The sequence below is a fragment of the Mauremys reevesii genome, linkage group 1 (assembly GCF_016161935.1).
Source record: "Mauremys reevesii isolate NIE-2019 linkage group 1, ASM1616193v1, whole genome shotgun sequence".
Taxonomy (NCBI): domain Eukaryota; kingdom Metazoa; phylum Chordata; order Testudines; family Geoemydidae; genus Mauremys; species Mauremys reevesii.
This window is the reverse complement of record NC_052623.1, coordinates 296,465,269-296,536,976: the sequence shown is the minus strand read 5'-3', so window position 1 is coordinate 296,536,976 and position 71,708 is coordinate 296,465,269. Positions and strand designations below refer to the sequence as shown.

General features: G+C 43.5%; 1 protein-coding gene across 4 annotated transcripts; it reads right to left on the bottom strand.

The window, feature by feature from the left end:
• Positions 1 to 17,132: 17,132 nt before the first annotated feature.
• On the bottom strand, positions 17,133 to 51,029 carry MDM1 (Mdm1 nuclear protein). 4 transcript variants are annotated; one of them, XM_039519571.1, is made up of 15 exons: positions 50,625 to 51,026; positions 48,528 to 48,642; positions 45,587 to 45,960; positions 45,008 to 45,142; positions 43,401 to 43,580; positions 40,290 to 40,429; positions 38,335 to 38,434; positions 28,919 to 28,957; positions 28,356 to 28,531; positions 26,415 to 26,699; positions 24,853 to 25,001; positions 24,634 to 24,758; positions 21,871 to 22,120; positions 19,667 to 19,735; positions 17,133 to 17,853 (listed from the first exon to the last, which is right to left on the bottom strand). In XM_039519571.1, exons 1-15 carry the CDS (start codon positions 50,907 to 50,909, stop codon positions 17,744 to 17,746), a joined length of 2,532 nt encoding a protein of 843 aa, XP_039375505.1. In that variant the 5' UTR covers positions 50,910 to 51,026; the 3' UTR covers positions 17,133 to 17,743. The 4 variants fall into 4 exon arrangements, with proteins under 4 accessions (XP_039375505.1, XP_039375506.1, XP_039375507.1 ...); XM_039519572.1 differs by lacking the exon at positions 28,919 to 28,957 and having other exon boundaries at positions 50,625 to 51,025; XM_039519574.1 differs by lacking the exons at positions 17,133 to 17,853; positions 19,667 to 19,735; positions 21,871 to 22,120 and adding an exon at positions 23,753 to 23,962 and having other exon boundaries at positions 50,625 to 51,029.
• Positions 51,030 to 71,708: the final 20,679 nt, after the last annotated feature.

Here is a 71,708-nt window from a genome sequence, read left to right as displayed (position 1 = left end):
TTATTGTAAAGTTGACAGGTTTTGTGACTTTTGTCTTGATCATTACACACCAGCTCCCTCATCAATTTGATTTTAGATTTTGCAAACACATTCTACATTTATACGTATTTATTATTTGTATTATTGTAGCGCCAAGAGGCATTAGTGGAGACTGGGGCCCTATTGTGCTAGGTGCTGTACAAATACATAGTCAGACGCTGTCCCTGCCCCCAACAGCTGGGGTCCGTGCACCTACCCAGAACCCTACTGACATTGATGGAGTTCTGCCTATGTCCACACAGCTCTCTTTGGAAGATCAGGGTCTAAATATAATCAATAGACTAAGACCTCATTTATTGGACCCCACTTTGCTCCCAAATCCTCATTTTCCAAAACTGAAACATGTCCCACAGTGAGCATCATTTGCATTGAACTGCCTCACATTTGTACAACTCTTCATCTAAATGAATTCCGTGTTCTTCATTCTATTCAGATAAACCAGAGTCCTCAGAGCACAAATACTACACTTTGTGCTTAAAAGAATGGGGTGTGCAGGGGAGGGGAATTTAACTTTTTGTAAATATTACCCAAAATCAAATGGTAAGAAAGATGTATTAATTATTATTATTTATTAGGCACCGACAATGTGCACAAGAAACAAATATTGAAATAGTGATGTCCTGATGCGCTTGCAAATTAAGGCCCCAATCCTGCAGCTAACTGCAGCTAACTGGGGGCCATTCCTGTACTTGGATCCAGGGCAGGTGCAGGGCTGTTCCCATGTACAGTCACTGGGGAACTGAGGCGTAAAAGACAGACACAGGTAAGACAAGATGAGCTGGGAGAGCGAAAGGAGAGTTAACTAAGATCATGTTTTATTTTTAATATAATGTTGAGATGGGAAGGGCACTTAATATGGGTTAATTATAGTCCTAGGCTGGGAAAAGGAAGGAGGGGATTAGGAGATGGGAGGGCTTGAGGATTTGGCTACCCAGATTGCCTACCCTGGCCAGTGATCCTGGAATGAAACTGGGAACATCCTTGGACCCTCCTGGGAGAGAAACTGTTCCCTCCAGCCCAGACCCCCTTCAGACGCAAGAAAAGACACCCCTCGCCTCTGAGGATGCCTAGGACATATTTCCCCATCACTCAATCTGATCTTTTTGAAGTCTCAAGAAGGTCCCAGGGCTCAGAAAAACAGCAAAAGAAGTCTTGGATGGAGAACAAGCCTGTGCCTGTGCTGCAGGCAACTCCATGGAGCCTAGAGAAGAACCTTCCCAAAGGGTAGACCCTGGGGAGGGAACACCCCAACTGTTTGTAGGTTATCTCCCATCCACGGACATCGCAGAGCCCCTTCACAACCTAGACTACAGCATCCTGAGTGACATCCTTGATGTTGTGGCAACTCAACACAACAACCAGACACTCTGGGAATGTTTCAACCAACTACCCACAGTCAACAAGGTGGTTACCGCTCAACATGAATCTCATCAGTTTCCCTGCTTTGAATTATGGGATGAGATTTTTTTGTACGAAGTAGAGAATCTAAGGAACACAGATATCAACTCCTAGTCCCCAAACCCATCTGTCAGGAGCAACTATGGCTACCCCATACCCTTCCCATTGGACACCTGGGTAAGGTGAAAACTCAAGAAAGATTGTTGGCCTGATTCTCTTGGCCAGGGATATATAAAGAGGTAGCTGATTTCTGTTTATCATACCTCATTTACCAAAAAGTATCCCCAAAGGATCAAGACTGGGCCCCCAATATCCCCTTTCCCTCATTGCAACCCCGTTTGAGGGGGTGGGGATTAATATAATAGACCTTCAGGAGAAGATCACCTAAGGTCACAAGTTTATTTTGGTACTTGTGGTCTATATTACCTGATATCTAGAGGCAATTCCTTTATGAAACACCTTTTCCTCCACCCTAGTGTGAGAGCTACTCCAATGTTTTCCTGGGTTGGCCTTCCATCAGAAGTCATCACTGATCAAGGGATAAATTTCATATCCCAAGTGTTCCAACAAGTTTGGCACTGTTGAAAGTATGACCGCTCTGGACCTCAATCTACTTTCCCTAGACAGATGCTCTGGAAAATATGTTAAATAAGTTTCTGGGACCAGAGGCCAAAGACAGCTGCTCCCCTATCATTTCTTTGGAGTGCAAGAGGTACCACAGTCCTCCACTGGCTTCACCTGTTTTGAGCTTTTTAATGGGAGACTGCCTTGAGGAAGATTAGACCTGGTTAGGAAGTTTTGGGAAGCTCACCTCCACCCACTCTACCACTGTCTTCCAATATGTCATTCAAATGAGGGAAAGGTTAGAAAGCTTGAGCCACTTGGCCCAAACTAACTTCTCTCTCTCAGGCCCAATAGACCCAAATGCGACAATATAATTTCTGGGAGACTGAGTGTTCCTACTCCCTCCCACTCATACAGCAAGCTCCGGCCAAATGGCAGGGCCTGTATGATGTGTTCCATGGGGTGGGACCAATAGATTATAAAATTTATTGCCCAGACCAGCAAAAACAAAAGCAGATTTATCATGTAAATGCATTAAAAGCCTGGCAGGGGAGAGGTAAAGGAACGCCTTCATCCAGGTGGAGGAGAAGAGGATCTGGGGCCTCAGCTCCCTAAGGGGGCCAAAACTGGGATAGAGGAGGTGTCACTTGGGAAGGAGCGGTCTAATGGGCAGAGAAGACAAATAAACAAGCTCCTGGGAGCTTACAAGGAGGTGTTCTTCCCACTACAGGGACAAACCTTGCTGGTGACTTGCCACATCCACAGAGGGCTGGGGCCAAGCCCATTTGGAAGTCCTATCAAATACCAGAAGGGGTAACACCTCTATTAGTTCAGGAAGTTCAAGAAATGTAAAGATTGGGAGTAACTGAGGAGTTTCATAGTCCCTGGTGTAGTCTGATGGTTCTGGTACCAAAGTCAGATATAACTCTCCAATTTTGTGTTTCCATCAGATAAACGCCATTTCTGACGTTGATGCATATCCAATGCCCCAAGTCAATAATCTGCTGGATCGCCTCAGTCAAGCCCACTTTATCACATTAGATCTAACTAAGGACTATTGGTAAATTGCCCTTTCTCTCAACTGCTGAAAAAAAACATATTTTCTACCCCAGTTGGCCTATTCCAATTTGTTACCATTCCCTTTGGGTTGCCTGGGGTTCTGGCCACCTTTCAAAGGCTGATGTACCAAATGTTATGGCCCCACCATCACTATGCTGTGGCCTACTTAGATAATGTGGTTGTCTGACTGGCCCACACACCTCCAGAACCTAGCAGGCATACTTCAAGCCCTACAGGGGGCCCAGCTAATAGCAAACCCAAAGAAGTGCAAGGTGGGAAAATGGAAAAAGAAATATTTGGGGTATCTAGTTAGGAACAGTAATGTCCAAGCCCTAGTGGACAAAGTTGAAGCCCTAGCAAACACCCCATACAAAAAACTAAAAAGCACATCTAGGCCTTCCTACGCCTAGCAGGGTACCATAGCAAATTTGTGCCCAGCTTTGTCTTATTAGCCATATATCTTACCAACCTTGTTAAAAAATCAGCCCCTCGACTAGTTACATGGTCCCCATCTGTGATCAAGCATTTCAAAAAATCAAACTGATTCTCTGCAGCAAGCCAGCATTGCCCATCCCTGATTTCTCTCAAGAATTCAGTTTACAAAGAGACACCTGAGGTGTGGTGCTATCCAAAACTTTCCCTGGGCAAGAGCACCCTCGCCTTTACAAAAGTAGAAAACCCTTAGACTGGGAAACCCAGTACTCTGTCCTCAAGAAGGAATGCCTGGCTGTAAAGGCACTGAGATACTTGCTGGTTGGAACATCCTTTGTCTTAGTCACTGACCATGTGGCACTAAGGACTCGAACGGCCTCGAAGGACTCAAATGCCTGTATGAGACAAGTTGGAACTTATTTAGCTTTACAGCCTTTTTTATTTCAAAGAGAACACTGGCCCGGGAAGGCAGATTTCCTTCAAAGAACCAAAGAAGACGGAGGGCTCTGTGGTGAGTGCTCCTCCAGGGCGACTCAAATGTAGGTAGCAGGGAGGTATGTCAAGGTATATGGGATACTGTTCCTTTGGGGTCAAGGGCCTGCAGCTGGCTAGCTTACTGATTAGCCCTTCCTGCTGCACCTGAGAAAAGAGCTGGAAATTAATTACCTGATTGTTATAAACGAGGGCAGCAGAAAATGGAGAGGGGGAGACTGCAACTCTGTCCAGAAAGCTGAGGGCCAGGGTGCCACGCTCTCAATAGACTGCTACCGGAGCTACTGCTGAGATGAATTGCTCCAGAAGCCTAATGGACAGAAGGGAGACACTGTGATGTCCTTTGTTGCTGAGGCTCTGAGGTAAGAGCCAGGAAATTTTGGGTTGCTGAGGTTACTGGTGTGAGGGACAGACTTGGGGAAGGGACTACTTGGCCTGCACAGGCTTTTGAGGGAAGAGTCTATGAGGTTTTGATTTGTTTTGTTATGAAGGCTTAAAATAAAACAACTAACCCCACTGGAAACTGCTTCCCTGGATTCCTTGGGTGAGCTCAGGCAGATCTGCCCCAGGGAGTAAGCTGGCTCAGCAAGAGCAAAACCTGACCCAATGGAAGGAGGGCACTATAAGACAGGCAGCATGTGAAGAGGTGGGAAGGAGAGTGAGAGCAAAGCTACAAAGAGAGAGGTTGGGTATGAGGCTCGAGTTTCTTTCAAGTTTCCTTCTTGAACCACTCCCCAGTTACTAATTGCTGTCCTGTAGCCAACTCCCCTTTGCCTTAGTAAGGGTCTGGTGGTCTTCTCTCACCTTTCCATCCACCTCTGCAAGAGAACTGCCAGGGATCGACCATTGTCAATGAGGATTCAGACATCCTCCTTCATAGTAATTAACTATTGACCCCTGGACTTGGCATCTGTCTCCTCTGATCCGACCTGACCCCACCCTTGGTGTCTGTTAGTTCTGTCAGTCACCCGCTCCATGAGCATGCCAAATAAGACCCAGTTTTGCCTGCATTCTTCTCTCTGGGTTTGAGTCCTCTAGGCCAGATTCATCAGCTGTGTAAGTGACTCCATTGACTTTAGTGGAACTGTATCCACCTACACCAGAGGTGAATTTGGTCCAACCCCAGCCAGTCCTTTCCATTTCTGCTGAAGGCTTTGAAGGCCCAGTTCCTTACTGCTTTTGGCCTTGTTTCATCATTTATACCTATGAAACATGGGTGTAAAATGCTACTATTCAGCTGTGGTCGCATTTTGCATGTGCCCTCCCCTGACATGGCACAGGTGTAAATGATGACATGAGATGCAAGGCAGTGAAGAACTGGGTCCTGAATCTTTCCTTCATCCCTTTTTTTATGTAGTGATTGAAGACGTAACCTTCGTCCTTTTCTCCATCTGTCTTCTCCTGTATTGCTAATTGCAAATTTGGACGAATGTTTTTTTCCAGACAACACAAGTAATGCTTCGTGAGCCTCTCTCTTCCATCTGTATAGTAAATGACTGTCTCAGTCATATCATATCCCCTGCCTACTTTATAATGTCTTATTGCTAAGTCCTCCAAAGAGTGAACCTCCTCCTGGCAAAAGCTTTTTTACACCACATGTCTGACTCCATAGTCACCCTCCTTTGCTCTTACGATCAAAAATCTTGAGAGTCATAGTTGGCTGTGAATTTTCTCTTTCTTTCCATGTTGCCCTTCACTGCGCCTCCTAGTTCCACAGCCAAAGTTCAGCTTTAATTTGGCTATACTGACAGTCTCACCCATCTATTAATTACTTCCTATTGTACAGCATCCACTTTTATGAATTTTCTAAATCTCTTTAACTTTGGGGAGTCCAGGATTCTGGAATATATCAACCCATCCTTCTAGCCCTTCCAGTTGCAGAGGAAAGCTTGAAAGTGCAAACTCTAAAAGTCTCAGAAAACAGAAGGCAAATGAAAAGATCACAATTTATTTTTTTTAAAGTCTTATGACTTTTTTGCAGGGTCTGACTCATAATTTTAAATGTGTGGAGTTGGCCACCCTGTTTAGCAAAGGTGTCTGCCAGAGGATAGCTGGCCTAAGTTCTGAAACGGTCAGGGGTGCAGCATACCTCTGATAGGCTCCACAAGGGAAATGAGGCAACTCAGATTCGTATGGGACTAATTAACTTACTGAGTAACTTGAAGGCAGTTAATTAAGCAGGGAAGTCCCTGGGCTTGATGTAAGGAAAGGAACAGCCCCCTGTATGAGAGTGTTCCCAAGGGGAGGACTTCTTAGGAGGAACCATGTGAGGGGGGCTCACCAGGAGAGGAAACTAAGGAAAAATACTCTGAGATGGGAAAGGTTTTGAATGGGATGAGCTACGAAGGCCTAGTGTGACCTGAATGTGCCCCCCATAGAAGGACTTCACTAGGTAGCACCAGAGTCCCCAGATCAGAGGGAGCATATGCTGTTCTGAGGAAGGGTTGTCGCAGTTTCCCCTCTGTGGGCACCTAGATCCAAGAGGCGATACACTTCCCCAGCTGATAACAAGAGGCCCTGGCTCCAGAAAAGGGTTCCAGGTCAAGAAGGCTTCACTGTTAAAGGGACTTGGACATAAGTGGGGTTGCTGGACTAAGGGTAACTCAGTCCCCTCCTCCTCCTGCTTGAGATGCTGGGGTGAGGCCTATTTGTATAAAGCTTCATTTTTGAGTTAAAGAAAGTAGACCCATGAACGGGCAGTGCACATAGACATAAGCCTTTGTGTGCTTATTGAAAGCCCACTAGGGGAAACTGAGGCAGAGATGTAATGGTGATGCTGCACTGGGCTGCCGGGGGGTGCTCCCATAACAGTGTCTAAATCAAGTAAGTGGATCCATGGTAACTCCGTTTAAACTGCAAAAAAAACCCTTTGATCCTCAGAAAAAAGTTCTTCGTAACGTTTTTTGAAAAATCAGCCCAACTAATTATATTGAAACTGCACACGATGAGCTTCCATATCCTTAACCTCATTTTTTCCAGTGACGTCTCAGAAATTATCAGTGTCCCCCATGACTGACCCCCAATGATAACCCTTTAGGTGTAATTACGTATGTGGTTTCCCTAATTCACCGGGAAACGATCGTGGTTTTTCATTCTCGACAGTGACTGACTAACCCATATATTGTTTTTGGGGAGGACTGGAAGTTTACATCACTTCTGCCCCTAAAGCCACAAATCTTCCTCCTTGCTTTTCAATCAACCCACAGGTAAACAACCAACACTGTTGATGTACATCCATTATGCACATCATCAGGACGGTCATGCAGGAATTGTCTTGTAGTTGACTAGGTATAGGTTAGGGCGATTCGGTCCTCCCCAATTCATGGGCTGGTCCTTGGCACAAAGCCTATGTACTCTGGCATTGCATGAGGGACGTGAGTTTCGCCCATTTCCCATGGTTATAACACTTCTAGTTTCTCTTGTACTACTGGGGTTCTTCTACAAGTTGAGTTGTCTCTGACTTTAAATTGGTGCAGTTATGGTACATTAAATAAGAGATGCTACTTAAATATTATAATCTAAAGGTTTTGTTCTTGAAAAGGTCATACTGTGATGCTTTTTTAATAATAAAGAAACTGAATAGAGAAGGAACTATTAGCTAATTGTGGCCTAAACTTTAAATAACTTTGCGCGGCTGGTTTTTTAAATATTCTTATTCTTCTACCAAAAGCAATGAGATGAATGTGGTCTCAATCAAACCCCCTACTGAGCCAGCTTTACGTATCAATATATGGGTGCTACATGTATTATTCTGCTAGATGTGATTATAACTTCCGTTGTAGTGACATGAAGATTCAACACAATTAGCAAACAACATTGGACTCAGTTTGTTTATTTCAACAGCACTACAATAGGCAGGAGGCTAGCCCAGTGTCTGGTGATAGTAATCATCCATAGATGTATTGTTGTACAACAGTAATGCATAAATAAGAGTTATTAATCAGATCTGCTGTGGTAGGCGCCATCCCTCTGAAGAAGTAGAAGTTTACAAACAGAAAGCAGAATCTCATTTTACCTGATCACAATTTTATGGTAAATAAATTCTAAACCATTATCGGCTATTCCACCATATGTATGATTCCTTTGATTTTTAGAAATTAAAACCAAGCTATATCATGCTAATTATGAGATACCACTGATCTACTTAGTGACCTACATATATACAACTCTTCAGAAGTTAGGTCAGGTGTACTGAAATTTCTGTATTTCCTGTTGTTTGGTGGTGGTGGTTGCTCTGACTGCAAGACAGTGACTCAGTGACTTGGCAAAGCGAAATTACTGGCATATGCAAAAACCCCACTGCTAATGGGCGTAGAATTTTTCAAAGCTGTGTTAAAATCTGAAGTTCAATGCTGACTTAATATTACCCCCATTGAATTTATCCAGTAGACTAGGTCTTATTACATAATCATCCAAGGTATCTGCAGCAATAGTAATTACACACACACACACACACACACACACACTGCATATACATCTGACCTTAGAGGAAAAGGTGCAATTGAAACATACTCAACAAACATGGTTATTTAGTCGTTGAGAGGGCATTGTTAGTCATCTTCAGAGAACTAGAATGAAATACAACAGATGTAAACAGCTTGAAATAAAGAGTAAAGTGAAGACCCAAACTCCCAATGGATGTGTGTGATTAAAAAAAATGAGCCAACAGGTAAATTGAAAAACAAAAAATACCTTGTCAATTACTTCCTTTTAATGTAAATAAACTTAAAATAGAAATATTTAGGGTATTAAGTCCTTCACACACACTCCTGGAGGATTTATCAATCTCTGGAGGATCTGAATAGTGACGTGATACAAGACCACTTCAGCTGTTGTCTTTTCTCCCACCTGAGGCCATGCCTCCATTAGAAAGGGCTTGCCAGTATAGCTATATTGGTATATAGCTACACAAGCAAACCCTCCTATTGGAGAGACAGTTTATGCCAACTGAAGAATCCTTTTGCCAGTGTAGCTGATATCAGTTCCCCCAAACAAAATAAGCTCTACTGGCAAAAGGACTGCATTAGGGCTTTTTGCTGGCATAGCTATGCCCATTAGAGGGGAATGGGTTTTTTTTCCCCACAATCCTAACCAACATCACTCTACCAGCAAAATTTAAGTATAGAACGAGTAGGGCTAATCCTTTATTACATTAGTGAGCCTGAGACTCACCTATGGTATGTAGGCTTTTACTCACATTACTATAGACTTACATTTAACCAAGTAGTAGTTAACATCAAAATATTTAGGGAACTTGTGTCTTATGTTTATAAATATTTAATTTGAAACTCCAAATAATCCTCTTTTCCATATTGGCTAATCTATTCGATTCAGAGCCAAAAAGCTTGGATATATGTAGTACATCTACTATGACCTAAGTAGCAACTGTCTCGAAGCAGCCAAAAGAAACTTTTCCTAGCTCTCTCAACAGCTGCCATACCTTGCACACATTATTTTATGCTTTTATTTTAATAGAAAGAATTTGAAATAGGGTGGTCTAACAATTAAAAAATTAATTACACTGTTAAAGAATAATAGAATACCATTTATTTAAATATTTTGGATGTTTTCTACATTTTCAAATATATTTATTTCAGTTGCAATACACAATATAAAGTGTACAGTGCTCACTTTGTATTATTATTTTTATTACAAAGGTATAGTATTTTTCAGTTCACCTAATACAAATAATGTAGTGCAATTTCTTTAGCATGAAAGTTGAACTTACAAGTGTAGAATTATGTACAAAAAAATAATTGCACTCAAAAATAAAACAATGTAAAACTTTAGAGCCTACAAGTCCACTCCATCCTACTTCCTGTTCAGCCAATCACTCAGACAAACAAGTTTGTTTACATTCACAGGAGATAATGCTGCCCCCTGCTTCTTGTTTACGTCACCTGAAAGTGACAACAGCTGTTTGCATGGCACTGATGTAGCTGGCGTTGCAAGATATTCATGTGCCAGATGCAGTACAGATTCATATGTCCCTTATTGCGTCAATTGCCATTCTAGAGGACATGCATCCATGCCGATGACGGGTTCTGCTCAATAATTATCCAAAGCAGTGCGAACCAATGCATATCATTTTCATCATCTGTGTCAGATGCCACCAGCAGAAGGTTTTCTTTTTTGGTGGTTCAGTTCTGTAGTTTCCGCATTGAAATGTTGCTCTTTTAAGACTTCTGAAAGCATGCTCCACACCTCATCCCTCTCAGGGTACGTCTACACTACAGGATTATTCCGATTTTACATAAACCGGTTTAGTAAAACAGATTGTATAAAGTCGAGTGCACGCGGCCACACTAAGCACATTAATTCGGTGGTGTGCGTCCACGGTCCGAGGCTAGCATCAATTTCTGGAGTGTTGCACTGTGGGTAGCTATTCCATAGCTATCCCATAGTTCCTGCAGTCTCCCCCGCCCCTTGGAATTCTGGGTTGAGATCCCAGTGCCTGATGGGGCAAAAATCATTGTCGCGGGTGGTTCTGGGTAAATGTCATCAGTCACTCCTTCCTCTGGGAAAGCAACGGCAGACAATCATTTCGCGCCCTTTTTCCCTGGATTGCCCTGGCAGATGCCATAGCATGGCAACCATGGAGCCTGTTTTGCCTTTTGTCACTGTCACTGTATGTGTACTGGATGCCGCTGACAGAGGCGATACAGCAGCGCTACACAGCAGCATTCATTTGCTTTTGCATGATAGCAGAGACGGTTATCAGTCGTTCTGTACCGTCTGCTGACATTGTAAATTGGCAATGAGATGACGGTTACCAGTCCTTCTGTACTGTACTGTCTGCTGCTGTCATGGGTGCCCTTGGCTGAGGTTGGCCGGGAGCGCAAAAGACAAAAATGGGAATGACTCCCCAAGTCAATCTCTCCTTTATGGTATCTAAAAATAGAATCAGTCCTGCCTAGAATATGGGGCAAGTGTACTAGAGAACCAGTGTATCAGAGAACCAGAGAGCACAGCCGCTCTGTGTCAGATCCCGCAGAAATGATGAGCTGCATGCCATTCACAGGGGGTGCTCCTGCAATAACCCCACCTGTTCCTTCCCTCCTCCCCCAGCCTTCCAGGGCTACCGTTGCAGTGCCCTCCCATTTGTGTGATGAAGTAATAAAGAATGCAGGAATAAGAAACAGTGACTTGTTAGTGAGATAAAATGAGGGGAAGGCAGCCTCCAGCTGCTATGATAGTCCAGACAGGACATTAAGCAGTGTGGGGGAGAGGAGCCCAGCATCCCGCTGCTATAATAGTCCAGACAGGACAGCAGTGTGGGGGAGAGGAGCCCAGCATCCCGCTGCTATGATAGTCCAGGCAGTACAGAATCTTTTCTTTACACATGAAGGGCGGGGGCTGATGGAGCTCAGCCCCCAGTTGCTCTGATGAAGACGGTTACCAGCCATTCTGTACCATCTACCCAGGCACCCCTGGCCGACCTCACCTGAGGCCAGCCAGGAGCACTCACGGGCTGATGATGAGGATGGATACCAGTCCTTCTGCACTGTACCGTCTGCCACCAGGCTGATGATGACGATGGATAGCAGTCATATTGTACCATCTGCCACCAGGGACGGGGGAAAAGGATGCTGCAGTTCACTGCCGCAGCATCGCGTCTACCAGCAGCATTCAGTAGACATAGGGTGACATTCAAAAAAAGTCAAGAGACGATTTTTTTCCCTTTTACTTCGGGGGGGGGGGGGGTAAATTGACGAGCTATGCCCTGAACCACCCCGGACAATGTGTTTGACCCTACAGGCATTGGGAGCTCAGCCAAGAATGCAAATGCTTTTCGGAGACTGCAGGAACTGTGGGATAGCTTGAGTCCTCAGTCCCCCCTCCCTCCCTCCATGAGCGTCCATTTGATTCTTTGGCTTTCTGTTACACTTGTCATGCAGCAGTGTGCTGAGTCCCTGCTGTGGCCTCTGTCCGGAGATTTTTTAAAAATGCTTTGGAATTTCGTCATCTGTAACGGAGCTCTGATAGAACAGATTTGTCTGCCCATACAGCGATCACATCCGTATGGTCCATGCTGGAGCTCTTTTTGGATTTGGGACTGCATCACCACCCGTGCTTATCGGAGCTCCACGCTGGGCAAACAGGAAATGATATTCAAAAGTTCGCGGGGCTTTTCCTGTCTACCTGGCCACTGCATCCGAGTTCAGATTGCTGTCCAGAGCAGTCACAGTGGTGCACTGTGGGATACCGCCCGGAGGCCAATACTGTCGATTTGCAGCCACACTAACCCTAATCCGATATGGTAATACCGATATTAGCGCTGCTCCTCTCGTTGGGGAGGAGTACAGAAACTGGTTTAAAGAGCCCTTTATATCGATATAAAGGGCCTCTTAGTGTGGACGGGTGCGGCGTTAAATTGGTTTAACACTCCTAAAATCGGTTTAAATGTGTAGTGTAGACCAGGCCTCAGATTTTGGAAGGCACTTCAGATTCTTAAACCTTGGGTTGAGTGCTGTAGCTATCTTTAGAAATCTCACATTGGTACTTTCTTTGTGTTTTGTCAAATCTGCAGTGAAAGTGTTCTTAAAACGAACATGTGCTGGGTCATCATCTGAGACTGCTACAACATGAAATATATGGCAGAATGAGGGTAAAACAGAGCAGGAGACATACAAGTCTCCCCCAAGAAGTTAAGTCAAATTTAATTAACTTTTTTTTTTTTAAACAAGCGTCATCAGCACGGGAGCATGTCCTCTGGAATAGTGGCCAAAGCATGAAGGGGTATACGAATATTTAGTATAACTGGCACATAAATACCTGGCAATGCCGGCTACAAAAGTGCAATGCAAACAGCTGTTCTCACTTTTAGGTGACATTGTAAATAAGAAGTGGGCAGCATTATGTCCCATAAATGTAAACAAACTTGTTTGTCTTAGCAATTGGCTGAACAAGAAGTAGGACTGAGTGGACTTGTAAGCTCTAAAGTTTTATATTGTTTTGTTTTTTGAGTGCAGTTGTATAACAAAAATCTACATTTGCAAGTTGAACTTTTATGATAGAGATTGTACTTCTGTACTTGTATGAGGTGAACTGAAAAATACTATTTCTTTATCATTTTTTCAGTGCAAATATTTGTAATAAAAATAATATAGGGTGAGCACTGTACACTTCGTATTCTGTGTTGTAATTGAAATCAATGTATCTGAAAATGTAGAAAACAATCCAAAAATATTTAATAAATTTAAATTGGTATTCTGTTGTTTAACAGTATGATTAAAAGTGCGACTCATCACTATTAATTTTTTCAGTTGTGATTAATTTTTTTGAGTTAATTGCATACGTTAACTGCGATTAATTGACAGCCTTAATTTGAAATAGTGCTTTCCTCATTAGATATGTTGAAGAGCAAAGCATTAGCTGCATGTAGTAGATTGTACTGTGTTACAAAATGTTAGACTTCTGCATAGTCCTCATCTTCTGGTCCTGAGACTCATTTCTGTAAAGATTAGAATAATTGCATGGAGTCAGGATGCTAATTTAGGTCACTTCTACTGAAACACTTTGTGACTTTGCACCCCATAATGCTTTATAGAAATATGCTTATGAGTGTAAATATGACATAACTGGAATATGTTTTATGCTAGATATGCCATGTAACATATCTTTGCAAAGTTTATGTTCTACTGAATGTATTCATCCTATTTGTAAGCATGTATCATTTTTATATCTGAAGTTATGAGTGTGGGCTCTATGCTTGTATTTAAAGTGTTTTCTGTAGGAAGCACGTAAGATAGATTTGGTCAACATAGTGTGAAGAGGTTATTCAAGTAACTGGGCGTACTTAGCTAACAATGGACCTTGGGAGACGCCTCAATATCCAGCCTGCTTCAAAACAGGAGGGACCTTGCTTAACAATGAGTTTGGGAGTTAACTGAAGGCAAAAAACCTGCATTGCTAATGTGGTATCCGAACAGTACTACTGAATGAAAATGTGCACTGAGCTTTCTGTGGCTGCCTTGAAAAGCATAAACAATTATCTCCCAAAAGCGTCAAAGCTGGACAAAAAAACTTGTGGAAAATTCTGACATTCATTTTGTCTAAATTTTCCATAGAAATCTGATTTTTATTTTCCCAGTGGCAATTTGACAACTGAAAATTTTTGGCAAAAAATATAAACATTTTGATTTGGAGATGCTGCCACAGTACCTCACGAGAGTTCTAGTCTCTTCCATAGGCTGGGCCTGACTCCATCTCCCATGAAACACCAGGATCTCCCCCTTTGGAGAGAGGAAGCAGTGCATCATGGGAGTCATTGGCCATGGTGCATCCATCATGGGCCACCATAGTCCAGATAGGAAACTCAGGCCAAAGATTAGCATAAATGAAGCCACCAAACTATAACTCCCATAAGTAGGGCACTACCAAATTCACGGCCGTGAAAAACACGTCATGGACCGTGAAATCTGGTCTCCTCCATAAAATCTGGTCTTTTGTGTGCTTCTACCCTATATTATACAAATTTCACAGAGGGAGACCAGCGTTTCTCAAATTGGGGGTCCTGATCCAAAAAAGGGTGGCAGGAGGGTCACGGTATTGCCACCCTTACTTCTGTGCTGCCTTCAGAGTTGGGTGGCCAGAGAGCGGTGGCTGCTGGCCAGGTGCCCACTCTGAAGGCAGCAGCACAGAACTAAAGGTGGCAATACCAAACCATGCCATCCTTACTGCTGTACTGTCGCTGGCGACAGCACTGCCTTCAGAGCTGGGCTCCCGGCCAGCAGCCGCCGCTCTCCAACTGCCCAGCTCTGAAGGTAGTGCCGCTGCCAGCAACAGCACAGAAGTAAGGGTGGCAATACTGCAACCTCCCTACAATAACCTTGCGACCCCCACCCCATGATGTTATTTGATAAAATATGACCAGGTAGATCATTGTTGCTACCACTGTTATATAATTGCAACAAATCTTGTACAGAGGTTGTCAAGTAAGGTGTCGATGGAAAGGTATGATTTGCTGAATATGATTATGCTATCTGTATGCATGTATCATTTTTGTACCTGAAGTTATGAATATTACCTATGTACCTGTATTTCAAATGATTGCTCCTGTGGTACATCTGAGACGGACTATTCAAGCTAAATGGCTCATCAAGGAACACTTAACTCACAATGGACCATGGAAGACGCCTATCTACACTTAGTGGACTTTCCTGTGATGGCCTCTGCTATGACTAAGCAAAATCATGCATGGACATGTGACTTGCCCATGTGACTCCAAACACCATCTTGTTACCTGTAATTTTCCACAGTTAGAACAATGGGATTCCTTTCACTTGACAGAAGCTATAAAAGGCCCAGCTCCATTTTGCCTCTTTCCTGCCCAGACCTCTGGACTATGAACTTATACTAACGGGGGCATTCTAACCAAGGGACTGAGGGCCTTCCAATGGTTTGGAAGCAACCAGAGACTTAACAAGCCAGCAATTTATTCCATCACTGCTACAAGCCTGAACGAAGAACGTTGTAATTATCGTATGTTTGATTCCTTTAACCAATTTTAATTCACACCTTTCTTTCTTTTTATAAATAAACCTTTAAATTTTAGATACTATAGGATTGGCAATGGTGCGATTATTGAGTCAGATCTGAGTTATATATTGACCTGGGTGCATGGCTGGCGCTTTGGGATCAAAAGAACCTTTTGTTTGATGAAATTGGTTTTAAATAACCACTCATCATGAAGTCTTGTGTCTGGGTGTTGAATCCAGGACTGGAATAATGAAGGAGGCTGCATTTCTGACTTTTTGTTCGCCAGTGTGGTGAGACAGAAGTTTACTTTTGTTGCGGGTTTGGTACATCTCATGGAAGAATAACCACCAGTAGTGTGGTGTGTCTGCCCTTTTCCTGAGCAGCTTGTCCTAAGTTGTGACCCACAGAAGCATGGTGACACAACCCACAACCCCATTTTGGGTCAGGACCCCTACAGTTACAACACTGTGAAATTTCAGATTTAAATATCTGAAATAACGAAATGTATGATTTTTTTTTAAATCCTGTGACCGTGAAAATAACCAAAATGGACTGAGAATTTAATAGGGCCCTAGCCATAAGGCATCACAGCACTATTTCCAAATAAGTATTTCTGATTCCAGCCATTCCATTTCGGCAGAAAATAGAAAGATTGGGTGGAAAACTTTTGTTTTTATAAAAAGTTGCTTCATCAAAACCCTGTTTTTTCTATCAAAAACACTCTTGAACATTTTCAACCAACCCTATTTTAAATGGCATCTGAGTCCTCTTGAAACGGGCATGAAGAGCTTGATAGGAAAGGGTAAACCTTTCTAAAGGAACTCTTTCAGCTGAGGACTTAAAAAAAACAAACCTCCTCTTCTGGGGTTAACAGTTGTATACAAGTTTCTTACATCTTGTTTATAGTGGTAGGAGCTCATTCCTGATACCAACATAGAGCAGCAAGCTGGTTTGTAAGGGTCCAGTTCAGAGAGAGCCTCGGTCTTTCAACTTGGACTATGGTCTTTGGTTCTAGATCAAGTTAATCATGATTCCAAATGTCAACTTGTCTATAGTGCATGAGTAACTGAGTTTTTATAAAGTTCTGGATTCTTCCAGGGCAACAGCTTGTCCTCCAGAAGGCCACAGAGATTCTCTGAACAGCTGCCTCTGTCTGTTGGAAGAGATAGGTCCACTGAGAATCTTAATGGCCTTCTGGAAGGCAAACTACTGCCTATGTTGGGCATAATACGCTGAATGGAAACAAGGCAAACTTGATTTTTTTTTTATTATTATTTTTAAATGTATACAAAATTCAAATTCTTCATTGTACAAATATATTTAAAAACAGCAAACATTAACTTATTTTTTTTAAATGGCTAAGCAATTAATTTCACCTACTTCATGTAACTTGTTTTTGTCAATTAAAAAGAAAAAAATAGGCCATCAGCATAAATCACAATCAATTTTAGCTGTGACCATCATTACAGTAGTTCACTCACCCAGGAACAGACAACTAGAAGAGGAGTATGAAGAGGTAATTGAGGAATATGAAAGGGTAATTAAATACCTGTGTTTGAAATGAAGGTTTACCCCCTAGTGTCTAAAACCAACATTAGAAGCTGGTCTTGAGAACAGTACAGCTGTCAAAGTCTTCTAGGCAAGAAACAAGTGTGGGGGTTTTTTTTAATTGTTTATTTTTTAACTAGAACAATCCTGGAGTCCTAACCAAAACCTCAACACTTGTTGCAAATATCACATCACATTTGTTGAAATATTAAATGTGGGTTTTTGGGTAGTAGGATCAGATACTGCTAAATGACTTCGTGACAACACAGTCCTGTACATATTCAGAATTCACACAGGATTATGAACAAACACCTAACAGTTGCTATGTTAGGAGTCTCCTAACTCAGCCATACTTGAAATCAAATGTCTGAGGTATGGTATTAGGTGAATGATGGTATCGTCCCAGAATACTGTTCTTGGTGTACTATATTCTTGTAGTAAAACATCTTTAGAAATTATATACATGTTGTATAAAAATAATTACTGTCAATTTCAAGAGATGCCATAACTGAAAGATGAGAAGCAGGCTATTGTAAAATAATAGATACTGTCCACCCACAGCTCCCATCTCTTTCAACAGAAGTGTCAAATGCTTGACATCGTACAGGGTCAGGCCATCTTACCAGTATATGAAAGGCCAAAAATACAAAATTTCCCCAAAATCAAAAGAACACAACTGTGCAATAAAAATACATCATTGTACAAAACAGTGACTCCCTGGTGGAACACACTATGACTTGCCCCAGAAATTCTCTTTCCTCTTCTGAGCTCGTTCCAGAATCTGAGATGCTAGTGAGCTAGAGGCTGCAGAGCGAGCAGAGATCTGGGACAATCTGTCATCTGTGAGTGCATGCAACAAGGAAAACAAATCTATAACTAAATCCACAGATGAGACATAAATTTTAAACAATTAAGACAGCTGTGGCTGACTTCTCAAATGCAAAAGATTGTATACCACTTACGACAATGGATGCTACAAAATCAAATACAAACTTCTATATTATTGTTAGCTTTGTTGTTGCAGAGGAAGATAATTAGAAAGCTACAAGGATGCTGACTGGGATTTTTAAATTAGGTGCTCAATTCTCAATGAAATGCAGTGGGAGTCAGGCAGTGAGGTCTCCTTTGAAAGCTGGCGCCATTGTACCCAATCTTTATAGCATAAAATGATCCTCCAGTAGTACAGAATTGGCATAGTAACTCCTATGCTTTTTCCCCTTCCCCAGCATATTTGGGGTGGTTTTGGTTCATTTGTTCTAGTAATCCCTGGGTGCTGTGTTGGTCCCTTGGCGCTTATGGCAGCTAGTGTAAATTAGAGCTGTCCTCAAGCTGCTCTCAGTTACTCCAGGGGACCAGATGCTGCACCGCTAGTCTAGAACTGGAAGCACAAGCAGAGCTTAAAGCTCCTTTGTACCCGCCCTACCCCAGCCTTGAGATGCACTGTGTGCTCCTTGGTTGTAGCTGAGGATCAGGGCAATTCTTTTTATTTTAGTCACCGCAGCTGGCTGGAAAGTGTGTGGGCAGTGATTATTGCTCAGCAAAGCATCTATATGTCTACATAAAGCATATGAAATTCAACGGTACTCTGCAGCATCCCACAACCTCACCACACATTTTAGATAACAGCGCTGTACCAGACTGCATCTTTGTTACTAAAAACCAGTGACGAAGCATGAGCTGTCATAAATAGACTCGACTGTGCCCAAATACAGGTATTTTGAGTGTATAAATTTGTTACGTATACAAATGGATTGAAAGCTCAGCCATATACTTATATACACAGCTACAATTAGCAGTTTGCTCATAAAGGGGATTTTTTTTGTATGTGCAATTCAGGAATCTATTTAAGAATGTTTGGACCAAAGGCTTTCAAAGATTTAAGGCAAGTTTCAGAGATGGTACTAAATGTTAAACAATCTTATTTAAACTCACAGAAAACACAGCAGGGTATAATGTCAAGTTCTGTTTGATTTCTGAAAAGTCACAATACTATTTATTCTCCTTGTCTGGAGAATTGATAAGACTGTTACTGATAGTGACCATCTTGTTAGAGTAGTGACAAAATCTGTAATGATACTATGGATGTACAGCAGTGCATCAGGTCAGAGAGGCAGTCTCCTGGCACAGACACTCAATTTTGAAAGCTCCCTTGGAAAATACATGGAGCCTGTATTCAAATTCTCATGAGAATAGGATATCCAATAAGGTTACAAATACTTCTATATTCTATCTAGTTGGATTAAAAATACCAGAGCAACCTCAGGCATAGTACTTTTGCACTTTGCTTGTAGTCGAGGCTTGAAGCAGAAAGGCTTGTGAAAATGTGGGAGGTGGAGAGGATAGTTAAATCTGAGTTTGGAACAAATACTTATATTAGCCATACTGAACCACAGCTATGATCTGTTTCATTTTTAATGACATTTCATGGTTTATTTATAGGGTTTGTACTTAACTTTTTAGATTACTGGGCAGAGAAAAATATTTTGATTTCTTTTGATGATATGATGGTCTGGGTATGTATAAAGGTTTTACTGGCCTACGTATGGGATGGCTGCATTATGTCCTATATACATCCATCTCCCACTAGGGTGCAGACAAAGTCAGAATTCATCCATATGATACACACTGTTTAATACTTCAGAATGAAAAATACCTTCATCATTATAGTTTCTTTCCTGCAGCGGTAACTGGAGATGGCTCATCTTTGGACTCGCAATGTTCCCTATAAGAAAAGGCCACAGGTGTTATTTTTATACCATTAAAAAGAGTTGTTTTTGTATCAGAAGTCTATATTGGATGACACTTCATGTCAAAAACTATTCAGAACATTACTCCTAAAAATGTAACTAGCAATTAGGATACTGCATACTTACTAATTACAGGACTGAGACTCCCTTACTTATCCTCATTATAACAACTCCCATTGTAATAAGTTTCTTATAACGGTAGCCTGAAAATGGTGCTGAGATGAGGATGGAATAAATGTATTGCCCTGTATTCTTTTCAAGGCAGCATCTTTGGAGGCTGTTACTGTAGTTACACAGTGAAGTAAGATCTAATGGTTTGCACTTAGGTCTTGGAGGTAGGATATGGCCCTAGTTCTAATCCCAGCTTTAACAATGACTTTTCTCTGGATTTAGGCAACTCACTGAACCTGTTTACCACTTGCTCCATTGTAAAATGGAACTATTACCTTACTTTATCCATCTCTGAAGATGCAAGGACTTGTGTGCTTTTCAAGAGCATGTGGTTAAAGTTTTGTGGAACTGGGACTTAAGCATATAAATTTCACTTTGACATCTAAGCGATTGAGGGGTTTTGTTATTTATCACATAGATGCCACCACAGTACGGTTACTATTGTCGTTTAAAACTACTCTGAGCCATTCTGGCCCAAATTGCTCCTCTAATGAAGAAGCAGCAAAGAGTCTTGTGGCACCTTATAGACTAACAGACGTTTTTGGAGCATGAGCTTTCATGGGTGAATACCCACTTCGTCGGATGCATTCGATGAAGTGGGTATTCACCCACGAAAGCTCATGCTCCAAAACGTCTGTTAGTCTATAAGGTGACACAAGACTCTTTGCTGCTTTTACAGATCCAGACTAACACGGCTACCCCTCTGATACTCTAATGAAGAGTTCACACAGAGTATGCGTACAGTGCATTATAAACCTGGGTCTGTGAGACCCAGGCTTATGGACTCGGTGTTTACAATCCTGTGCTTGAGTGACCACACTGTATTGTAAGCCTGGACCCAGGTCTCTCAGCTGTCCTAACACATCCATACTGTGGTATGCAGACCTTCTGACTCTGGTCTTTGGCTTCAACTGCATCCACACTGCAACATGACAAGAATTGGACCCAAGTCACAGCAGGCACTGGGGCTCTGACCCACTCTACTAGCAGGGCCTTAGGACCTGGGTCCTGAGTACTTGCTGACCTAACTCAGACACATTTGTGTGAGGACGGAAGGGTGGCTTAGGCTCAAACGTGAGTCAGAGCATGGACTTACTGTGCAGTGTAGACACAGTCGCAGGGACCAGGAAATGCTGCTGAGATTCCAACAGATCTTTTAAAGATAGAGAAGGCTGGATTGTCCCCTTCTCTCCCACTCCACACACAAGGGTCCTCAAAAACCTACAGTTCTCTCAAAATCCACATAGATGTCTGGTGATCCTGTAGAGGCCAGGGCCAGCCTCACAGATGGGACTATGACGACAGATTTTCATCTGCCAGCAGCTCTCTCCTGAACATCCCAGCCCTACGAAGGTGGGTGCTCCACAGCACATAAAAGGGCATGTAAACATCACAGCCTCAGCTTTTCAGCTGATTCCCCTTCGAAAGCTATAGTGAAAGGGGGAAATAAGTGTTGTATCACACCTAGCCTACTGTCCTTGCTCTTCTCCCTACACAGGGTGCACTGTGGAGTGGTATGATGTTGTTGTGGAAGTGTCCAATTACTCATCTGTGTGAGTAACCCAACAGGGAAATGTACTAGGTTTTCCCCCTGCGGCCTACAGAAGAGATAACAAAACTGTTCACACAGAACCAATTATTTGAGGTATCTAGTAATTCCTTACTAAAATCAAGAAAGCTCTATTAGACAGACAGATACTGGAACCTAAGCATAGAACAAAGGCCAGATCTCCCCATAGCAGTGTAACTCAAAGTATCTCGTTTAGGTGGAGAATAGTACAGTTCTAGCAAGATGAAACATTCTGGTAGAAAAGAGTTTCTCTGCAATAGGCAGTCATTCTTTGTTTAAGACACAAAATTTTGGGCCCTGCACATTTGCAAGATAGCAATTACCACACAAACTCAGTGGATGGAAAAATCCTATTTAAAAAAAAACAACCATTATGCTGGAACTCTGGATCCCTGAGAGTCCCTTGAATGCGACAGCATGGACTCCAGTAGGAGGGAGTAGCACTTTTGACTGATTTCTGCACAGGAGCTGTAGTTGGATGTGCTGAAGTGGGAGAAGCTCTTTCATCAGAAGCATTGACAGTGGGCCATGAATCCTTCCTCAGAGGCAAAGGATCTAAGGTTTTCAATCCAGCAGCTGGGGAGGCAAGCAGTGATACAGCTTCTGCTTCCCCTTCAAACTGAAATACCATAGAAAAGACTACTATTAGTTTATACACAAAACTGCAAATTTGTTTGAGTTATATCAAACATCAAGTACAGAGGCATCAAACATCAAGTACAGCTGGTATGTGTTGGCTGTGTCTTGCTGGAGCTTCCAGGCTAGGCAAGTGACTTAAGGCTTTGATACAATGTTAAGCAAAGCTCGCATTATGAGGGATAATCTAAACATGACCAAAAGAAGGCTTTACACATGTGTAAAAGCATTAGACTGCTTTCTCAATTTAATCTGGCCCTGCACTATTACGCCATGTGTGCATTCACATAGAATACCAGGTCAGATTCTTTCCTTTGGAAAATAAATCACTTCCAAGCTTCCATGACCATCTCCAGGAGCACAGAACACATGGAGACAGTATAAACTAATGGACTGAGCAAAAGCCTGGTAGTTGGATTCCTGAATTTCTAATCCTACCTCTAACCACAACTTTGTGGTCACAACCTCTGTGTTTTGATTCCACATCTGCAAAATGGGACTATGAGATTAATATGGGGATTAATACTCAGTTACCTCAGAGGAGCTTTGTGAAGGTTAATGTTTATGAATTGCTCAGTATTAACACTGAAAACCTATGTAAGACTTTGAAAAGCGGGCTGACTCTTTTATAACAATAAAACAACATTAATTTAGTCACAAAACCCCTAACGGATTTAAAACTCTACTAAGACAGCCAGCAACTAAAAGATGTTTAGAACACTTGGGAAGCCGGGAACATTGCTACAGTGACAGGATCCTAGGGAGACAGGATGCAATAATATTTGTGGCACTGTTAAAATACCAACTATTAGATACTGAGGAAAATCCTGAATAAAGGGAACAACCAATATTTTATTTCCATGAGGGGAAACAGTGAAGGATATAAAGATAGAAGGAATTATGATTATGAATAAAGTTTAGTGGGTAGCCAAATAGGAAAGTGGAAGACATAGGACAGTTACAGCTGACTTGTCATTTCAGACCTGAGGCTTATTACCCAGGGCAAAAGTTGAACTCCGAATTTAAAAAAAAAATTCAACTAGTGTTCCTGCTTCTACTATAGATTCTACCACACTGGGAGAAATCTGCAGTGAAATCCTATACATATTTAGAAATTGAGACCACATACCTGCTTGTAAAATGATGCAACTAAGGACTGTGAAGATTTTTGGAATACAAGGAGCCCAATCTATTTAGCTTAAGGAGAAAGCTAAGGGGTGAATTTATCAGAGTTTGTAAGTACTTACATGGGGAACAAAAATATAATGGGCTCTAGAATACAGAAGTATAACAAAATCCAATTGTCAGAAATTGAAGCTAGATTAACTCAGATTGGAAATAAAATGTACATTTTTAACAGAGAGGATAATTAACCTTTGGAAAAACCTGCCAAGTGTTGTAGTAGATTCTCCATCACTGGCAGTTTTTAAATCAAGATTGGATGTTTCTCTAAAAGATATGCTCTAGTTCAAATGGGAATTAATTCAGGAAAATTCTGTGGCCTGTTATGCAAGAGGCCAGATCAGATGATCACAGTGGTCCTTTCTGGCCTTAGAATCTATAAGCCACGAAGACCCGTGAAACTAAATACCGTCTTAGTATCTTTTTGACCCCTATGCTAGGATGTACAGAGAAATCAAATCTGAAGTAAAATGAAGCAGAAAATTCCAAAAACAATGGAAGGGGAGAGTGACCCCAATGTGGCATACTTCCCTACCCAACCCATGGAGTTTGGAGCTCCGCATGACTTCAGGAATGAGCTGGGATATGGGTAGCAGGGAAGTCAGCTGATCTTGGCAGCAGTCTTTCCTCTGGACTCTGCACACTTCAGAGCAGAAATATATATGGGAGATAATGCAGCATTCCCTCCCATAGTCCTTCAGTTTCCATTGCTTAACAAAAATATATAACTATCAGCATAGGAGCCGACTCCATGGGGGAAAATTAGTAGGTGCACTGGCAGTCCCCCGTCCCACCTCCTCCTCCTTCTCCTCCTCCCCCTCCCCTGAGTGCGCTGCATCCCCACTCCTCCTACCTCCCAGCGCTTCCCACCCAGCCGCCGCTAAACAGCTGTTTGGCAGCGTTAGCACGCTCTGGGAGGGAGAGGGAGGAGCAGAAACGTAGCGCACTCAGGGGAGGAGGCGGGGAAGAGGCAGGGCTGGGACGGAGATTTGGAGAAAGAGTTGGAATAGGGGAAGGAAGGGGGCGGTGTTGGGGGAGGAACTTTGGGGAAGAGGTTAGAATGGGTGCGGGGCAGGGGTGGAAAGAGGCGGAGTGGGGGCAGGGCAGAAGGGTGGGGGGTCGAGCACCCATGGGGAAGAGGGAAGTAGGCATCTATGGCTATCAGCCTCTCCATCACAGATAACATTGAACATTTTAGACTGGAACATCCCAATCCTTAAACAAGCTTAAAACAATTATTCAAATTGACATAAAAAGGATACCCTGTCTATATTTTTCTATACTGCATATTGACAAATGCTTGCTTTGTCTCACCTCTCTGGATTTTCTTTCTCCTGAGGCTTGTTTGGATAAGGAATAGTGTGTTTCTAAAGACTTTTTCTTTCTCTGCTGTGGGGATGAAGACTTCATTTTAGATGGAGACACTAAAACTGCACCTCCTAGAGTAACAGAAGATAAAATATTTTGTTACATTAAAAGCTTTTAATAAATTAATTCCCTCAAAATGTTGCTTTTCATTTTAAATATTTTTACCGACAGCTGGCGTGGTAAGATCATGATGAGTTCTTTGGGCTCCACCAAGTGTTTTCAGCTTTGGAGTAGAAAGCCTGCCCCGCTTTCCTGATGATACTGAAGAAGAATCTGACCTATTTGCTGAAGGCTTCAGTAGTGAGGCATTTTCTCTGCAAAAATGAGGAGGATGGTCTAGTGGTTAGGGCTCTGGCCTTGTTCCCTGTTCTACCACAGACTTCCTATGTGACCTTGGGCATGTCACTTAGTCTCTCTGTCCCCAGTCTGCAGAATAAGATAACAGCACCTCTTTACCTCACATGGATGTTGTGAGGATAAGTATGTTAAAGACACAGAGGATCAGATACTACATTGATGGAGGGTCATAAAAGTATTTTCTAAGATAGAAAATATGACTGAACATCATGTGTTACCAACAGAGTTTGTAAAACATGCATGGTAAATTGTAATTGTAACTAGAGGAAACATGGGCAAAGCAACTGCCAAACACTGTACTCAGAAATAAGTCCTTGATATTTCTAAATATCTTCCTACTTTTTTTCCTACACCCAGGCATTGTCAGAACTCAAAGGTTACCAATACATTCCCTCCCTCTCTCCTGTATCAGGAAACTATACCCAGGGAGATCTGGACACAGCTTCCTGCAAAGCCCATCAACACTGTTCAAGTTTGTTGAAAAAGTCCCAGGGTATGTCTGCACAGCAGCTAGGAGGGTGCTTCCCAATGCACGTAGATAGACACACTAACTCTGCTCAAGCTAGCAAGCTAAAAACAGCAGTGTGGATGCAGCGGCATGGGCAGTGGATTGGGCTAGCACCCGAGTACAGTCCTGCCTGATCCTCCGGGTACATACTCTGGCTGCCAGCCCATGCCGCCACCAGTGCTGCCATGCCACCCTGCTATTTTTAGTGCGCTAGCTCAGGCAGAGCTAATGCACGTCTGTCTTCCCACACTGGGAGGCACTCTTCCATCTGCAGTGTAGACATACTCTTAAGCACTATACTATGCAGTCCGTTCAACAGTGACAGATCAGACTATCCTTTCAGTCCTACCAATCCTTCAAAATTGAGTCTGAAGCAGACGCCTAATTTTAATTTTCCACATGGCTACATGTTGTGCTATCACTTGCCTACTCTGAGTGGCCTTCTATACAACTTTTAACATTTTAAATGTTATGCATTAAATTTACTCATATTAATCAAAATAGTATTTTGTGTTTAGTTACTACAAATTGCACTTTTTTTTTTTTTTAGAAGTTTTGCATTACTAAAATCTAATTTTCTTGAACGGAAATCATTCGCTGAGCAAAATCTGTGAAGCAGCTCAGGGTCTATTTCTTCCTCCATTTTGCCTTTCGCCTCTGAAGGGAATTGGTGTAAGAAACAAATCCTCTCTTATTCTGAAATTTAAGACACTTGTTGCTAATTATTAACATACAGACTCTTGCCAAACTAGTGCCCTAGCTAATTACCTGTTAAGTGCACTAGCGTGTAAAGTTTAGTTTATTTTTAAATCACCCCATAAAGCATGGAAAAGTAAGAAGACAGTGAAATTTTAAAATGTACCCTTTTATTTTGTTGTCCACAGTAGGATTCTTATCATTTTCTTCCAATTTCTGAGCCTCTGCTGACTCCTGTTTATTTTCTTTTTCTTCATCTTCCTCTAATCCTGGTGGCTGATTTTCCACTTGTTCAGTACTGTCTTGTTCACCCCAAGCTAGACGTCTTCTGACTGGTACAGTGGAGGCATCTGACATGCCTAACTTCTCTGTATTGTTCTGTTGGGACTGTTCTATTGAGTCAGGTTGCTGCAATACGTTTTGGCTTGCAGACATCTGTTTCTCAGGAGCTCTACAAAACAAAGCAAACAATGTTTCACTCACCAAAAATTCACTTGTTTTTTTTCCAATTTACTACGTATGTATGTGTCTCCATAAACTGCATACATCCAATTCAAGAACATGAATACAGGTTAATCAGTCATTTTCAAAAAAGGAGCTTACAGTAGACTTCTAAGTCCATACTTCAGCACCTACTTGATTTTCAGACGTGCTGAGCACCTAGTGGACCTCAGTCAAGGGGAATTGTTTGATGCTGAACACTTTTGAAAATTAGGCTGGTGTTAAACAGACTTTAGAGCCTATCTTGTGGCTCCATCTTTTGAAAATCTTGGTCTTTAAATTGTTCACAGAAGTCAGGCATTTGTGCATGCAAATGAGACTAGTGTACAAGAATCCATTTTGCACAAAAACAAACCAGCCAGTTTTGAAAATCTGGCCTTGTATTTGACATCAGACATTATGGTGTAATAAACACTCTTAAGTTTCATCTTGCTTTTATTATAGGTACAATTACACAAATAGATCAATTATCCTCCCTCCCCCCTAACCCCATGCCTCCAAGACACTGCCTGGGAAAAAGAGGGTTGTACATATAGTATCCCATACAATGTTTTGAACAATCAGATTTAAGGTGAGGTGACCAAGCTGCTTTTTTGGTTTAGGAATAATTAGCTATACAACATTATTAATAAAAAGCTCTGAAACTTATTAGCAATAAATGACAGATTTAGTATCTGCTCCATCCATCTTTATGGCCTCCAAAGGGCAGAATCAAAAAAACATGAATACATAATTGCTTTTTCTTGATTTTAGAAACAGAAGTGCAGTGGGACTAGATCTGCTAATCACAAGCCGATTGATTTGTTTCTACAAAAACACCAATACAAATGTATGTAGGCATGACAAAATTTACATAATGTAGGGTTGTGATGGAGTGGGAGTAGCCTAAAGCTAACTCACCACTCTGTAAACTTCCCTGCATTTGCTAAATTAGGAGATAATTAATTAAGGACTGGGTGATTAATCAGTTAACAAGAGAATTCAGTTCATCAGATGGGGATGGTTAAAAGGGAGTCAGGAAAAGAGAGGGGAAAGGAAGGGCAAAGCAGCACAGGATCTCAGAGAGAGATCTCTCCCTCCACCCCCAGCTTGTACCTAGAGAGAAGGGTGAAGCTTGGGGAATGTCTTAAGCTGCAGAGACACAACTGTACATGACAAACATAGGTGCTGGAAGTAGGGATGCTGCCGCACCCCCTGGCTTGAAGTGGTTTCCATTCTATATAGGGTTTACAGTTTGGTTCAATGGCTCTCAGCATCCCCACTATACAAATTGTTCCAGCACCCCTGATGACAAATAAAACACTGTGAACCTACACGGGAGTGTGTGAGGACTGCTTGCCAAGTGAGAATCAGGCTGCGGGGGAGTGTATCCTACCTTGTTCCTTCAGTAAATGTAATCAAATTTCATATTTGGGTTCTCAACACATTACAATAAAATTTGAGTAGAAAAGTATTTGACCTCCCATCTGCTTTAAAAACATTTATGCAAAGTCTAGTAAACATTAGGGATCTTAAAGTTGTGTTAAATCTCAATTTAATTTTTAAAAAGTTTGGTTTTTAAAGCTACAATTTTACATACCCTTCACATCCAGAATAAGCACCTTACCCAGCTAGATCTAGCGCTCTGATGGTGTTACTAATGGTTTCTTCGGAACTGGAATTTGAGGACACGTCCCAAAGTCTGTTGTTATCTGAAAGAATCTGATTCAGATGATACCGAGAGAAGTGGGTTCCCTGTACTCGTTGCCTGTAAGCCTCCGCTTTCTCTCGAAGTTCCTTCACCTGCATATACAGATGTCACAGGGTACATTTGTTTGATATTTTAAAATTCAGTTAAGTTATTGTGAAGTATTGTTTGAGCTAGCTAATGCTAATTACAGTAGAAAGGCATGTTACACACAGTACAGGACCAGTCACAGCAAAAATACTGCCAGGTGCAATAAAAGCAACAAAACAAAAAGTTAAGCCAAAAGAGCAAATGTATTTATTTAGAAAGCATGTGTTTGAGCAGCCAAGCTAATGCATAGTTACCGATCACTTAGTCAATAAGCATGAAAAAATTATGCAGCATCTATGAACAAGTTTAGTGCTGGATTCTATTTCTTCGTCAATGTTCAGAAATCATGAAATTGTTCCAAGCATTAAAACAAGAACTTAGGTGTAACCAACCTCCATAAACCACATGTAATTTAGGATGTTTTGAGAATCCTAGGGGGAGGAATACAGAAACAGTCTTAATATTTCTTTTCTACGACATCATATTTTAACATAACTACTCCATGAACCATTGTAAAGCTGTCACTGTAGCGTTATGCTGCCTCCTAGAGATTAGGTACAAAAATGTTGTAATCTGTTATGTTTTAGCAATATTTTGCATTTCTTGCAGTGATGCATTTAAGCATCTGAGCCTAACAGATCACTTTTAAATCTGTAACTTCTGAATACTTCAAAGTGGATGTTTAAGTCAATGGACCTTCTCATATGCAGGGGCGGCTCTATAAATTACGGCGCCCCAAGCAGGGCGGCGCGCTTCGCCGCCCTTCCCCGGTCCCGCGGCCGGGGCAGAAGTGTCTGCGGCGGGTGCGCTGGTTCGCGGCTCCGGTGGAGCATCCGTCCGAGCCGCGGGACCAGCACGCCCGCCGCAGTCATGCCTGCGGGAGCTCAAGCGGAGCCGCGGGAAGAGGGGACCCTCCGCAGTCATGCCTGCGGCAGGTCCGCTCGTCCCGGGCTCCGGTGGATCTCCCGCAGGCATGACTGCGGAAGGTCCGCCGGAGCCAAATGCCGCCCTGCCCCGACAATGCCGCCCCACGCGCCTGCTTGGTGCGCTGGGGTCTGGAGCCGGACCTGCTCATATGTATAAAGTTAAGCATATGCAAATGTGTTTGCAGGATGAAGACCTTGGACTGTGAGTTCTGTGACACTGCAATAGTCACTTGCTATACGTTTGTATAGAGCCTAGCACAATGGGGAACTGATTTTGCATGGGGCCTCTAGATGCTACTATAATATCAATATTAATAGCTACAGCATTCATGCTAAGACACCAGTCACTGTAACATCTACGCATGAGATCGAAAACATACATTTTAAGAACAGTAAGAAATTATTTTTGGTCTTAATTAAAATATAAACATTTTAACCCCTTAATTTTAGTCATGATAATGCCATAATTTTATTGCTAAAATATTTTCACAAAATTAAGAAATTAGATTATGAGAGCTCTCGCATCACACACACACATACCCAGTCTTGTCCTCCACCAAAATATTGTTTGCTAATAAAAAAAATCTTGCTTATATTTTTATATTCTTAAGAATTAAACAAGATCCCTCAGCAGCAATATTATTGCTATACTGATACTGGCTCATGAAAAAGGTTAATGGAAATGCAGTAGGACAGGGGTCCCCGGGGCGTCTAAGTGCACCCGCGTACTGGCCAGCGAACGAGCATCAGCCAAAATGCCGCTGACAAGCAGCAGCATCCAGAGGCGTCACCACCGAAATACCACTGATTTTCGGCGGTATTTCGGCGGTGACGCCTATTGATGTTGCTGCTTGTCAGCAGCATTTCGGCAGATGCTCGTCCACCGCCATGGTCCTCCATGGCTCGTTGTCTGGCGGGCACCAGACAAAAAAGGTTGGGGACCACTCCAGTATGATAATATAATGGCTGAGAGCAGGCATGCTTTTGTATTAAATCTCAACTAGTTTCTTTTATTTACCCTTCAATCGTATGTTAGATTTCTCTGTTTATCTGCTGGAAGAATTATACTAAGGGGCCCAATTCTGCCTTCTGTTGTACCCATGTAATCACAGTGAAGTCAACTGCACAGAGGAGTGAAAATTCACTGGGGTTGCATCGATGAAACTGCAGACTTTGGCTCACTGGGCCTCTCAGTTTAAAAAAAAACCCAAACTATTCTTTGAGAATTTGACACTTAAGACTACAGAATGCTTGATAATACAATGAAATTTGTAAGATTATTCAGTTTAAACAGAGGGATGAAAATTAATGATAGTTGATAGACTGAACTAGAACAGTCGGAATATAAATTCAGAGCAATAGGACGCTGCAGGGGGAGAAAAGGCATACTGAGAATGCTCTGCCTCCAGTGAATTGTGAAGTACAAAGAACAACCAAGCTCTTTCAATGACCCAGGAGGTAGCATTAACCCAGCAGGACACAGGCCCTAGACAGTCCTACTGTGATTATGAATTACCTCACATTAATTTTTTAAAGGGATGATTCAAAGTGATTTCTATTCTACTGCTGAAAAATAACCCTTACTAATACATATTAGAACAGTTTCCTGGAAGCAATCATTATAGCTAAAGTTATACTGAGATTTTCGTTATAACCCTTGTTTTCGCATGCTTTAGAACCTCTCTTTTGGGGCTGAAATTGTTTGTGTGGTCTCAGCTCACAGGGGAATGCTTTTGCAAAATTAGAGAACAGCTTAAGGTGTTTAAGTTACTAAAGACTGAAAAAACAGTTTTGTCTATGGCGGTGAAGGGTGTGGTGATGTGTGACCCCCGACTGACGTGTGTGCTGGCAAGGACCCCCTAGTGTAGATACAGTTACGGTAACTCCTCATTTAACGTTGTAGTTATGTTCCTGAAAAATGCGACTTTAAGAGAAATAATGTTAAGCGATTCCAATTTCCCCATAGGAATTAATGTAAATAGGGGGGGGTTAGGTTCCAGGGAAACAATTTTCACCAGACGAAAGACTGTATTTATATATATAAACAATTTTCACCAGACGAAAGACTGTATTTATATATATATATATATTTATATATATATATATATATACACACACACACACACACACACACACACACACACACACACACACACACATATATACATACACATACACACAGTATAAGTTTTAAACAAACAATTTAATACTGTACACAGCAATGATGATTGTGAAGCTTGGCTGAGGTGGTGAAGTCAGAGGGTGGAAGGGGGTGGGATATTTCCCAGGGAATGCCTTGCTGCTAAATGATGAACTAGAACTCGGCTGAGCCCTCAAGGGTTAACACGTTATTGTTAATGTAGCCTCACACTCTACAAGGCAGCACGAATGGAAGGAGGGGAGCCAGCATGGCAGACAGAGACAGGGACATACACCCTGTGTGAGAGATGCACATTGTCCCTTTATGTATGCTGACCCCACGCTAAGTACACTGCCTTTTTAAGTAGATCCGCAAGTTGAGACAGCAGCTGCTGCCAGCACACTCCCTCCATCCTGAGCCCTGTCCTGTCCCCCTCTGCTCTATGGAAATGGGGTAAGCAGGGGGCAGGAGCAGGAGGGGAGGGGGACACCCTGTTATTAGCGACCCTCTACCCCTCACCCAGCAAGCAGGAGGCTCCCGGGAGCAGTTCCAAGGCAGAGAGCAGGAGCAGCACATGGCAGTGGGGGGAGGGGCAGCTGAACTGCCAGCAATTGATAGCCTGCTGGGCGGCTGCTGCACAGGGAACTTGGGGAAACGGGGAGCTAATAAGAGGGCTACAAGTCCACTCTGGTTCCAAGCCCCCACCAGCTAGCTGCAACGGGCTGCTCTTCCTGCAAGCCGTGGACAAAGCAGATGGCTGCTAAACGACATTATAAGGGAGCACTGCACAACTTTAAATGAGCATGTTCCCTAACTGATCAGCAACGTAACAACGAAACAACATTAACCGGGACGACTTTAAGTGAGGAGTTACTGTACACCAGCAAAATTGCACTTTTGCTCAGGAGATGCTTAAATAAGCTATGTGGCCGCCTGACAATATCCTGAATAAATCTTATGGAATTAAGAAACTTTTTTGAATTAGGTAAAACCTTACTGAATTAGGGTTAGTACTTTTGGGGTACACTGTATTAAATATGCAATTGTGTATGTGTTAGTGTGGCACGATACGTGCCTTCTCTAGTAGGAAGGGGGATGCTAATATACTTCCTCCATTATCGGCCCTTTGAGGCGACCCCTCTGGTAAAATGTACATATACTAATTCAAACTGGATTCTCCAGAACAACAGACAAATAAAGAGTTTTTGGATACACACTCTGGTTTTAAACTGGCTCCTGGCCTTCTTCCTGATCCAGCAAATGGAGTGGACTCTTGGTCCATGGAGGGCCCTTATTCTTTGGGAAGAGTTGGAAAGACTGGATCTACTGAGGCCTCATAAATCTGAGTGCTTGTTCTGAGCTGAAGCTGTCATGAACTTGTAGCCACAAGGACTCCCCTTGGGTAAGGGATTGAAGGACTGCTCCTGACAGAATCCATGTTAGGGTATGTCTACACTTGAAGAGTTTTTGCACTGTAAATGTCACTGTTGATAGGAAACCGGTGAAAGTAAAGTGCTCGTTTGTGTACTCACTTAGCACAGGGGTGGGCAAACGTTTTGGGCCGAGGGCACCTCTGGGTGGGGAAATAGTACGCAGGGCTGGGGCAGAGGGTTGGGGTGCAGGAGGGAGGGAGTGCAGGGTGCGGGAGGGGGGTGCAGTGTGCAGGAAGGGGCTCAGGGCAAGGGATTGGGGCATTGGAGGGGTGCGAGGTGTATGAGGGGACTTAGGGAAGGGGGTTGGGGTGCAGGGTGCAGCAGGGGGCTCAGGGCAGGGGGTTGGGGTGCACAGGGGTACAGGGTACAGCTGGGAGCTCAGGGCAGGGGGCTGGGGTACAGGAGGGGTGCAGGGTGCAGCAGGGGCTCAGGACATGGGCTTGGGGTGCACAGGGGTGCAGGGTGCAGCAGGGGGCTCAGGGCATGGGCTTGGGGTGCACAGGGGTGCAAGGTGCAGCAGGGAACTCAGGGAAGGTAGTTGGGGTGCAGGAGGGGTACAAGGTACAGACAGGGATTAGGCAGGGAGTTGGGGGTGGGGTATATGAGGGGTTTGGGCTCCGGCCCCACTTACCTCAAGCGGCTCTAGGGTCGCACTGATGCGCACCAGGGCCAGGGCAGGCTCCCTGCACCGCTGCCCTGTCCCTGGTCCCACACCATTCCAAGAAGCACTGCAGCCCCTGAGAAGGGGGGGCGGAGGGCTCTGCTTGCACTGCCCTTGCCGTGCCTCCAGGTACCTCCCCCAAAGCTCCCATTGGCCGGGGTTCCCCATTCCTGGCCAATGGGAGCTGCGGGGGGCGGTGCCTGGAGGCAAGAGCAAAGCATGGAGCCCTCTGCCCGCCCCTCCGCCCAGGGGCCGCAGGGACATGGTGCCGGCAGCGCCGCAGGCTGTAGTTTGCCCACTCCTGCATTAGCAGCACTTCCATCCCCAATGACAGCAGCGCTCTAGGGCAGCTATCCCACAGCGCAGCTCTCTCCAGTTTGACAATGGGTCTTGTGGGAAGGGGGGGGTGATCACAGGGCATCCTGGGTCCCTGCACAGCCTCCTCTCTCCAAACACTGATAAGCTCCAGTAGCTCAGCCTTGCTCCAAGCAGAGGATCGTTTGCTCTGTGGAACAGGCTTTGTCACCTGGCCAGATAAGTGAGCACTTGCCAAGAAAATAGAAAGGGGAGTTTCAAAGCTCCAGGGGCTTTACTTGGGGAGGGGTGGATGTCTGTTTACCTGGCATCAGAGCAGCAGAGCTGCTGGTCGGAATGGTCACCTAGCATCGTGGGATATCCTCCAGAGGCTAAAAGCTGTGTAAACAGGAAGAATGCGTCTTCACTTGCACATCACCGTAAAAGCATCATTGGTAAGAGCTATACGTCTCTCGTGGAGGTGGTTTTCTTTTTGCGGTGAAACTTCTGAGGTTCACTGCAAAAGGTCATTGGCAAGAATAGACGCTCCCATGGTTTTTGTGCAAAAAAGGGACTTTTTCTTCAAGTGTAGACATGCCCTCAGGGTTAACTCTGGTAAATTTATTAGCATGCATGTAGGTTCTTTTATTTTTAATATATTTTCTCTGGAATGTTTTTTACCTTCAGAATAAAGTAGGCTTGCATAGGAAGTGCTGTGTGGTACCTTATAACTGGACCAATTATACCTATTAACCATCTCTGAAGAGAAAGCAAGCATGTGTCCTTGAGCAACTGTCTGTGCTGGGGATAATACAGTGAAGGCAGAGAACTGTGTACGCTGGAAATACCCCTGTCGGGAGGGAGGGAGATGCAGGTCTCCACCAAGAAAGGCAACACTGGGGATCTGGAAGCCTGAGAGTGGGTGCCCTTGCTGGGGAAATACAGGTGCAATTGCCATGACTATACCTGTAAAAATGCAGTTTTGTCACTATATTCTGCGTCCGCTCTAGGAGCACGTTGCCAGAATAGAATACTGATATAGCTATATTGGTAAAACCTTCAGAATGTAGATCTGACCAAAGGACTGGGAATGGGGATAGAACACTCAAGGAAATAAATACAGGTGTGACTGGCACAGTTTTGTTACACTTTTTAAATTGGAGGTAGAGGTAAAGAGGAATGGCAGGAATGCAGGAATCACTAAGAATAAAAAGATTGGAAAATGAAGGAAGGGGAATTGGGACAATCACAACTCATCACCTATCTAGCTACGATCATCAGCAAGCAATGTTTTGTAGATGTCAGAGCAGAGGCCAGTCTTAAGGAGAGATTTGATAGTGTTAAGATAGTAGTTGTGTAGATCTTTTCATGGAACTTTTCCCCATGCATCCGGGATGGCATGGAGAAGGCAGGATGGTGGTCAGGGCCGGCTCAAGGGGTTTTGCTGCCCCAAGCAGCCAAAAAAAAAAAAAAAAAAAAAGCTGCGATCGCGGTCTGTGGCAATTCGGCAGGAGGTCCTTCACTCCGAGCGGGAGTGAGGGACCCTCCGCCGAATTGCCGCCGAATACCTGAAAGTGCCGCCCCGCTCCGGAGTTGCTGCCCCAAGCACCTGCTTGATAAGCTGGTGCCTGGAGCCGGCCCTGATGGTGGTTGAGGGGAGAAGCTGACGGGGTGGGCATTAAAAAATAGCAGTGATGGCAAAGTGACGGTGATGGATGACAGTGTGATAAGTTAAAAGATCAGCTAGGCAGAAGAGGGCTAAATCGTGAAGGGCCAAAGCACATTTGTGTCACTGTTTTTTAGTGGCTTTTTGGGGGGGAAAGGAGGGGCGATTGTTTTTGTTTCTTTTATTTAACTGATCATAGCTTCACTTTTTCTTCCAGTTAGGGATTTATATTTATCTCACTGTTTTGCAGAAATCTATTTCTCAAATGGTGGAATGTTTTTAAATTGCAAATGTATCTGAAATATTTTATTCAGTTCTATTTATTATTTGACACATAGGGCCTGACCTTGCAGGCCTTAACTCAACAAAAACTAGTGGAGGAGCAAGGATCAGGTCCATAAGAGTTTTTAACTTGTTTTAAATTAGCTCCTCTAGGAGTTAATTTAGCCCTTCTTGTACCTTTTCTCCTGGAGCGTGGTAAATTCCCAGCTTTAACTTACTTTTCAGCCTTTACTACTTCAACTCATTTTTAATTAATTAAAAGGTATAGTTAAAATGACTGCAAGCCTCCCAAGTGAAACTATTTCAGAAACTAAGGGTTATACTGTATTCTCATTTCATTGTGTAGGGATATTAGTCAGACACAGTAGCAGTAATAAGTGCCATATGGTTAAACCCCTCAAAGCAAGATGAGAACACACCTCCAGGATAGCGGTGTTGGAACACTTTTTCTAGTGCGGGTGCTGAAAGCCATTGAACCGAACTGTAAACCGTGTATATAATGGAAACCACTTCAAGCCAGGGGGTGCTGCTGCACCCCTGCTGTAAGAGCTATATACTGCTCTAAGAGCCATATACTGCTCTATATACTGCTCTAGTCTGATATGCTTACAGGCGAAGTGTAAATCAGAATCTGAATGGCAGAGCCCAGTCAAGGAAGATAAAAGGGAAAGTTAACTTTTGCAGTATACACTATAAAAATATATTGTCATAAGTAAAAGAGAATCTGGGGAGAGAAGAGTGTGCTTGTGTGTGTGTGTATGTGTATATAAACATGAGATTAGTAAAATACAGACATTCCATTTTAGTTAAAAATATTTTAGTATTAAAAGGTACCAGTTTTTTCAGCCATCCAACCCAAATCCTTTAGTTAGTAAGCTCTTAGGAAAAAAATTCCACCAGTTTTGTTTTGAATACTTCATCATGGAACCTCTTCATTCCCATGTGACTTCCAACCAGCTTTCTCTATGACTCCCCATAAACAAAAAAATCTTCCTGGGAATGCCCGTCTCAACTGGAAACACAGGTCTATTGTCCTAGAGCTGTGTTTCCCAAACTTGGGACGCTGCTTATGTAGGGAAAGCCTGTGGCGGGCCGGGCCGGTTTGTTTACCTGCCCCATCCACAGGTCCGGCCGATCGTGGCTCCCACTGGCCACAGTTCGCTGCTCCAGGCCAATGGGAGCTGCTGGAAGCGGCGCAGGCTGAGGGACGAACTGACTGCCACTTCTGGCAGCTCCTATTGGCCTGGAGCAGCGAACCGCAGGCAGTTGGAGCCACGATCGGCCAGACCTGTGGACAGGACAGTAAACAAACCGGCCCGGCCCACCAGGGGCTTTCCCTACACAAGCGGTGTCCCAAGTTTGGGAAACACTGCTCTAGAGTGTGGGAATTACTCTCTAATGAAAGGCCACACACATTTACCTCCTACAACTCTCCACCTGACCCCAATAAGGATAACTATTGCCTGATAAGGCACAAAGTAGTTCTCCATTAACAGCATCTTCATCCGTGACTTTGATATGTACTGCATGACTAGACTAAAAAGTAGTAGGAAAAAAGATTCTTGCAGATAAACATTTTATTTCCTTGCCCTCACCCACTCCATACCAGTTTGAGTCACCTTGCAGCCACGTACTGGAGTTTTGAGTGTTACCTCCACAATATCTCAAATCCTATAGGCATGGGAAGTCGTCATCTGACAAAATGGTATTTCACTTTAAAAGCAAAGGGTTTCCATAACACTTGCAATCAGAGTGTGCTCAATAACTTTGAAATTCCTAAAATTTTAATTGTACTAAGCTGAGGTTTAATACATACCAAAAGTAAAAAACACTGTTTGGTTTTAATCCCCTTAGGTCCTCATGAGTTTGGTTTCACAGTAATTATTATGAGGTTCAGTTGTTCTAAAATTTTACAATGACATCTCAACAAACTACAAAATTAATTTCCTATACAATACTATATTCACATTTAGGCAAAATGTATCTTTATCTCAACAAAGCAAAGTAAACTTGCTTGGTATAGTAAGTGACGCAAGGGGTGGGAATACAATTCCTTTTCACTCCCTCTGCATTAGTTTCTCTGGACAACGAATCTGCAAAAACTCAGAACGAGAGGCCTTTCCCACAGACCACGTCAATTACATTTCCACTCTGGTTTGGTCATAGCTAGTTGGAACCTACCTTCTCAGCATGGCCTAGGCAGAGAGGGCCACTTTGGAGTCACAATGCCTGCCCCATGGACCATACAAGGATATTGCAAGGATTTGATACAATGGAATACCTTGGGGTTGGTCCCTCTACAAAGGGGATGAATCCTGAATTCCCTCAATGGGAAATGAGGACCCTCAGGACATTGCTCACTGGGGCTCTAAAAGAATGCTTAGAAAATTTTATATGGATACTCACTTGATCTGGTATGTTTCTCCTGATATGTGACCAAGCTCCATCTTTGTATAAATATTGAGCTGGGGACAAAAATTTTGATCTATATTCAGTTTTCACCTTCCTAGAACATTAAGAGAAGGGGGGGAAACAGTAAAAGTTGATGTTTTTTATCATCTATGAGACTAAAAACAAATGTCATAATTACATAAATATAATTATAAGTCCTCTTGCAGGGTAAAAGCTGCATGACAATTCAAAATGAATTCCAAAGCCAAAACTTTGAAAAATGTGTGCCTCATGTTAGGCTCATTCATATTTAGGCACCTAAAAAAGTAATGGGATTTTCAAAAGAGCTCAGCACTTACTAAAATTAATTAGTTTTCACACACTTCCCCTCATGCGAAATATACATACATATAAGCACATACAGAAATTAGCTCTGTCTACTTACAGTGCTGAGCACTTCAATCATCCTCTTTTAATCTTGGCCCAAAATACAACTAACTTCATTTTCAGCACAAACTTGAAATAACCCTTTTGTCCAACACCTCTTCAGGAACACAGAAAATTAAATTTAAATTAACCCAGTATATATTAATATGGAGGAAAAAAATTTCAAGTTTTCAAGACAGTAAAACATCTGTCCTAACTTTAGGCCAAACTGAGTCCTGTTTTCCCTTCCCTGAAACTGACACAACTTGGTCCCTTATATTCTACTTATGATGGTGAGACTGAACCAGTTCAAAAAGCAACACTGCAGTGCATCCACACTAGTCATTCCGTTTCAGGAGTATATACTGCAAAGCATTGACGCATATCAGATGCAGATTCTTTCTGTGACTGTTTGCATCTTTTCACAATTTCGGTTTGCTCTAGTAACTGCTTTGAATGCTTCTGTCCTGCACAAATAGCCACCGTAGGATCATGAGGGGCAGGGGCTACAGCCTTACAATAGCAGATACCATGACAGAGGAACACCAGCCTTCCCTCAAAAGCCACTGCCAAAGTGACTCTGAGCCTGAAGGCCAAAACACTGACGAGCAAAGAATTAAGGAGCCTAATCTCATTTTATTTTCATTTATTTTTCCATGAATAAATGCATATGTTGCCTTTGTGTTTTTTCTTGGTTTGTAGCAAAACAAACTTATCTTCCAAGGTCCAGAGACAGGAGTGGTCCAGGCCTGGACAGAAGACACTGAGCCACCCCCATCCCAGTAAAACCTTAAAAAAGACAAGTGGGTGAAGGAGAACAATGGGGAGGCACATGGATTTACTAGAGAATGAAGGTGGTAGGGGTGGATTGTACATTTTTTATTAATGTCCATTTTCTGGGGGTTTCTTTCTCCTTTTCAGATCTCAGAAGCATAGGAGCTGCAGCTTTAAAAAAAAAAAGTGTATGAACTGCCAAGGCAATCCTGGCAGTGTAAGTAATGCTGAGAGGCAGAAGGTGTATGCAATACTCATAGCACCATCTGACTAACTCAGTTTTCTCCATGTTTTTCAGGTGACTCTGGCTCAGGAAAGTTTTCATGTTAAGCTTGTGTGCCTTCCTATGCTGAGGTGTGGCAGGGACTGGGCAGAGCAGAGAACAACCTCAGAGCCAGCATGCAAACAGTAAGTGAGCAGCTTGACAGGTGACTGAGTTAGCAGTCTACATTTTTAAAGCAGTGACTGAAAGATAAGCAGCTGCAATAAGGGACTGGACTGGGAGAACTAACCGAACTTCTGCGTTTGTTTCCAGCACTGCAGTGATCCAGAGTGAGCTGGTGGAGAATGCTGCAGTGTGTTGGTTTATCCACAGCAAGCACAATCACAATGCTGGTATGAAGTTGAAAAAAAGAGGTATGTGGATATGAGGTTATACAGATATGCTAAGGTAATGCACTTAATTTCAAGGTCAAAATGATGAATGCCCACCATCCCTCACAATATTACGGTGCTGAATACCTAAGTTCAGTATTCCTATATATACATACCCAAGACTTGTATGTAAAGAGAGGGGCTTTTGAGTAATATGTTGCTTATTTTTTTGTTTAGGTGGTTTCTGTTCTGTTTCTGATTTCCCTTGTTTTGGTGAATCTCCCGCTGGCTTTAGGAATGTTTCTTTCCTTTCATTCTAAGGCAAAGACAATTTTAGAAATACCATATTAGCTAACAAACTAAACAAACTCTACAAACGTAAATTCTATGTGACACTAGCCTTTTACTTTAACATTTTAAAAAGACAGAATCATAGAAATATAGGGCTGGAAGGGACCTCAAGAAGTCATCAAATCCTGCCCCCTGTGCTGAGGCAGGACCAAGTAACCCTAGAACATCCCTGACAGGTGTTTGTCCAACCAGTTTTTAAAAATCTCCAATGATGCAAATTCCACAACTTCCCTTGGAAGCCTATTCCAGAACTTAACGACCCTTATAGTTAGGAAGTTTTTTCTAATATCTAACCTAAATATCCCTTGCTGCAAATTAAGCCCATTAGATCATGTCCTACCTTCAGTGGACATGGAGAACAATTGATCACAGTCCTTTTTATAACACCTCTTCATATTTTGATGACTGTTCTCAGGTCCCTGCTCAGCCTCCTTTTCTCAAGACTAAACATGTCCAGTTTTTTTTAAACCTTTCTTCACAGGTCAGGTTTTCTAAACCTTTTCTCATTTTTATTGCTCTCTGCTGGACCATCTCCAATTTGTCCACACCTTTCTTGAAGTGTGGAGCTCAAAACTGGACACGGTCTCCAGTTGAGACCTCACCAATGCTCAGTAAACTGGAACAATTACGTCCTGTGTTTTACATATGACACACCTGTTAATACGTCCCAGAATCATATTAGCCTTTTTTGCAACTGCATCACGTTGTTGGCTTATATTCATCTTAAAATCCACTATAACCCCCAATCCTTTTCTGCAGTACTACTGGCTAGCCAGCTATTCAGTGCACACTAGGGAACTTTTAGTGTACACCAGCAGGGTCCACATGGCCAGTTAGTGCACACTAGCATGTTGCGCACTAACACACATGTAGACAAGCTCTCATACATATATTTAATGCAAAAACTCTACAAGAAAGCAACGTTAAGCTTGTTTATTTTGAAAAAATCTCAAAGCCTGGAAATACCAATATTCAGGTTCCTACTGCAACATTCACTCAGCCACATCATACATCCTATATACTTTATGGAATACATTTAACATAAAACTACACATTTAATAAGAAACCACAGGAATAAAATAGCACTACACTTATGCAAGGTGGCTAAGTTAATACTGCTATATAAATCTTAACTTTGCATTTCTGACATTTAAAAAAAAGTTGTTGATGTTGCATTGAAGTGGGCAGAATTTTTGCATTTCTTTTATTATTTTGTGAGAAAGCCCCTGAAAGTGACCTGAGAAGAATTTTAGGATTTTTTAGAAAACGGGGCTTGTGCCCTTTTTTGCTGCCTTGTGATTTACAAAAAGGTTTGAGGGTTTTCCCCCTGTTCAAATTTTTCATTTTTCTTGCTTGTTTTTTACCTGAAATCACAGCTTTGTCACATGTGGTTGTCTGGTTTTGCTGAAGGCCCTCAGATATATATTGCAAGAGCACACTATAATTGAAGGGGCGGGAGTGATGAATCTTTAGAAACACACTGTTCTCCCAAACATATATACTCATCATTCAGGATAAATATGTATTAAAAAAAAGTTTCAGACAGTGTTACTCCTTCATTTGCTCATCTGTCTCTTCTCTTGTAATGTTATAATTTTACTTAATTCTCCAGTTCCCTTCCAGGGTACACAATGACCTATATTTCCAATGTTTAAAAATAAGCAGAAAACTTAAACAAACCAAACCCCAAACTTTTCAGACTTTCTTTATACTTGCTAGAGAAGCAAAAGAGAGAGCACAAGCTGGTTTATCAAGAAATAGATATGATGGACTGAACAGAGTCCCATCCATACCTCATTGCTGGAGAATGCACAACTTACGCTGTATGGCTTTAAAATGGGGTAAAACAGTGAGCAACATACTAGAAAAATCTTGTTTATCCTACTACTGTGCAAAGTATGTATTCTGGAACTGAGGTTACTTTCCTCTGATATTTCAAGGTTCTTCAGCTGGACAGAATATCACTGTTCCAGTGGATCTGAATTTAATAAAAAGATTATCATTATGTTCCCTGAAGGCTGTGTCTACACTGATTTTTTTCCTAAACATTTTCCACTACTGGTATAAATTGGTTCAGCTCTGCTACTGGGGAAAAGCCCCTGTCACCACTGGTGTTTTTACCATAGTGTATTCTAAACCAACTCAATCAAGATGAATTGGTACCAAACCTGGCATCAACAACCCACAGCTTCTCTAAACTTCAAGTGCACTGGTGGTAGTGCAGCTGAACTGGCAATAGCAATGGTAAGAAATCTTTGGCAAAATAACTTAGTGTATGTAAGACCTGAAAGGTAGCTGACTGCTGTCTGGGCTTTACAAAACGCATCCTAATGTTTGAACTAGACACTGGAATCTATCTATCTATACTACATGATGTGCTATCAATTTAAAAAGTGAGTTGAATAAAAATTACAATCCCTGCACCCTTTTTTTTTTAATGTAACTATAGTCTGAAAATTGACTGTAAAATTGGTACCTTTACACACACTGGATTTGTTCCTTGTATATGCTCAAATGCATAGCTTTGGACTTTTGTGATTACAAAAAAATTATTGTTTTTTACTCCTGTTAGACTTAAACAACCAACACACTCAATAGAAAGTTAACTGAATTCTACTCCTTCTTGGGCATAACTTGGCTGGCAGAATCCTCACTGATGGCAACAGTACATAGAAATGAAAGAATCTCAGAGCCAAGCTAAGGATTTGGGTTGGCAGTTAGCAAAAAGAAAAATCTTTTCACTTGTAAACTGAATGTACTTGACACAGAAATCACAGAGACGCAACCATGGAGCCCCACAATGTTATTTTTAGAGTCTCTTTTTAGAACAAAACCATTCCCAATGGACTGCAATGTCAAATGTAAAAATTATAAAACCTAACAGAAAAAAACACTAAAAAACATACTACTGAAATACCATTCAAAGATGTATATACCTTTCTTTCAGGGGAGATATTTACTGGTGCACATACAGGAAATTCTCTCTCTTCCAAATCACACCTCAGTTTTGGTCCCATCGCTGGAGGAGAAACTTTGAAACTTCTCTCATATTCAGTTTCAGGGATAATTGCGGAAGACTTAAATGGGGGAATGGATTTACTTGTATTGTGAATAACCTTTGAATTTAAAAAACAAAGAAGTTAATTTGCTAATCTTAAGGTCAAATTTTCAAAATCAGTTACCGTAGTGACTCTTCCAATATGCACACAGAGAAGCAAAAGGTGAACAAATACTGCATGTGGAAAAGTTACCTATTAGATTTATAGGATAAATGGGGAAATGACTTAATTTCAGTAATTATTTTTAAGTTTATTTCTTAGCATGGATATAATTCAGAGACATCTCTAAGTCTAGATCCAACTACTTTTCTTTATTTGTGACTTAAAAAAAAAAAAAGAGCATATTTTCTTTGGTTGGGAACAAAGGTGGTTGACAAATCTTTGCAATTCACCTTTAGATTTATATTCCAAGATCACAAATTTTTGAAACAATATACGATAAAACCTACATTACACCTTGTCAGCAAGTACTGATGGACTCTTTCATGGTTTAAAATAAGGCTCTTACTGCACAGTAATTTGATCCATTCCCTTTTCTGCAATTAATTCTGTGTTATAAACTAAGATGTAGAATTTGCTTGACTATTACAACTGATCAGACCTGATCTTTCCACAGACTATTGAGACTTAAAGGACATGCCATATGCCATAGAGATAAATTTTCCTCATCTTTGCTATATGAGCTTGGATAGACCAATTATCTTGAGGTTAAGATAATTTGGGTATTCTTAATACACCTGTTCAAAGATCAGGTATCTCTATTACTGTAATATTCAGATGTACTTTTCATTAGGTTGTTTATAGATATAGGTCAGAAAGTCAAGATTCAATACTCTCTTAATAACACTAGAATCTCATGATAAAAATTCAATCTTAAATCCTGATACTGCTAACACTTTACATGTGTACTTTACTATTCTGAGTAGTCCCATTGACCTCAAATTTGTAGTAAACAGTAGTAAATTTAAGCACACTTGTAAGCATTCGCAGGATCAGAGCCCTTACGCTGTATGTTTTTGGAGTAAACTGTGCAAAAAAAAAAAAAAAAAACGTACTGCTTCAGACTTCCTGTTCTTTGCTATGGAACAGCAGTTTTAATGAGCACCAATTAGGAGAGCATCATACAGATTAGTAATAGAATCTCAATGAAAAGGAGCTCTCTGTGAAGTCTTTCATCATTTAAACAATGTGATATTACAACACCTACCTATTATTGAACTGATCCTGCAGACCCTACACAAGCAAAATTTTCACTGAAGTACATGAAATTGCAATTAGAGTTTTGCTTGCACGGGGGGATGCAGGATCAGACCCTTTTATAAGGGATCATATGTGAATTAATGTGCTTTTATATATTAGAAAACAAAAGTGGCACTGTAAAGAACATACCAGTCTACCACAACAAAATATAAGGAAATTATGGTAATTAAATGACTTTCTTGTCTGATAAACTAAATTATATATTTCAGATTCTTTAAAATTACCTGGTCAGCTGCAAGCATTGGAGAGTTTTTGGGGGGGGATTTCCATAAAAACTGCCTTTGATATTCAGAATTTCTGGGGAAACTATTTGAAGGTGAAATATTCATGCCTGATTTCTTTTGCAGGACTCTGTGAAACTGTCAATAAATCAGAAACATCTCCATTTATTGTTCTCCTCTACTTCTGTTGCTGGAATTTCCTTTTAACTAAGCTGTTATAATCTACATCCTTAGATCAGGCCAATTAACTCAATGAAAGATATGCTATCTCACTCTCGACAACATCTTTGAAGACTACAAATTATGGACTAAATTCTAGTTCACTTGAAATAAATGGTAAAACTCCCATGGACTTAAGTGGAATCAGAATCTGGTCCTAACAGTTCTTCCAACATAACGGAGTCTTAACATAGATTAACGTCAAAATACAGAGAGTTACATAGAGACAAAGTTGTAACAAAAATAAGAAATAGTTTTAAGCATGAAAGCTTGCTTAACTGTATTTAATTTACTGTAATAGTCACATTATTAACTTCAACCATAGACTATAAGAAAGGGGAAAAGGTTTTCTAATGATCCTACCCCATTATCCATTTTTTCTAAGTGCTTTTTTGGAGGTACAAATACTGCTTTTTGATTCACTGGAGTTGGGGGTGACAACTTCTTCCTACTGTTTTCTGCAAGAGTGATGGCTGATTCAATTCTAGAATCTGCAGAGTGGGACCGAATTTTTTTAGGACGCCTGGGTGCTTCAGGTGTTTCAATGTTTTCCAGATTTCTATCATTACTGTGGGTATCTGCGTGTGACTCTGCAGGCCCAGCGCCTTCAGTTTCTGGTGCGTCATCCAAATATCCCTCCAAATCGCTGTCCCCTCTCCATTCAAAGGACTTTGAAATCTGTGGGTTGAAGTAAGGCACCCTTCTCTTGGAAATGAAGTTTGGCTCTCTTGTGATTCCTACAAAACATGCATTAAGCTTGAGCACAATAAAATACGTCTATTAGGATTTAAAGACACTGGAACACAAGATCAGAATGTTAATGTACTGGGATGAGAATATGAATATATAACACTAGACTGATTTTTAATACATTTTGTATATCTTTGAGCAAAGACAATTTACAAACTATGGGACTGTGAAATGTTGAACTCTTACATACATGCTGAGTGCCTTTAATTCCCAGCTGAGTGGGTGCTTAGCCTGTCACACGATCAAGCCGTACAAGCCAAATTCTACCTCTTTTGCAACTTTCAATGTAGTCAATGGGAGTCAGTGAACATAGCTGAGGGCAGAAATTTAACCGCAGCCACTAAAAAGATTAATTGGACTAAAATTATCAAATCATCAACTTGCACTGGCCAATCGTGGTATGGAACTTCCTAAACTACCTATGCATGTTGAATAGGTGTATTGCTGAATAGGTTTTCACCTTACAGTCACTGGAGAAAAGTGACCTGTTACCATATGCGTAATAACATTCTGCACAGACACCTGCACAGATTCCTTCTTTTAAAAAACAAAATCTTCTAGAGTAGCTTTTAAAATATCTTAACATCTTTAATACATTACACAATATTTTTAAAGCTTAGGAAACATCTTTTCGTATTTCACAAAAAAGAGACACATTATCTGAGATGGTTTTAAACAATAAAAAATAGCTGTCTTATGTAAGATAATAAGAACAAAATTACTATGTCATTTTAAGAGGAAAATGGGTGGTTAAACATATAGTAGTTAAATAAAGTGTGACAACAGAATCCTGCTGGAGAGTATTAAACAACTAACAAAGGACTCTATTTGAATAGTTGCAGAGTATATAAACTAATCTATGGGGAACTAGGGTGCAGATGGAAAGAGAATAAACTGTCTTGCAGGCAGAAGGTAACATATAAAATGTCAGATGCATAGAATGTTTGGGCTACAAAGCAACTAAATGCCATTAGTAGTAATGTAACCTTTGAAGGAACACTGGGAATATGGCAGAATGAAATTTTCAGCACTCAAGCAGACCTATCTGTTTGTTTGGGTAATTGTTATGAGTAATTCTTAAATTGCCACAATCTGTTAAGAGAAACTATTAAGTATGCATTTCAACAGAACGAGCCAAAAGTGAGTGAAACACTAGCAGTCTGTGGAGACAGCAGTCTGTGTCTGTGAGTAGTGTTCCAAGGATGTGTGTGATTAAATGTAACCAGAAAAAGAGGTGGACGTATAAAATGGAAGCAAAGACCTGGGAGACATAACCTAAGCACAACAAAAGCTATGAAAACAGATGGCTTTTTTGCCAACCCACATGATTTTGAGTCTTGTGATATTTGATGTTTAACTTAAATCCCTAGCTCCCAGAGGCATGTGATTAGATGAGAATCTTAGTTTAAAGTTTCTAGCCCTCACGGTTATGGAAAAAAGCCTGAAAATGTGACAAGTTTACAAAGGCTCAAATCAGAAGGCAATAAAAATTACCCAATTTTGTTAATTAAGATTTTAGCCAAATCTGTGACTTTGGGGCTAAGACATGATTTTTGAATGTTTGGTGTTAGCAATACTGGATTCAAATCAAAGGGAATGCTCGTAGCTTTCTTGGAATTCCTTTGAGAGAGTTGCTGTCGCTGGCCACTTGAAGACCATGTTGGTTTGAAAGACCAGAGAGAACCAGCAGAGATTACATAGTTCTGACCTCTTATTTTGTGTCCTGAGACAGACAGACAGAGACACACACACACACAAAAGTCTGATGGCCAGGTGATTTCTAAATGCCACCTGCAAAACTCCACCTGAGGACTTTCCAAAGGAGGTGGGGGGAACTGTTTAACTTAAAAATCAACACTGCTAAATTAATTCAAAGCTCCCCGTCGACTCCGCCTGCGCCTCTCACGGTGGAGTACAGGAGTCGACAGGAGAGGTCTCTAGACTAGACTAGACTAGATGCGATAAATCGACCCCCGCTGGATCGATCACTGCCCGCCGATCCGGCGGGTAGTGTAGACATACCCTGAGAGCAGAAGGTAATGAGGTGGAAGGTAGCTTTGGCAAGACAAGTAATTATCCTATCAAATTGCCTGGTGCTTATATTGACGACCAATTTTACTACCAGTAGATGGCTCTTATAATGCTTAAATGTCAAGCTCAAACAAGGCAACCAATCTTACTCTAATATGTACACTCTGCAGACTATTTCATATCTATACCCCTTTATTAATCTCTTATGCCTATATACTAGTTCAAACTTTTCCTACTCATCTCTTCCCATTCCAGCCTCTGTCTTCTTTCATGCAAAGAGCAATACTGCCTAACTATTTCACCATAACTAATTTGCTTTACTACTACGTCCACCCTGTACCGCTGCGATACAACCCATCTTGTGCTAACTCTGTGCCTATGTTTAGGGCCTGACATGTACGTCATTTAATGGTGTATTTCTGGCTTTAGATAAATAATGTAAACTAGACGTTCACCCTCTGCAAAACCTGGGCTCTGTGCAAAGATGATGTATGAGTTATGGCAGTTATTTCTAATAGCTTACCTAGTTGATCAGATCGAAGTCCAGCCCTTGAGGATTTTTGCTCTTGTGAAGGGTTACAAAACTCTGACAGATCTGACTTTTTCCATTTGAAGTTCCTCTTATATTCACTCAATCCCTACAGCAAATGGACATACACTGTGAGCAGTGCCATTTTTCCACCTAGCTCCCAACAGCAACAGATCTCCCAGCACTTAAATATGCATAGGCACATTGTAAAGCATAATCGGTCAGATGAGCAGGTAGGTAACTCTGCTTCTAAAACAATCTTGATTAAAGTAAGCAAAACGTTTTTGTTCTGTTTTCTGACAGTAATGTCAGAAACAGTGCAAATATAGAACCATTTCACATGTTAAGGATACCACCTAGAATCTGCATACTATTTTAAGTTTTAACAAATAAATACTATGGTTCCAGTTCATCTCAAACTTGTTCCTTGGATCGTATTTGTCTGAATCAATCTTCTTTGGAGCAAGAACCTTATTTTTCTACATATTCTGCCGAACACCTCATACATCTCTTGTACTACATAAATAAGAACGGGGTGCTACGTCCCCTTAGTTCATCTCAGTTAAGAGACCCGCTACTGGATGAGCATCCATAAGCCACCCCCATCTTGTGCTAGCCTGGTGCCACACAATTCCTGTACCAGCACGCAACCCCTATCCTGTACTCTAGCTCAGAACCCCAGTGCCAACACAGTCTATGCCAGTGCAGTGCCCACACAGGTCCTGCACCATCCCTCTTTCCTGCACCAGCCCAGTGCCCACACAGATTGCACCATCCCCCCATCCTGTGCCAGCCCAGTGCCCAAAGATTGCACCATTCCCCCATCCCGTGCCAGACCAGTGCCCGCACAGATCCTGCACCATCCCCCCATCCCGTGCTAGCCCAGTGCCCGCACAGATCCTGCACCATCCCCCCATCCCGTGCCAGCCCAGTGCCCGCACAGATCCTGCACCATCACCCCATCCCGTGCTAGCCCAGTGCCCGCACAGATCCTGCACCATCACCCATCCCGTGCCAGCCCAGTGCCCACACAGATCCTGCACCATCCCGTGCCAGACCAGTGCCCGCACAGATCCTGCACCATCCCCCCATCCCGTGCCAGACCAGTGCCCGCACAGATCCTGCACCATCCCCCCATCCCGTGCTAGCCCAGTGCCCGCACAGATCCTGCACCATCCCCCCATCCCGTGCCAGCCCAGTGCCCGCACAGATCCTGCAGCATCCCCCCATCCCGTGCCAGCCCAGTGCCCGCACAGATCCTGCACCATCCCCCCATCCCGTGCCAGCCCAGTGCCCGCCCAGATCCTGCACCATCCCCATCCCGTGCCAGCCCAGTGCCCACACAGATCCTGCACCATCACCCATCCCGTGCCAGCCCAGTGCCCGCACAGATCCTGCACCATCCCCCCATCCCGTGCCAGCCCAGTGCCCACACAGATCCTGCACCATCCCCCCATCCCGTGCCAGCCCAGTGCCCGCACAGATCCTGCACCATCACCCATCCCGTGCTAGCCCAGTGCCCGCACAGATCCTGCACCATCCCCCCATCCCGTGCCAGCCCAGTGCCCGCACAGATCCTGCACCATCACCCATCCCGTGCCAGCCCAGTGCCCACACAGAACCTGCACCATCCCCCCATCCCGTGCCAGCCCAGTGCCCGCACAGATCCTGCACCATCCCCCCATCCCGTGCCAGCCCAGTGCCCGCACAGATCCTGCACCATCACCCCATCCCGTGCTAGCCCAGTGCCCGCACAGATCCTGCACCATCACCCATCCCGTGCCAGCCCAGTGCCCGCACAGATCCTGCACCATCCCCCCATCCCGTGCCAGCCCAGTGCCCGCACAGATCCTGCACCATCCCCCCATCCCGTGCCAGCCCAGTGCCCGCACAGGACCAGTACCGACCCTGACCCCACTCCACGCAGCTCATCACCCGCCCTGTGCCCGCGGGGTTCGCACAGCGCCGGTGCCCAGCCCGCAAGGGGGGTGGAGGGGGGGGACCAGGCCGGACTGAGACTAAGGCGGGTCAAGTCCGGAGGCTGCGCCCAGGGCTCGCCCCGCTGCTGCAGCGGCCCAGGGCCGCGCTCACCTTGAAGCGCACGGGCATGGCGGCGGCGGGGCCCTGGCCGTGGCGGGGCCGCTCTGGGCAGGCGGCTGTAAACACTCCCGTTTCCCGGGCGAAGCCCCCGGCCTGGCTTCCCTCCCCCGGCGCCTGCGCGGGGAGCCGCCCAATCAGGCGCGGCAGCCGGCTCCCCCCTGCTGCTGCGGCGGGACAGGGGAGCCGCTGGGGGCGACGGCCAGGGAGAGGCTTCCCCGCGCCTCGGCTGCCAGGCACCTGCCGGGGCCCTGCCCGTCCGCGCCCGGGCCGAGCCATCGCCCGGAGCCCCCGCCCCGCTCCGCTCGCCGGGCTGCTCCCGGGGGCCCTGAGCGCGAGGCCCGCGCCCAGCACGAGCCCGCTGGTTTCCCCCGCCGCGAGACGCTGCCGTGGCCGGGATGGTCGCTCCCTGCGGGGCTGCTGTTCCCCGGGCTGGCTCCTAGCTGGGCCGCTCGTGGGGAGGGGGTCGCACACGCGCCTGCCTGCTGCTGGGGGCGCTGCAGCGAGGTGGCACCCCGCTTCCAGGGAAGGAAAGCGGAGACGGTCCCAGGGTGCCCCAAAGAGGATCCCAAGGCTGCACGTGCCCGGGACGGGGAATGAGCTGTACTGGTACAAGGTGCACTACTAACGGCCGCTGGAACTGAGGCCAGGTTTGCACTAGAAACTTCCATTGGTATAACGGTCCGCTGAAAAATGCACACCCCTGAGCAATACCTAACCCCCATGTAGACAGCGCTATGGTGACAGGAGAGCGTCTCCCATCTACATAGCTACCGCCTCAGGGAGGTGGATTGACTACACCAACTAGAGAACCTCTCGGCTGGGTGTAGTAGTGTCACTGTGAACCACTACAGGTGCAGCTGCATCGTTTTAAGTGTAGACCTGTCCAGAATTCGCATGCGGGAGTTATACCCATTTAACTATATGGGTAAAAATATCACATCCCTAATCTGTTGGTTAGTTACATCAGTACCAAACCTGAAAGTAGGCCAGGTTTTAGAGGAAAAGAGCAAAATTGTGTTTCATGTCTTTCTGAAGCCCATTAGACACTGTGCCGCTGTTGTTCCGCCACTCTTTGCTGCTATTCACTGACCCTTATGGAGCCAGCAGACCTCAATCAGTCTCCTCCCAAATCTCTGCTCAAGGCTCATTTCTTTTGACTAGCTTTCCACTCCTAATCTCCATTGTGGCACTATGTGCGCCTGATTATACCGAATTAAAAAGAACATGGCGTGGAGGGGCAAAACACTAAAAACATTAAACAAGTTTTATGGAGTATTTTTCATAGCTTTTCTGTCCTCTGCTGTTGGCCCTCTCCACCTTCGTACCTAGCATGATCTGCTGCTGTTGTTCACTGATTTATCTGTCTAATGTAGACTAAGCTTGAGTCAGGGACTTTATTGTCTTTATGTCTGGAAAGCACCATGCACTCCAACTGAAATATACCCCAATCCAGTTCCCACTGATTTCACTGAAAGTTAGGTGAGGCCAGGCCCTGTATAAAAGGTAAATAATATTCATTACTCTGCAATTGTTGATTGGTGTGGGGTGGTGGGGAACTTAATAACTACCTTCTACGCAAAATAAAACATTTGTGTATACTCAAGGAAATAAAGGAGGAAGAGAAGTTCTGCATTCCAAATGTTCAGGAATTTTCACATCTTGTATTAAAGGATATCAAAGGCCAAAAAATCCAAAAGGTTATATATGTAATATACCCACTGGATATTTTAGTCACTTGAAACCATGAGGTTCGCTAAGTCAAACGACTTGATTTGCTGCTGTTATGGTTCTTTGTATTGTTTGAGAAGCTCCACCTTGATACACTTTCTTAAAGAGCCAATTAAGTGGCTAAAACCCATTAACCGCTCTGTTGGTTATGTATGCTCTGGAGCAGGCAGAGGGCTCAGTGCACACTTGTATCCGCCAGGCCTGCCTCCTCCAGGCCAGTGCCTTGGTTCCTAGCCTGACTGAGCTGTCTCAGCCCACTTGGGCGTCTGTCTGCTGGACACAGTATGGCCTCCTATTGGTCAACAGGTTCCTTGTTCAAAATGCAGACCTCCAAGTGAGAGCTGATGTCTGTTTCCTCAGATATATTGAAACTGGCTTGAAACATCACTTGCATTATATCTGTCAAGACTACTCCCAGTTAACCAAGTTATAGATACAGGCCCACTGGCCGCTGATAGACTCTTAGGGTATGTCTACACTATGAAATTGGGTCAATTTTATAGAAGTCGATCTTTAGAAAGTGATTTTATACAGTCAGTCGTGCGTGTCCCCACTAAGCGCATTAGGTCAGCAGAGTGCATCCTCAATACTGTGGCTAGCATCGACTCACAGAGTGGTACACTGTGGGTAGCTATCCTACAGTCCTCACTGCCCCTTGGAATTCTGGATTAAGCTCCCAGTGCTTTGTCGCTGGTGCTTTTGGGTACACGTCTATCTCCCCTCCTTCCCTCCCTCTCTCCTTGAAAGCAACAGCAAACAATTGTCTCACACCTTTTTTCGTGGGTTACCCATGCAGACGCCATAGCAGGACAAGCATGGAGCCCGCTCAGCTCACTGCTGCTGTTGTGAGCATTGTAAACACCTCACACATTATCCTGCAGTATGTGCAGAACCTGGCTAGGAGACACCAGCACGAGGACAATTGTGAGGAGGACATGGACACAAACATTCCCGAAAGCACAGGATGTGGCAATTGGTACATCATGGCTGCAGTGGGGCAGGTTGATACAGTGGAATGCCAATTCTGGGCCCGGCAAACAAGCACAGACTGGTGGGATTGCATAGTGTTGTAGGTATGGGATGATTCCCAGTGGCTGCGAAATTTTCACATGCATAAGGCCACTTTCATGGAACTGTGTGAGTTGCTTTCCCCTGCCCTGAAGCGCAGGAATACCAAGATGAGACCTGCCCTGACTGTTGAGAAGCGAGTAGCAATAGCCCTGTGGAAGCTTGCAAAGCCTGACTGCTGCCGGTCAGTCAGGAATCAGTTTGGAGTGGGCAAATCTACCGGGGGGGGGCTGCTGTGATCCAAGTAGCCAAGGCAATCAGTAACCTTCTGCTAGCAAGGGTAGTGACTCTGGGAAATGTGCAGGTCATACTGGTTGGCTTTGCTGCGATGGGGTTCCCTAACTGTGGTGGGGAGATAGACGGAACGCTTATCCCTATCTTGGCACCGGACCACCTTGCCAACCAGTACATAATACTGGGTATTTCTCAATGGTGCTGCAAGCGCTGGTGGATCACAAGGGACATTTCACTGACATCAGCGTGGGTTGGCCGGGAAAGGTGCATGACGCTCGCATCTTTAGGAACTCCGGGCTGTTCAAACAGCTGCAAGAAGGGACTTACTTCCCAGACCAGAAAATTACTGTTGGGGATGTTGAAATGCCTATAGTTATCCTTGGGGACCCAGCCTACCCCTTGCTTCCTTGGCTCATGAAGCCATACACAGGCAGCCTGGACAGTTGTAAGGAGCAGTTCAACTATAGGCTGAGCAAGTGCAGAATGGTGCTAAAATGTGCCTTTGGACGTTTAAAAGCTCCTGGCACTGTTTGCTGACTAGGTTAGACCTCAGCACAACCAATACTCCCATTGTTATTGCTGCTTGCTGTGTGCTCCATAATATCTGTGAGAGTAAGGGGGAGACATTTATGGCACAGTGGGGGGTTGAGGCAAATTGCCTGGCGGGCAATTTTGAACAGCCAGACACCAGGGTGATTAGAAGAGCACAGCTAGGCACGCTGCTTTGAAAAGGCTTTGAAAACCAGTTTCATGTCTGGGCAGGCTACGGTGTGACAGTTGTGTGTGTTTCTCCTTGATGCAAAACTGCCCCCTTTGTTAAATTTACTTCCCTGTAAGCCAGTCCCGCTACTCCCTTTGACCACAGCTGACAAAGGAAATAAAGTCCCTATTGTTTTGAATCCATACATTCTTTATTAAAAAAAAAAGTGAGATCACTGACAAGGTAGCCTGGGTGGGGTGAGGGAGGAGGGAAGGACAAGGCCACATTGCTTATTGTAGCCACACTACAAATCAAAACTGTTTGAATGACAGCCTTCTGTTGCTTGGGCCATCCTCTGGAGTGGAGTGGCTGAGTGCCTGGAGCCTCCCCCACCCCATGTTCTTGGGCGTCTGGGTGAGGAGCAGTGGTGAGCTGGAGCAGGTTCCCACAGGTTCTCAAGAACCGGTTGCTAAAATTAGACCTCCGTGGAGAACCGGTTGTTAAAGGGCCAGGGGGTGGGCAAAGAACTCTGGTCTGTGGGCCGGACCATCCTGTTGCTCCCAGGATTCCCAGTTGGGGAGGCTGAGGCTCCGCCGGCCCTTCCCCCGCTACCCCCAGCTGCAGCGTGGCCAGCCGCGGGCACCAGCTGGGCAGCTCAGCTGAGCTCTGGAGTCGTCCTGCTGCCGCTTTTTGAATGGCCCAGCAAGGTGTGTGTGTGGGGGGGGGGCTGCTGCAAGCTCCAGGGCTGGCCAGAGGGGAGGGGGCAAGTGGGGCAATTGGCCCAGGCCCTGCAGGGGCCCCCGGCCCCACAAGGATGTCTCCCTCGGCCTCTCCCCCGCTCCCCCCGCCTTAAATCAGAACTTTTTACAGGGAACCGGTTGTTAAGATTTTGGCAGCTCATCACTGGGAGGATATAGAACATGGGGAGGAGGGCAGGTGGTTATACAATGGATGCAGCGGTGGTCTGTGCTCTTGTAGCCTTTCCTGCCGCTCCACCAGATGCCTGATCATGTTCGTTTGCTCCCCCATTAGCCTCAGCATCTCCTCTTGCGTGTTCTGATCACGGTCACTGAATGCTTTCCTGGCCTCTGCCACCAAATGCCTCCATGCATTCAGCTGTGTCCTATCAGTGCGGGAGGACTGCATGAACTCGGAAAACATGTAATCGCGAGTGCATTTTTTTCGCCTCCTAATCTGCAATAACCTTAGGGATGGAGATGATAAGGGGAGCGTAGAAACATTTGCACCTGCAGGGGGGATAAAAAGGGAGAGTAAAATTTAAGATGATACATTTCTGAGAACAAAAGGGAGACTGTTTCACAGTGAATCAAGCAATTCACAGCAGACAGCACATGTGCTTTAGGTACAAGGACGCATTTTGCCTTTTATATTGAGCGCCTGCCAGTATGGTGACACATCACACACGGCTGGGCAACAGAATTCGGTTTCCAGGTAGCCATGGTAAGCTAAAGGGTACACAGGGTTGGCTTCTTCCGCCTTCATAACATGTGGGAATGGTTTCAAACTGCAGCACCCTCCTTTCCTATAGCAAGCAATGCCGGTTGGGTTTGCCATTTAAAAAGAGGGGGCTGCGGTTTTGGGTTGGATGTGCAGCGCACCTCTCCCAGCACTGCATGACTATTCTCTGGGATGATCCCTTTTAGCCAAGCGCAAACAGCCCAGCATGAACGGGGTCCTTTTACTGTTCCCTTACAAAAATTCCCCTATTTCAACCAGTATGACCATGAATGATATCACCCTCTTGAGGCTGACACAGAAAGATAAAGAAGACCGAATGTAGCATGAATGAGACCAAAACCCAGAACCATTCACTGCCATGCTTTGTGCTGCAATGATTCCAGACGACTTGCTACTGGCGTGGCATGGTAAAGTGTCCTACCGTGGAGGATGAAATAAGGCAGCCCTTCCCAGAAACCTTCTTTCAGAGTACCTCAGAGCTTCATGGAGATGTCCCTGGAGGATTCCCGCTCCATCCCCAGACATGTTAACAGACTTTTCCAGTAGCTGTACTGGCCATGAATGCATCCTAATTCTTCAGGGCAAATCAAATGTTAAACACAATAGCTTTTAACCCCTGTAGTGTAGTTACAAATGTCCACTCAGCAGAGGTGCCTTCTCCATCTTCAGGGTCCGGGAACCTGCCTTGGGAGGCTACTGGCTCCAGGGTGAGGAAAAGGTCCTAGATGCTGGGGAGAATGGATTCTCCACTTGCCTGCTGTGCATTCTCCTCCTCCTCTTCCACAAAATCCTCCTCTGTGTTGCGTAAGACTCCCCCCTTTCAGGTGTCCATAGACAGTGGTGGGGTACTGGTAGGGTCCCCCCCTAGAATGGCATGCAGCTGATCATAGAAGCGGCATGTATGGGGCTCTGACCTGGAGCAACCATTTGCCTCCTTTGTCTTGTGGTAGGCTTGCCTGAGCTCCTTAACTTTCACGTGGCAGTGTTGTGTGTCCCTGGTGTAGCCTCTCTCCACCATGCCCTGTGCGATTTTGGCATATATATTAGCATTTCTTCTTTTTGATCAGAGTTCTGCCTGCACAGATTTTACTCCCCATACAGCAATCAGATCCAGTGTCTCCCGTTCACTCCATGATGGAGCTCGTTTGCGATTCTGAGATTGCATGGTCACCTGTGCTGCTGAGGATGCCACGCTGACCAAACAGGAAATGAAATTCAAAAGTTCCCGAGGCTTTTCCTGTGTATCTGGCTTTTCCTGTGCATCAGAGTTGAAAGCGCTGTCCAGAGCGCTCACATTGGAGCACTCTGGGATAGCTCCTGGAGGCAAATACCGTTGAATTGCACAATGCTGTGTCTACACTACCCCAAATTCAACCCAAGACGGTCGATTTTAGCGCTACTTCCCTCACCAGGAAGGAGTACAGCAGTCGATGTTAAGAGCTCTTTAGGTTGACGGAACAGGGTTGGTTGTGTAGCCGCATTGCTTATAAAATCGACCTAACGCGGCTAACTTCGACCTAACCTCATAGTGTAGACCAGGGCTTAGGGACTCAAAGGGATGGTGGGTTTTGATCCTTTGCCTGGAGAAGCAGTTATAACATGGCATTACCTCCCTTGATTATCTTCACCACCTTCCAAAAATACATTACAGCATATTTCTTTACTATGGATTTCCCCAGTTGAATAAGATAAGGTGCAATAAGTTATCCTGCAGGAGTGAAAAACATATTCCTGGGCAGACATTGGTCACATTTGACTCATGGGACTATAACCTAGTCCTTTACAGCTGTGTGTGAGGAACGGCTAATGAGGAGGAAGTCCTGCAGCAATAAGTCAACACTGAACCTCTAGCATCCTCATAATTGTTTCTATAATGCTATTAACCAGGCAACTGTGTTAGGCTTGATGATGCAAACTATCTGCCTCTGAATAACCCATAAACATTAGTGAGTAATAAAACAGTTATACAAGGTAACATAATGCAATAGTGTTGAAGCACTCAGGCTACTCAAATATTTTTATGTGCATGCTATAAATGTACAAATGGTTTACGGTCTTTCTGGATCCAAATGTTCAGAACAGTAATATGCATCCCAAAACTTATGGAAATATGGTACTGAAAACATAGAATACATTATGCCTATAATATTAAATGGATCAATGTGTTTGTTGCAGAAAAATAGTCTGACACTTAGGGGACTATATATGATATACACAAATGGTTTGTTTGTATGATTATTCCCTGGCTATCTTATTACATGACAAAATTAGGTGGTTTTGGACTTGTAGATCTGCTAATACAAGACACTTCTGCCTTCCAAGCATTCATGAAATCTGAACAATGCTTCCTTTTATTTCCTCTGATATACACATAAGCATTTTATTTTGTTTGGACAATATTTATTACAGATTCTGATGGATTCTTTTCCTCCAGCTGAATCAACAAATTCAGCTTCTGTGATTGAGTCACACATACAGCTCTATTTTCATTTGTTTTGGGGTGTGTGCATGTGTCTCTCTCTCTTTCTCTAAACCTGATGATGGATATTTTTCTGGTCCAAATTCTTTTCCCCCGACACTCACCAATCTGTTTGCCTCTTGGCATCACTGGTTCCTGCTGCATATCCTGACCCATGCCTTGGTTCTGTGCTGACCTATCTTCTGACCTTGACCCTGCCTCCAGGGTCCTGATTTCAATAAGCTTTGCAAGTGCTCAAAGCCTCCCAGTATTTGATCCATTAATAACTCTGGCAAGATTTGTGATTAAGTGAGCTGAGCTGAGCTGTCTTTCACTTGCTTGTTAGACTTTTGATAGCAAAAAGCTTATCATATTTATTAGGAACACAGGGATCCCTTCATAACTCTATTACCCATGTTGCTTATAAGTTACAAATAACCTTCTTTAAAGAGAAATTCACAGATCAGCTCCACAGAATTATTTTTTTACATGGTGTTCCCTCTTGCCATCACTCAAAGGCTCCATGTCTCTGCAATCCTCCCTCCCGCTAAAGAGGGCTAGACATAGCTTGCTGTGGAGCCTGTCAGTTCCACTCCATGTGTCAGCCTCAGGGGGTCAAATGAGACATGTTCTCTTCCTCCAGAGTTTGTAGCTTCCAGCGCTTGCTGTTATAGGAGCAAAGGAGGAGCGATAACCCAGCTGGGCTGCCCTAAGTCCCATAGTTTAACACTTTAAATAGCCAATGTTTCTCAGACAAGCTTGTCAATTTATTTCACGTCATTTAATAACTACAACTTACTATATGACATAATTCTGTTTAAATTGTGGAGCTGCTTCACTGGTCATCAGAAGAGTGGGTTTTATTGCCATGCAGGACTGTGGATTCAGAAATAGCCTCCAAAGTCTATAATCCTGGCCTGATGCCTCAATATTGTTCTACGTCTTCAGGGGCAGGGGCGGCTCTAGCTTTTTTGCCGCCCCAAGCACAGCAGGCAGGCTGCCTTCGGTGGCATGCCTGCGGGAGGTCCCCGGTCCCGCGGATTCAGCGGCTTGCCTGCGGGAGGTCCGCTGGTCCCGCGGCTTCAGCTTACCTGCCACCGAATCCGCAGGACCGGCAGACCTCCCGCAGGCAAGCCACCGAAGGCTGCCTGACTGTCGCCCTCGCAGGGACTGGCAGGGTGCCCCTCGCGGCTTGCTGCCCCAGGCATGCGCTTGGAGCGCTGGTTCCTGGAGCCACTGCTGTTCAGGGGAGAGTGTCTGACTCCTAAAACACCCTCTTCCAACTGACAGATGGTTTGACTCAGAGTTTTGGGGAGCCCATTACCTCATCTTTCTGGTTGCTGAAGTGGGCTTAAAGTAAGGATACCCTGGTTCTATTCTCAACTCATCCACTAACTTTTGTGTCATGTGAGCAAGTCAATTGGGCCACAATTTTAAAGTAACTATTGATTTGGGGTGCCTCTATTTTTTGGGTGGCCAACTGGAGACACCTTGTGTCTGGTCTTCTGGAGTGCTGAACGCCCATAACGCCACTGAAAGTTAGTGAGAGAAGTGTTCTGAAGAGGTGCACTGGGTAATAATGCTTATGTACTCTTATGTATTCTTGAAACATACTTTGATATCTGTGGCTCATCCATTTTTATTTCTAAAGTATGTCAGACCAAGAAGAGCAGAACTGGTGTTAACAGTGGAGTCAGTGAAGCCCGGAATAAGGAGGAGGTGGGGGATGATCTGGCACCTTAAGGGTAGTGGTGCCTAGGAGTTAGTCCACCCTGCACGTGGCATTCCCCGTTAAGATTTTGGGATGTCTAATATACAGGGACCTAGGAGACATTGTCAGAGAGAAAATGGTCCAGAGAATAAGCAGTGTTTGGGGGGAAAAAATCCCATTACTGTTCCTCTAAAGGCCTGGAACCAGGAGCCTAGCAGACCAAGGAGGGTAAGACTATCCTCTCTTCCAGCCAACCGGGATGAGCTTTAGGAAGGGGACCAGCATATACACTGCCTCTTCCCTCATAGGAGGAGAGGGCTGCCTTGCTGAAGCCAGCCCTCTGAGCTTGGGGTCTAGTTAGGGGGGGAAAGGGACCAGCTGAACGAGAAGCTGGCTAAGGTCCTACAGCTGACCTAAATTGCAACTTCACCTCTGAGGAGGAGAGCAGGGGGACTCCTGCACTAAAGGGGGAGGGACTGGCTGTCTGAAGTGCAATTCTAGTAGGGAAGCTGAGCTGTTTGAGGGAGGAAGTTATTATCTGCCTGACCCACAACCCCAGATTTAGGATAAGTGCTGGGAGGGACTCCTGTCTTGCAGAGGGACTGTGTGAAATACAGCCCAGTGGCTGCCAGAGAGGTGAGGTGCAGTGAGCAGGAAGCTCCTCAGCAGCCAGATGTGAGGGGAGAGCCACAAACTCATGGTGGGAACAGCAGAGTCTGCAGACTGGCTCAGGGAAGTGGTGAGGGATTGAAGAAAGAGTCCTTAACTACCTAAAACAGGATCTATGGGCTAGAGCCCAGAAGAGAGACTGGGCCTGAGTCCCCCTGCCTCTGGCCCGGACCAAGTGAGCACGTACAGCCTTCAAGAGCAAAAGAGGTCAAGAATAATGAGTCTCAGATGGGGGCTGAGGGTCTGTCATAGAGTCCACTAGACTAGGTTTTCCTGAATTTTTTTTTACTCTTCTATTAACTGCAGAAGGGGACTGTACTGAGAGGTGACCTGGCCAGAGAGCTAAAGAGGCTTGAAGTAGCAGACCCATGCAGAACCAGGTGGACAGACAAGGGTGTGTTAGACTGGCAGAACTCTGCAATTCAGAGTCCTGGCACAAGAGGCTGCTCTGGCAGTGAGTATGCCCCATGACATAGGATGAAGTTAAATGTGTATGCTGTACCATGCTACAAAGAAGTTAGGGGCTGGCTGCATTTCTGAGTACTAGAAGAACAAGGGAAGTAAAAACAGTTAGTAGTGATATGTCATTTATTGTGCTAATGTTTGCCTCGGGAGTGCAGCAAAACAGCAGCTGCTCATACTCCATCAAATGAGCACATACACAGCTTGTAGCTATGAACTCATGATCACTGCTTCTGTGGGAAGCACTGAGCATTACTATGTAATATTCACACCGCACAGTATATTCTCTCATTACCCTTCACATGAGTCCTTGTAGCAATCTTTTTTCGGTTTTTAAATGTAGCACATACACATTGCCAACATGAGTTACGGGAATTCCTGGGTGGCCTGAAGGATTGGTAATACCACTGTGACAATAGAAACAAGAGACCAAGCCTGGCCTCTGGTATCTCATTACTTGGTTTGGCAGGCTTAGCAGTATTGGCCCAGTAACTTAGGTGGACTTCAGAGGGAGAGAGAAGTGGATGACAGTCATTGACTGCATGAGAGCTGGATGATTCAAAGTATTTATACACAACTCATATACAATCCTTCATACAAAGGTTCTCTAAGTACAAAATCACATGCTAAATTGCCACTTTGTGACATGACAAAAGCAGCACTTTCCCCCTCTCTCTATAAAATCTAGTTATGGACAGTGCATGAAGTGCTAGCACCCTGTTGGTACTGTACAAATAAACTAATAATTCACAATTCTGTGGCATTGACTTTAAGACTGCATAGCCATTTAGAGAAAAGAGGACTCATAGAGTGAATGGAAATCAGGTGAACAATAGGAAGGAAATTGCACTTCACCTTTTGGCATTCAAATATGATTCTCCCAGTTCCTGATCCTAATCAGTTCCATGTTATTGTAAACAGGGAATCATCGTCGAATGGTTATGTTTCTAGTGGAATGCTGCAGAGATTTGTTCTTGGCCCTATTGGCTATTTAACATTTTTAGCAATGAACTGAGAAAAAACAAAGCTGTCACTGGTCAATTTTGCAGATGACCACTGTGGGAATAGTTTGTCCATTTCTGGTGCCCTGTGATGGGGTGTGCAAACCCTGCACTGGAGAGCAAGGGGTTAACAAACAGCTCAGGGCCCAGAAGATCCTACCCAGCCACATCTGCAAAGGCTATACAAGCTGGAGGCAGGGCTTTGCAAAGGGGAACAGAGCAGCTCAGAAGGAGGCAGCTGACAGGAGCAGAAGGCTGCTCTGAGCTCTGAAGGGAAAAAACTACCCAGGATCTCATTGCCTGAGACCTGGAAACCCACAAAGGAGAGGCAGGCAACTGAGATTGCAGGCCAAAGACTTGATTAGAGTGAGTTACAACAGGAAGCAAAAGGGGACTGGGGTAGGGAGTGGTCCCCGGGAGGACAGTGGCTTAGCACCCCAAGGGTGTCAAGTGTAGCTGCCCACCGTCGGGCCCTGGACTGGAACCTGGTAGAGATAGCTGGCCCGGGCTCCCCTACCCACTCCGAGAGGGCATTACCACACCAAGAGTCTTCACCTAGGTGACCGACCTGCTGGAAAAGACCTTGACTGTTCAAGAGCCTAGCCCCAACAAAGTCTCTATGCTAAAGGGGAGGATTGGTAAGCCTTGGGGCAGGGGCACTGAAGGACCGGACTGTGCTTTAAACAGGGAGGTGCCCTGCCAAAACTCAGCCTAACCATTAGGTGGCACTGTTGATTGTTGTGCCTTCTACATGCCCACAATTCAAGAAGACTGTTGATAAATTAGAGAGGGTTCAGAAAAGTGCATGAGAATGATTAAAGGATTAGAAAACATGCCTTATAGTGACAGACTGAAAGCTCAATCTATTTAGCTTAACAAAGAGAAGGTTAAAGGGGTGACTTAATTAGTCTGTATGTACCTCTGTGGGGAAAAATATTTGATAATGGGCTGTTCAGTCTAACAGAGAAAAGTCAAATGCACTTCAGCTTCCAGCCATTTGAGCTAGACAAATTCAAATAGAAATAAGGTGTAAATTTTTAACAATTTACCAAGGGTCATAGTGGAGTCTCATCACTAGAAACTTTTAAATCAAGAGGGTGTTTTTCTAAAAGATCTGCTCTAGGAATTATTTTGGGGAAGTTCTGTGGCCTGTGTTATACAGGAGGCCAGACAAGATGATCACAATGGTCCCTTCTGACCTTGGAATCTGTTAATCTGATGGCACTCTTAGGCGAGTGGCAAGGCAGAAGTTTGCCTGATTGCCTTGTAGGATAGCTTGTGAACAGTGTATAGAAACAGTGCAGTCTTTCTATGCATGGATTGGCATATGTGCAAAATTTTTCATTTGACAGCATGTTCCCACTATCCCAAATGTCTGTCACAATGCTGACCACCACTCATTAAACAATATTTTTATTGCTTCTGCATAAAGACTTATAAAGCACAAATCAAAGCAAAGAGTCCCTGTCCCAAATAGCTAATGGTCTGAGGACCAAATTGTAGCAATTAGCCACTGGCCCACAGATGGGGAAATGCAGAGCTATTATCCCCCCGAGGGAGCTCAAGGAAGCACAGTCTCTCCTCAAGACACCTGGTGTGCAGGGATACTGTACATTCTGTAGTATCCTAAAGGATGGTGCAGACTATTCCCCTAGTGCACCTGTCTGGCTCCACAGGCTGATACCTTCATCTGCTCCTTTTTTCTGCCCCGTCTGAGGCAGCATTCAGGAATGGAGGTTGTTTATAACTCTGAACAAAACATTGTGGTGGTTCTTCCAGAAGTTTACAACTGAACATTGAGTTAATACAGCTTTGAAACTTAACTAGGCTGAAGAAAAATGGTGCTTTTAACCATCTTAATTTAAATTAAACAAGCAATGAAACAGTTTCCTTACCCAGTCAAAAAATTTTAAACTTTTCCTTTATTTTTTTAGTAGGTTACGTTTAATACTATACCGTACAGTATTTGCGTTTTGGGGTGGAGGTTGTCCCTGCTGCTGCGCTGCATAGTTGTGTACTTCTGGTTCCAAATTAGGTGTGTGGTTGTGGTAACTCTGGTGTTCATAACTCAGAGGTTCTACAGTATACCCCAGGTATGTTCCCTGTGATCTAGTGTAGGGATTATGTAGGAATTACCACATAGGTTAACTTCTGTACCACCCGTGGTCCAGCTAGTTCAGTATCTTGTCTAACGGTGGCCCATACAAGATGCTTCAGAGGAATGTGCATAAACCCTCAGTGGACTTGTTCATAAGGAAACCTCTTCCTAATCACCATCAGTTAATACCTGGTTTATTCCTCAGGATGTTGAACTTAATTATATTGTTGTCACTGCTTTTAGGAGCTCACTATAGCTGCTGCTTGCACCAACTCCTGTGTGTTTTAGGACTAAATTGAGACTAGCCTCTTCTCTGGAAAATGCAATTATGAGAGGCCTTTGCATGGGGCATGCAATGTGGAACACACTCCTCAGATATGTTTCCTCCATGCTTCGCTCTTGTGCAGCTACAGAAGAACTGGTCCCAGTCTGGCCTTATATAAAGAGAAACAGCAGGTGACAATAAACACAGAGAGGAGTTGGGCAGGTGGGATGAGGCAAGGCTGAAGACTGTAAGATCATATGGTTGCTCAGAAGAGTAGTGCATTCCTCTTTGGGCTTGCAGGGCTTTTTGTTATATAACAAAGTATATGTAATGCTCATGGTGCTGTAGGACTGACAGCATGTATTCTTTCCTAATGAAGTCTCTCTTTCACTAATTTGCTAGAAGTGATTTCCAGGGAAGATGCACAATTGGCTAGCTAGGCTAGAGGATGTGCAAGAAGCACACTTTTTGAGAGAAAAGTAGGCTCAGTTTTCCCTAGGATGGGAGTATGTTTGTGTAACCATGGTTATTAATCATTTCACATACTCTGTCTGCACATACATGTGAGTACAAAGAAATCTAATATTAAACAGCAGGATTGTTTCCTAGCACCTTCCCACTCTGCAGCCTCCCGGAACACTTCTCTAATATAGTTTTGTATAAACAGGATTTGGGCCAAACCATGCACTCCTTACTAAGACAAAACCATCATCACTGTAACACAAATATCAAACTTCCAGATAAAACCTCAGGAGAAATTCAATAGATGGGGGCTAGATAGTTCCCTGGGGGTCTGATGCAACTGCCATTGAAATTATTATGAATCTTTCAGTCAGCTTCAGTTGGACTGGGAGTGAGAATTAACCCTGCACAGTTGTGCAGTGATCCTTCCTCTTATCCCTAGTGGACCTGTGCAGATGTCAGGCACGGCCACTGTGGCCCAGAAGGCCAGGAAACTAGGTACCCCACTGCTTCTAGAGCCTTTTAAGAGCAATGTAAGTGTGCTACTATCATTTTGTCCCTGCCCACTTCCACTTCCACACCAGCTAGCAGAGCTAGGCCAACAGAGGAGGTGTACACAAGGAGAGGGGGTTATTTTACAGTCTTTGAGGCTGCACCAACAGCCACTGTTGTGTACTCTTTCCCAACACTTCCAGAGGTATTCTGTTTGTCTTGGGCACAGTCCCTCAGAACTGCTGCTGGCGTACAATCCCTTCTCCCCCTGAATGTGCACGGTAGCTTCAACTAGCACTCTAGGCCTCTGTCCTCCGTGGGAGGTTTTCTTGTGGAAAAGTACAACAGGACTCGTTCCTTTTATAGTGTGGCACATATGACCTCATTTTAACAAGCTGGTGGGGGGAGGGATAGCTCAGTGGTTTGAGCATTAGCTTCCTAAACCCAGGGTTGCAAGCTCAATCCTTGAGGGGGCCATTTAGGGAACTGGGGTAAAAATCTGTCTGGGGATTGGTCCTGCTTTGAGTAGAGGTTGGACTAGATGACCTCCTGAGATCCCTTCCAACCTTGATATTCCATAAAAGAGTAAAGTGGTGCAAATTAGACCTTACCAAGCTTGTATTTTCTCTCTGTAGATGTTATCTTTTCTGCTCTTTTTTAAAATATTTGTAGCAAAATCTAAAGTTCCCACCTATTTTGGGAAATAAAAGTGCTACCCAGCCAGCAGTCAGTCCATGTCACAGCTGCTCAGTCTCTCAAAGTCCAAAGATCAAATTTCAGTTAGTTTTTATCTTGGATGCATTTTTAATTTCAATTAAACTAGCTCTTAACACCATTTCACAGATTTGAGAAAATATGTGCAATTAAATATGATGATTTGGAGTCATTTAATAATGTACTTCTATTTAGTCAGCAGTTGAATGTTGCCTTAGCTAATTTTATTAGGAAGCCTCAGATCTTTATGTATGTAACAATAATGGGCCAATTCTTCCAAATTTATTCCTATAAGGAGTCCCCACTGAAATCGGTGAGACTGATCACATGGCTTATGTTTATAAGATTTCCATTTTTGCTAGAGACAAATTACTGGTGCCACTTTACTGAGCTACAGGATCAGGCCCTTTGTAATGTTTTAGTTGTGATCCACTCCGGCAATTCAGCCAAAAAGGATACCATGGTGCATCATGGGGGGGATGCTGCTCAGTCCACAGAGGAGAATGGAGGCATTAGGCATCCGAACTCTAACTCCATTTGGGAATGTGGCAGCTCAGGCAGACAGAGGTCAATGTCAGACGGACCTGAAGCTAAATATTTTACAGACTTCCCCATTTCCCCCCGATGGGAATCAAAACATTCTTGAAAAAAATCTATTTTTTCCCACAGAAATTCTTGAGGGGTTTTGGGGAGAGGTTGGAGTAGGGTTTTTTTTTCCCCCCAGAAACTGCATTTTTCTTTCAAACATCTAGGCAGAAAACTTCTGATCAGCTCTAATGCTCTATCTCCAAATGATCTGCCTTTTTTTGGTTCTGTCTACACCCTAGATTACCCTACTTGTAAGGCAACAACTCCTTTAAAGTATCATAGCTAAACAATTTTGGTGTGTGTATGTGCGCACGCACGCATGGGTGAAAAGGTTCCCAGACAGCTAATGCATTGGCTGAAAAAGAAAATGTAGTTTTGGGTTGAACAAAAGTATTAATGAATTAGACACTAATTTGCCAAATACTATTGCCCAAGAAGTTTTTGGCCTAGATTCACAAGAGGACTTAGGTATCATGCTACCACCAAAGGTTTTGTGGTATTGTGATCACCCCAGTTCAAACATTCACTTGGGATTTACAACAGAAAACAAAGTTTACAGTGCTCATTTAATTTTTATTACAAATATTTGCACTGTAAAAAAGATAAACAAAAGAAATAGTATTTTTCAATTCACCTCATACAAGTCCATTCAGTCCTACTTCTTGTTCAGCCAATCACTAAGACAAACAAGTGTGTTTACATTTATGGGAGCTAATGCTGCCCACTTCTTATTTACAATGTCACCTGAAAGTGAGAACAGGGTTTTGCATGGCACTGTTGTAGCTGGTGTTGCAAGGTATTTATATGCCAGATATGCTAAACATTCATATGCCCCTTCATGCTTCAACTTGAAAGCTCTAAAGCAGGGATCTCAAACTCAAATCACCACGAGGGCCACATGAGGATTAGTACATTGGCCCGAGGGCCACATCACTGAAATCTTTTCATACAATGATACAAAAGTATAGTAAAAAATGAAGAGTAATATAGTATGCTATTAAAAGTCAATTTATTAACTTTTTAAAAACTGTAATGCGAAGAGGGGTTTTAATAAAATATAAACACCTGTAACTATTCCTTATGTGGTCAGTAACACTGATGATGATCTACACTAACAGTCTATCAACATAGCTGTAATGGCAGGAACTTTTTAAAGTAACTATTTATACAAAATACATTGCCACTTTTAACAAACATTCTTCCCAACTACTCACAGCAAAGAATCATACATGCTGAACGTCATACCTCAGACTGCTTGTCTAGTCCATGAGCCCCTGCCCCTGCCCTGCCTCTTCCCAACTCTTCTCCGCCCTCATTCTAAACCCTTCCCCAAATCTCTGCCCAGGCCCCGCCTCTTCTCCGTCTCCTCCCCTGAGCATGCTGCCTCCCTGCTCCTCCCCCTCCCTCCTGGAAAGTCCTAAGTGGCGCCAAAACTTGTTTGGTGGCGGGAGCGCTGGGAGGTAGGTGGAGGAGCAAGGACACAGCACGCTTGTGGGGCGGGGGGGAAAGGGGAGAAGGGAGCTTGGCTGCTGGTGGAGTCAGTGACTATGGCGGGTGGCAGGAAATAACTCCGTGGGCTGCATGTGGCCCACAGGCCATATGTTTGAGACCCCGGCTCTAAAGGTTTACGTTGTTTTGTTTTTGAGTGCAATTACGTAAAAATATTTATAATAATTCTACATCTGTAAGTTGCACTGTCACGATAAAGAGATTACAGTACTTGTATGGGGTGAATTGAAAAATGTTATTTCTTTTGTTTATCTTTTTTACAGTGCAAATATTTGCTTCAAAAGAACACCTTGGAGTATTGAGGGTTACATTACAGCCTGGGCAATGCTGGAGATGTGGGCAACAGGAATGAGAATTGCATGATTAGAGTGCTGGGTTGTTTTTTTCCTTTTTCTCTCTTACCTGGGTTGCTGATGGCTTCAGCAGCCCAAGATGGGAGTAAAGGTCAGGCTGTAGTGGTCAGGTCTGTTTACAAATGTTTGTACTTGCCTTCAGTTCTTTTTACTGAGGGCCACTATACTAGTCCTCAGTATTCTAAGGATTAATATGGTGTCTGAGGATGAAAGACAAAATTTTCATGTGCAGGTAGGCATGGACTAATAACATAATAAGTATTTCTCCGCTGATCAAAGATATACTTTTTTATATATACAAAGGAAGAGACTTAGGATAAACCAAATTCAGTGTAGAACCTTAGAGTTACAAACACCAGAATTACAAACTGACTAGTCCAACATACACCTCATTTGGAACCGGAAGTATGAAATCAGCAGCAGTAGAGACACACAAAATCAAATACAGTATAGTACTATGTTAAATGTAAACTACTTTTTTTTAAAAAAAAGGAAAAGATTTGATAAGGTAAAGAAACTTTCTGTTCTTGTTTAATTTAAATTAAGATGGTTACTATGCTGAAGAAAAATGCTACTTTTAAAGTTTCAAAGTTATATTAAGTCAATGTTCAGTTGTAAACTTTTGAAAGAACAACCACAATGTATATTCAGAGTTATGAACATTTCAGATTTACAAACAACCGCCATTCTAGAGGTGTTTGTAACTCTGAGATTCTACTGTATGTACTATCACCACTAGATGGCATGGCCCTGATACAATATGGAATGCTTCATGTGTAAATGTTTCAACTAGCTGACCAGATGCCCCGATTTTTATAGGGACAATCCCAATTTTGGGGTCTTTTTCTTGTATAGGCTCCTATCACTCCTCACCCCTGTCCCGATTTTTCACACTTGCTATCTGGTCACCCTAGCTTCAACACTTAATGCGCCAGTGAACAGCTGATATCCAGTAAGACAAAAAAGATCACACACAAAGTCATCAAGCTAGACTCATTTAGGGATCCCATGCTATTTGGGGGGAAGAGGGGAAATACCTACTAGACAAATAGAAAAAGAGGAATTTGTTCTGAACTAAAGTATGACTTCCTCCCTCCAAAAAAAAAACAAAACCACTGCTACAATCAAGCTTCTACTCTGTCCTCTGTAGCTAAACCATTAAAACAAGTAAATTCTTCTGGCTCCTGTTCCAATGATGTGGACATCTGGGGCTGCGCCATAAACATTCAGATTGTTGGCCCCTCCAGCTCTATTCTATCCCTTCTGGTCATGTCAGTATGCCTCATTTGGTACAATCTTCCTTTAGGCTGCAAGGGTTGTAAATCCAAGTCCCACATCAGAACTTGGAATCCAAGCCTGTACTGATACTGCACTGCAGTTCTGGGAAGTGCTAATCTCACAGACGTAGTGTTCTTTGAATGTGATGTTAAACTGGAAGGTAACTGTCCGGGTAGATGTTCAAGATCCCAAGGCACTTTTCAAAAAGAGCAAGGATAGTTTTACGCCCTGGTTAATATTTCCTTTCCTCAGGGAAATGTCTGAAGCTTGGTGCAATTTATGGCTAACTGTGTAAGGCAGTCTCTGCGTGAACAGTATCTAACTTGTCATTTTAGAAATCAGTTTGCGACTATGGGGTTGGACACTTCATAGCTTCCGTTGGCCAAGCTTATTGCACTCCTTTTAAAACACGTTAAAGGAGACCTACCTGGCTACTGTAAGAGCATTTTTTTAAGTTACAGAAATATATTCTAGTTCATGAATACAATTTCTGTTTAAGGTTTTGTAACAAATTATTATTTATACAGCTGTGTGGATGTGGAAGGCACTTTAAAGATACAGAAACTGACAGGTCCTTGTTCCAAGGAACCTACAACGTAAATAAGATTTAACAGGACAAGCAGACAATAAAGAAATGGCTAGGTTGAAAGGATTGCAATAGTGAACAGTCAAACTTAATGATATGGCCATATCTCGTTTCCTATGTGGATTTTTTTAATGCATTAAATTGTGTGGAGTAAAGTTTCTGGACAGCATCCACAATGAAGGCCAGGGTGGAGATTAGTAACACAAAGCTGACTGTAAAAAGTGAGTCATGTGGAGGGATTTTAAAGAGGAGTCTGAGATTGCAGGGTGCATAAGATCAGAAAGGAACTTTTTTGTAATACTTGGAACAAAACTCCCAGTTTTGATACATGCTTTATTGCCTCTGTAAATTACTCTTATGCAAGATCCTGAGTCATCTGTGTCAAATGTGAATTTGGTTTGGTTTCCTGGAAGTGATGCTATGTTCTAAATGTTGTAGTGATGAGGGCTATGTAAGTTAGATTTGGTCAGAAAATGGAAGGGTGGGGAGGAGGTTTCTCAGTGAAAACTCAGTTTTTGCCAAAGAACCCAAAAACTTTCCTGTTTTTTGGCCCAGAAGTGACATTTTGGGGTGGGTATTGGTTCTTGGTTTTGATTAATTGATGTTGGGTATCTTTGTTTGTATTTTTTGTCACAGAAAGCCTATAATGTCCATGAGAATTTTCATTTAATCAAAATCCCAGTTTTCCATCCAAAAAAAGCTTTAATAGAAACTTTTGAAAACCTCTGATATAAGTACTTGGATAGACAGAAAGTAAACATCTCATTCAACTGCAGTTTTGATTTCGATGCCTGTTAATTAGTACTGATTTATTGTGTGTATCACTTCTGAGTGCATGGTATGCCCACACAATCAATACCCGTACCTTGATGATTGTAGAAAACGTTGCTTAGTGAATTTTGCAACAGCTAGACATTGTGAAAGGACTTTGCCACTAAATCAGCAGTTTCTCCCAATCTGTGGTTAGATATGCTGGGTTTGTAATACATGCAACTGCAGCTAAACCTAGAATCGAGATCCAGTTCACGCACAGGAAGCAGCTTTTCCAGATGAGCTAAGAGAATTGTGCCTTGCAGAAATTAATAATAGTAGGGGGTGGATCTTGCGCCACACCTTCATGAAGCAACATATTTTAAGCTAGTATTGAAAAATCATCCCAGCCATTTTTTAATTGGTAACTACAGATACAGATGTTGGAAATCTGGCTCATGGTTAATCAG

What these genes read in the sequence shown, in the direction of transcription:
- MDM1 (XM_039519571.1), bottom strand. Translation starts at nt 50,909, where the DNA reads ATGGCTCGGCCCGGGCGCGGACGGGCAGGGCCCCGGCAGGTGCCTGGC. An exon ending in TCTTTACATACAAGTCTTGG is followed by an intron (nt 38,435 to 40,289) that starts GTATGTATATAT and finishes TTAATGTTCTAG; the next exon opens with GAAGGTGAAAACTGAATATA. An exon ending in TCCAGAGTTCCAGCATAATG is followed by an intron (nt 19,736 to 21,870) that starts GTTGTTTTTTTT and finishes CTTTTCTTATAG; the next exon opens with GGAACATTGCGAGTCCAAAG.